Here is a 72,089-nt window from a genome sequence, read left to right as displayed (position 1 = left end):
GCTTGACTGCATATTTCTAAAAGGTTTTTCTGTCATCTATAGGCAAAGAACTATTTTGTATATTTTTTCCAAAATTGTAGACCCAATAGTTTTGGAGATAAAGGGGAGGGGGGAATGGTCATTTTTTGGCTATTTTCTTAAATACCTTCTAAACTATTTATTTTAAAATTACAAAAATATATATTTGAGATTCTTAAAATGAACTCTTTCATTTGATATGTAACACGATATAGTTCAAAAAACATTATTTTTTAATTTTCTCATTAACCCCCCAAAAGTGGCCTCCATGTTTATTATTCATTTGTTTACGTAAGATGTCCGTCTTTGGGTCGCGAATTTACATATGCGTACCAAATTTCAACTTAATTGGTCCAGTACTTTTGGAGAAAATGGGCTGTGACAGACGGACAGACAGACAGACAGACGCACGAGTGATCCTATAAGGGTTCCGTTTTTTCCTTTTGAGGTACGGAACCCTAAAAACCAGCAACCATAACATACTGATGTTCCCTTACATTAGACCCATGTTGTCAAAGCTCCCTGTATAGTGAAGTATTCGTCTAAGTTCGATGATTGGAAAACTTGGAAGCATGAAGCGGTATAAAAGCTGTATAAACAGCTATAAAGCAAATTGTCGTTTAAATAACGATCTGTCTTCGTTAAATGACATGTAGTCACTGACAGTGTCAAAACTGACATATACGCTAACCTCTACTTGCCTCTACCAAAGATATATGTAACTACGTATAAGATGAATAAAGTCTAAGAAAAAAACGTGCCTCGGAAATTAAGAAAAAGTCATTCTCGGATAGATGGCGTACACACCTTTGGCCTATGGTCGGCTAGATGGTGTTGACGACACCGTTTTATATTTAATAATTTTAACACATAGGTATCAGTGAATGAACATGGGTCAAAATGATATAAAAATAATAAAATCATTTATCCATATAATTTTTTTCGATAGTTTTATACGTTTTCATTTTGAGTTTTAGTCGTGTGTCGATAGATGGCAGTAAATTTACTGTGACTTTGTGATTTACTATGACAGGACCCCTCTATACTATCTATTCTCTTTACCTCTACGTAATTTACTTTCTATACATCTCGCTCGCACTAATATGCGAGTACGAGCGAGAGCGAGATGCATAGAAAGTAAATGAGTTACGTTCTCGATAGCGTTTATGTGAGTGCCAGACTGGTGGTAGCCACAAAGTGATAACATCATTCTGTATGGTGGTGTATTAAAAATATTAAAATAATACCTATTGAATACGGAAGCGGTATTCAGACTTTATACAATCGGCTATTGATATGTTATTATTAGAGTAGAACCTCGAATACCTCGATTAAGGATGACTCACGCTAGACCGGGCCGTGCCCGGGCCGCGGCGTCTGACATGTCATTTACTATGACGGCTGATCGGTGATCCATAGAAAACGACGCGCCGGAAGCTCGTTTAGAGTTTTCGTTCGTCGCGACATCTATTGTCAACTAGCAGTAGGTACTGATAAATTCCGCTACTTTTTTTTTAATACCACATCGGTGTCAAACAAGCATACGGCCCGCCTGATGGTAAGCAGTCACCGCAGCCTATGGACGCCTGCAACTCCAGAGATGTTTCATGCGCGTTGCCGACCTTTCAAAAACCTGTACACTACTTTTTTGAAGAACCCCATACTGTAGACCCTCGGGAAAACCTCGGAAGGGAGCTCATTCCACAGCCGGAGCGTCCGCGGGAGGAAATTCCTCTTAAATCGCACAGTACGCGACCATTTAGGTTCTAGGGTGTGAGGATGAACACCCTGCCGACGGCGAGCGGTGCGGTGATAGAAAGTGGCCGTTGGCATCATGTCAAATAGTTCCTCAGAGCACAGCCCATTGTACAAGCGGTAGAACACACACAAGGACGCAAAATCTCTCCTTAGACTTAAAGGTTCAATACCGCTTGTGAGTTTGGGATCATCAACGATTTGTACAGCGCGCCTTTGGACTGAGTCGAAGGGTCCAAGCTGGCATCCAGGAGCTCCTGCCCAAAGGTGACAGCAGTACTCCATATGGGGTCTGACTTGCGATTTATAAAGCCGCAGTCTTTGCCCCGGAGTAAAGTATCGCCTCGCTTTATTGAGCACACCGAGTTTTTTGGACGCCAGCGCAGCCTTACCTTCCAGGTGGCTGCGGAATTGAACGTCACTGGAGATGTCAACACCTAGGATCCCAATACTCCCTGACATGGTAAGGGCTGTGCCTTGGAACTGTGGGACCACAGTAAATGGGGTTTTCTTAGCGGTGAACGCGCAAACTTGAGTCTTGGTGGGGTTAATTGAATCGCAGTAAATTGTCCCGACCCCACGCCGAAACTCTGGATAGAGTGCTCTCAATATCCGACACAAGCTTTTCACGCCTCTCCAGCACCACAGAACGAGGGACATTGGCACGGCCTGTGTAATAGGTATCCCCAGTACTGTCGTCTGCATAGCAATTAATGTCATCGATAGACAACATGTCATTGATGTGCAGCAAAAACAGCGTTGGGGATAGCACAGAACCTTGCGGAACGCCAGCGTTAATGTCCATGCTATCGGAGCAGCTTCCGTCTACTACTGCTCGTATGCGTCTGCCGGACAAAAAGCTAGCGATCCATTTGCATAGTCCCTCCGGCAATCCATAAGATGGTAACTTCGACAGGAGACCCCGATGCCAGACCCGATCGAACGACGCTAGATGCCGACTACGGAATAACTCGCGTTTTGGTAAGAAAACGGATGTATGGACCACTCTTTCTTTACTTATATTTCTCTATGGTCTGTGCAGAGAGAGTCGTAGAATGTATTGGTTCCCATACATTCTACGACTCTTCTCCAACTCTTCTCTTTCCGCACAGACTAAGGATGATAACTTAATATGGAATTAATATCATATTTTTGAAACCTGATGAACATGCCTCGGTCGTAAAAGTTTGTTAAAATGCAGTTGCATTGCGAATGTCATAATTTTCCGGGTAAGTATTTCTATTTTTGTCTGCTGGCAACACTAGCTGGCGAAACATAGTTACTTGCTCCGTACACGATTTTAAATCAAAAATAAAGTAAAAACAGTGTTGTTCAACGTAAAAAGTGCACCAATCTCCGAACGAAATCAAGATTTAAGAAGAAAGTTAACATTTAACAGTGGAACCAAGTGGATTGCGCAAAAATCACATCGCGAAAGTTATGAACATCTCAGACAACAGAGGTTATCATTTGTAAACGTCATAACGGTAACCGCTAAGTTCATGACATTGAAAACCAGCTGACAGATAAGTTACGTTCGGAAATTGTGAGATACGCTCCGTTTCACGCATAAGTACTGAGGATAAGTTTGAGTAGCACGGAATCATGGATGAAATTAAAAAAATGTTACAACAAATACAAGATGACATTCAAAAACAGAAGCAAGACATGAAAGAAATGGAAGAAAACATTAAGGAGTCAATAAACAAAAACATAGACCAAAAATTTTCCTTAATTGAAACCAGAACAAGCCAGCTGGAAGAAAAAATTGAAAAGCAACAAATAATTATAGACCAGCTAGACAACAAATTGAGGAAGAAAAATTTAGTATTTTTCGGGGTGCAGGAAGTAGAACGGAACTACGATGCCTTGGTCAAATTAATATTAGACATTATAAACAATAAAATGGAAATAAAGTGTCAATGGTGGGAAATAGAAAACGTAAGTAGAATTGGCAAAAAAAGTGATAAGGTTAGGCCGGTGATAGTCACTATTACAACAATAGGTAGAAAATTGGAACTGATTAGATATAAAAAAAAGTTGGAAGATACAGGGATATATATTAAAGAAGATTACTCCCCGGCTGTCTTACAAAAACGGAGAGAACTCCAGGAAGAGCTTAAAAGGGAACGGCAAGCTGGAAAAAACGTAGCACTGCGATATAACAAGATTATTACTTTAAAATCATATCCAGCAGGAAATCGCACGCCTAATGACAACCAGTCAAAAAAACGGATGCTGTCTGAATCTCCCGACGCTGTTGAGGTAGTCAAATCCAATGAAGAGAAAACAAAACAACAAGCCAAGAAAACGAGGCCCCAAAGCATCACAAACTACTTACGCCCACCCCAACTAAACCTATCCACCAACGACAATAACAACGACGACCAAAAAAACTAACGAGCGCCTCCCCACAAACAACACCTTCTCCAAGCCGGCTGGTCCCCGTGGAGGAGTATGACCAACACCCCCCAACCAGAAACCACAACAACAAACAAGTCAATGAAGGCAGTGATCTCTATATAGCTACTTTAAATGTCAGAACATTACTTAACGATAATAGAATAACAGAACTGAATTATGCGATAAAAAATATAAACTGGGATGTCATTGGACTTTCAGAAACCAGAAGAGAAAATGAAATGATAACAGAATACCCAGACTTCATTCTGTATCATAGTCAAGGAAAAAATGGCAACTATGGTGTCGGATTTTTAGTTAAAAAACACTTGAAAAATAATATAATTGGTTTCAGTAGCTACTCTTTTAGAATAGCTATTGTAGAAATTAATTTTGCCCCGACCAATACATGGATAGTGATTCAAGCATATGCACCTACCGAATCATGTAAAGAAGAAGAGCTAGACAACTTCTATGAAACCCTAGACACTGTGATAAAGAATAACAAACGGAAGAAGATAATATTAATGGGCGACTTCAATGCGCAAGTAGGTAGCGCAAGGCAAGGCGAGCAAACAATATTCGGCCATTACTCATGTGGGAATAGATCTAATCATGGACAGCGACTGGTTGAGTTTGCACTGGAAAATAAATTAAAAATTATAAACAGTGTATTCAAAATAAAAGAGAAAAATAAATGGACCTGGGAATCACCAAATGGTTTGTACCACAACGAGATTGATTATATTCTCACAAACAGACACCAAGATATACACTCTTTTGACATCATACATAACCTAAACTTTTATACTGACCATCGGATGATAAGAAGTAAAATAAATATAAAGAACAGAAAAACAAGGAGATTGATTACAAACAAAAACAGAATTACTAGAGACTTACCCATTATAACCGGAGATAGTGGACAGTACTGGGAAGAACAATTTGCCAAAGCTATTCAGAATTCATCAGATATACAAAAACAATATAACAACATAGAGAAGGTTATTAACAATCTACTAAAACAAATACCATTAGAAAGGAAGGCGGAGAAAGATATGATAAACCATAAGATATACAGTTTATTAGAAAAAAGAAAGGAACTATATAAAGAAAAAAGGTCGAAAAAAGCAAAAAGAGAGATCACAGAAATCAGTAAACAAATCAACAGACTAATGGATAAAAATAAGAAACAGAAAAGACAAATTATATTTGAACATCATATAAATAAATCCGGTGCAATTAAGCAAGCATACAGAGAGCTGCAAAGAACTTCACAATGGGCAACAAGCATGAAAGACAAACATGGGAAACCTATCTCCAGCAGAGCTGAAATATTACATAAAGCTACTCTTTTTTACCAAGACCTATATGCATCACAAGAAGATTATGTACAATATCCCTCTATAAAAATACAAGAAGGAGACGTTCCAGCGATACTTGTTACAGAAATTGAGCATGCCATTAAAACTCAAAAAAAGGACAAGACACCGGGAGAAGACAACATTACCAACGAACTACTAAAATCAATGGTTGAACCCCTAAGACGTCCGCTTCAGGTACTGTTTAACAACATCTTATTTAGCAAAGAAATTCCTGTACAATGGTCACAGTCTACAATAACCTTGTTACATAAAAAAGGTGACAGAGGCGATCTAGGGAACTATAGGCCGATAAGTCTAATGTCCAATATATATAAAATATTCTCAAAAATCATATTGAACCGCCTTACGAAGAAATTGGATGAAAATCAACCCCGAGAACAAGCCGGGTTTCGTAAACGGTTCTCAACCACAGACCACATACAGGTTGTCACACAGATTGTGGAAAAATCAAATGAATATAGAAGAATTATATATCTATGCTTTATTGACTTTACGAAAGCATTTGATTCATTAGAACATGTCGCAATCTAGGAAGCACTAGCACAGCAAGGAATAGAAGAGCATTACTATTGGCATAGTATCAAAAATTGTAATGTATGTTCCTTACTACTAGCGCCATCTATCCACAATGTGTGTGAAACTTATAAGTACCGTTACTCGTGGAATAAAGTCAGTCTGTTGCGAATATCTAACGTGTTTTAATAGGTTATGGGCGTTTCCAGTTTTTATCAGTTATTTTAGTGTAAAATAGATAAAAGTGAACGTTTATTCGTGGAAACATGACTACGAACTATATTGCCAGTGTGCCTAAGTTGAAAGGCAGGGAGAATTACGACGAGTGGAGTTTTGCGGCCCAAAGCTTGTTGGTGCTCGATGGAACTGACAAGTACATCAACCCCCCGGAGGGATTTGAAAATAAGCCAACAGAAGATGCAAAAACGAAGGCAAAGTTAATATTAACTATTGATCCAGCATTGTACGTGCATATCAAGAACACACAGAGCTCAGCGGAATTATGGACTAAGTTGAAGACCATGTTTGACGACTCTGGTTTCTCAAGAAAGATAACCTTGCTTCGACATTTGATTAATATAAGACTTGAAAACTGTGACTCGATGTCTAACTATGTCACACAAATGGTCGAAACAGCTCAAAGGTTAAACGGCACAGGATTTACAATAACCGATGAATGGGTAGGATCATTATTGTTAGCAGGTTTGTCTGACCGTTATTCACCCATGATTATGGCAATTGAACATTCGGGTATTTCGATAACTGCAGATGTCATAAAGTCAAAGTTACTTGACATGGAAGTAACGAAAGATTCTGAAGTTGGCAGCAGTGCGGCATTTGTAGCAAGAAATAAATATCACTCTAGCAACACTAAGCCGAAAAATAATGGCGGGCAGTCAATGTCAAACAAGAAGACAGTGACAGATACAACAACAAAAGAGGTTAAAGAGGTTATTTGCTTTAGATGCAAATCCGGCGGACATTATCGAAATCAATGCCCGATGTCGAAGAAAAACGCTAGTAAATGCGTATTTAGTGTTGTTTTCCTCACTAGGAAGTTCAGTAAGGAAGATTTTTACGTGGACTCAGGTGCGAGCGGGCATTTTGTGGTGAACAAAGATTGGGTGAAAAATGCAAACTTTACGCCGTGTTTACCAGAAATCATTGTGGCAAATGATGAAAGAGTGCCAGTAGTTTGTTCCGGAGACGTGGAAATTGTTTCGGATTTGGAATGTCAAATAACCGTGAAGGATGCGTTATGCGTGCCTAGTTTGACAACAAACTTGTTATCGGTAAGCGAGCTCACCAAGAATGGCAACAGTGTCACTTTTGATAAAAAACATTGTTATATTTGTGACAAAAACAATGCTTTGGTTGCCATAGCCGATCTAATTAATGGTGTATACAAGCTGCGGCTACAGAAACAAAGTTGTTTGTTGGCAGCTCCAGTAGTTACAGGACAGCTTTGGCATAAACGTCTGGCTCACATTAATAGCCAAGATTTAAACAAAATGAGAAATGGCATTGTTGATGGTGTGTCATATGAAGGATCTTTGGACATAACTAAGGCGCAATGTGAAACCTGTTGTGAAGGGAAACAAACGAGGTTACCTTTTACTCATGTTGGTACCAGGAGCACAGAGACATGTCACAGAATACACAGTGACCTGTGTGGACCCATGGAGGTTAATTCTTTAAATGGTAACAGATACTTCATGCTGTTCATTGATGATTACAGCAGAATGACCTTCATTTACTTTCTTAAACAAAAGAACGAGGCTTTTAGTAAATTTAAAGAATTTAAAGCACTAGTAGAGAATCAGCAAGGGAAGAAGATCAAGATATTTCATACTGATCAAGGTCTGGAATATTGCAACCGTGAGTTTAAAACCTACCTTGCTGCTGCTGGCATTATACATCAAACTACAAATGCTTACACTCCAGAACAAAACTCAATCCCAGAACGAGCCAACCGCTCCGTGGTCGAGAAAGCTAGGTGTCTTCTTTATGATGCAAAGTTGGACAAGAGATTTTGGGCAGAGGCGGCCAGCACCGCAGTTTATCTGAAAAACAGGTCCATTGTATCAGGTTTAGAGAAAACTCCGTTTGAACTATGGTATGGTTCAAAACCTGATTTAAGTCACATTAGATTGTTTGGTAGTAAAGCAATGGTACATATCCCGAAGGAGAAACGCTTGAAGTGGGATACGAAAGCTGCACAGCATATCTTGGTTGGGTATGGAGAGAATGTGAAAGGATACAGATTGTATAATCCTTCAAAGAAGACCATTGTTACCAGCAGAGATGTCATTGTGATGGAAGGTGAAATGGATAGTAGCGACACCTGTGAAGATTTGGCTATTTGGATACCTAATGAAGAGGCACTGACAAACAGTGTGGAGGAGAAGAGCAGTGTTTCAGTGGGGGATTCGCATCCTGATGATCCAGATGCGGATCATTCTGTACTCTCTTCAGATTCTTCAGTATACGCTGATGGTAATGAGACATTAACCGAACCTCTGTCAAATGAGGAGCCAGAACAACCAGTCCAGAATACATCAACACCTGAGCTGAGAAGTAAGCGTCTGAGAAAACAGCCTGACAGGTATGGCTTTAGCAACATGTGCGTTCCCAGTACTGTTCCATCATCAGAGGAAATCTCATACTCAGAGGCTCTCGAAGGGCCTGAGAAGGAGCAGTGGAGACGTGCCATAGCTGAAGAGTTACAGTCGTTCGAGGACAATGATGCGTGGGAGCTCGTCGAGAACCCTGGTAACGTGTCTGTAGTGAAGTGTCGGTGGGTGTTCAATAAAAAAAGTGATGTGGACAATAATGTGCGTTATCGTGCGCGGCTCGTGGCCAAAGGCTTTACGCAGAAGCCTGGTGTTGACTATACGGACACTTTTTCTCCTGTAGTGCGTCATTCAACTCTGAGACTATTATTTGCTCTTAGTGTAAAGTTAGGAATGAGTATAACGCATTTAGATGTTACAACCGCTTTCTTAAATGGTTTTCTGAAGGAAAACATATATATGTCAATTCCTGAAGGTTTTGCAAACAAAAGTGGGGGAAATGTGTTGAAACTAAAGCGGGCTATTTACGGGCTGAAGCAGTCTTCTCTAGCATGGTATGAGAGAGTCAAAGAATGTCTTTGTAAATTAGGCTTTAAAAACAGTCAATATGAACCATGTTTGTTTGCAAAAACTAATGGGAAAGTAAAGATAATTGTCGGGCTCTATGTAGATGATTTTCTAATTTTCTCAAACAATGACACTGAAACAGAAAAATTGAAAAATGTATTAAGTTCAGAGTTCAAGTTAAAGGACCTAGGCCCTGTAAGACAGTATCTTGGCATGAGAATAAATTTAGATAAAAATAAAAGTGTGATAACTGTAGATCAACAGCAATATATTGAACAGTTAGTGTCTAAATTTCAGATGTCAGAGTGTAAAACGCAAACTACTCCCATTGAACCCAAGTTAAATTTAGAAAAAACTGAAGGAAGTTTACCTAATGTTCCTTACCAAAAGTTAATAGGAAGTTTGATGTACTTGGCAGTTTTGACAAGGCCGGACATAGCATATTCGGTAAGCTACCTAAGTCAGTTCAATAATTGTTATAATAGTGAACATTACAATTATGCAAAACGCATTTTAAGGTACTTGCAGTTAACAAAAACCTATTGTTTGAGATATAGTAATAATAATAGTGATTTGCAAGGTTTTGTTGACAGTGATTGGGCAAGTGATTCCATAGATAGAAAGTCTTATACTGGTTTCTGTTTTGTTATGTCGGGGTCAGCTGTTTCGTGGCAAAGCAGGAAACAGAAGACTGTTAGCCTTTCTAGTACAGAATCAGAATACACTGCTCTCTCTGAAGCTTCCAGAGAGGCCGTTTACTTAAGAAATTTATTACATGAAATTACAGGAAAGTTTCATACAATTAATTTGCATTGTGACAACCAGAGTGCTTTGAAGTTAGCATCTAGTCATCAAAGTCACAATAGATCTAAACATATAGATGTACGCTATCACTATATCAGAGATGTTGTTAAAAGTAATTATGTTAATATTAAGTACATTCCTACTGAGGAAATGCCAGCTGATTTATTGACCAAGGGTTTGTGTTCTCTTAAACACTACAAGTTTATGAAAATGCTTGGTATTGTTTCTTTGTAGGTTTACCTATGTACCTATGTATGGGGTTGTTTATTTTGTAGTGGTGGTGGTTTTTTTGGTTTCTTAATTTCTTAAGAATGTTTATCCTTGTGAGTTATTGAGGATGTTTAGCTTATTTTGATAAGTGGGGGTATTGGCATAGTATCAAAAATTGTAATGTATGTTCCTTACTACTAGCGCCATCTATCCACAATGTGTGTGAAACTTATAAGTACCGTTACTCGTGGAATAAAGTCAGTCTGTTGCGAATATCTAACGTGTTTTAATAATTACATAGAACTACTGTATAACATGTACGTAAACCTTACAGCAAAGATCAAACTAGAAAGGGAAGGAAGAGCTTTCCCTATTAAAAAAGGTGTTCGTCAAGGTGATCCAATATCCCCAAAAATATTTTGTTCAGTGCTGGAGATGATCTTTAGAAATCTTAACTGGGACAACAAAGGACTAAAAATTGATGGAGAATACCTAAACAACTTACGGTTCGCGGATGATATTGTAATTTTTGCGGAAGATCCTAACCAACTAGAAGAAATGTTACAAGACGTAGTGAAGGAAAGTAAAAAAGTGGGCTTATCAATAAATACTTCGAAAACAAAAATTATGTCTAATGGTCCAAAGAGAAGAATCTACGTAGATGACAAGGAAATAGAATATGTCAAAGAATATATATATTTAGGCCAGCTGATATCTTTTGAAGAACAGACTGATAAAGACATAAAACGTAGAATTGCCCTGTCTTGGGGAAAGTACTGGAGCTTACGAGAAATTATGAAAAATAAGGACATATCTATTAATACAAAAAGAAAATTATACGAAATTGCAATTCTGCCTTGTCTAACATATGGCTGCCAGACATGGGCTCTACGACAAGAACATGAATCAAAACTAGCTATGGAACAGAGAAAGATGGAACGTAGTATGCTAGGAATTAGAATATCAGACCGAGTAAGAAACGATTATATAAGAAAGAAAACTAAAGTAACTGACATCATAGAGAGAATACGAAGATTGAAATGGAAGTGGGCTGGACATATTAGTAGAATAAACGATAATAGATGGACAAGGAAAATCATAGAATGGACCCCACCAAAAGAAAAAGGAACACGAAAGCAAGGTCACCCAAAGACACGATGGGCAGACATATTCAAAAAACGTTGTGGAACAGTATGGAGAAGACTAGCTCAAGATAGAGACACATGGAGAACACTGGGGGAGGCCTACGCCAAAGAGGCGACTTCCATAATTAATGAAGGATAGTTAAATTAAGTATTTCAAATTAATGTTAAGTAGGTACTGTTAATTAATAAATTTATACTAATATTAATATGATATATTTGATAGATATAATAGTAAAAATGGCTTTAAATGTAAATGACTGTGATAAAAATAGATAATGTAAATGGAATCGAAATTGAATGTCAAATTGAATCTTTTATATTTTATGAATAATACCTATACTAGTATCTTATACAATTCTATATTTTAAATACAACAAAATAAAATAATATATGCAACTAAAAAATGTAATCATGCATGCAAAGGAAATGTAAAAAATGTAATTATGGTGGAATAAAGGCTATTTTTATTTTTATTTTATTTTTATTTTATTTATTTCTATTTTAACCGCCAAGTCACGAACGCTGTTTAAAAATCGTTTATTGCTTGAGGTTATTTTTTCGTTTGTAACCCCAGACGGAAAAAGAGAGATGTTATATGTATAACACGTGATGTATGTAGTCCGTGGTGTACACTTAAGAGCCCATCAACGTGCACACTAGCGCCACTGCTAAATAATCGTAGTTATTTAAATTTAAAGAAAGATATTTAAAAAAGGGGGCCGCTACATACTGTATTTTGTATTTAAGTACCTTTTGAATACATCTAACTAGTTTTTATGTTGATGGATTCGTCGATCTGTGAACTCAAAAAAAAAACGGCCGTTTTAACTTTGGACGCATTTTTTAAATATTTTTCGTTAAATTTAAATAACCACGATAATTTAGCAATGGCGCTGGTGTGTACGTTGATGGGCTCTTAATTATACGGCAAATGATGATCATGTGGAATTTCCTTTTGCAGAGTTACTCCTTTTGACTCACAGATTGATTTAAGAAGGGGAGCCAATCGAATTTTTGATGCAATTTTAGACTTTATGCAAGCACCTGTTCTGTCAGTGTCAAATGCGACGTTTCATCAAACAAAAACGTCACTTTTCACACTGACACATCTAATCCATATCGTTTCTAGATCTATTCTAGTTCGAATCGGGCAGATATTAGAAAAATCTGCTACGCGTAAGATTTGTTACACACCGTAGCACTAGAACCTCACCCAATTTGAACGTATACAGACGTAAGTAGTGCATAATTATTTTCCATCGTATTTTCACGGAAACGTACGAACGTGTCTTGCTTTTTCAGTCAGTCTCGGTACAAAAAGTACTGACGTTGACTGAAGCAGCATGACAAATACGAACGCTTCCGAGAAAATACGATGGAACTACATCTGTACACTATGGAACTATATTTTTGTAAATGTCACCTGTATTTATTTGTACCAACATGAACGCAATAAAGATATTATGATTATTATGATTGTGATTACACAATATAGTAGCGTGTTCTCAAAACAGACTACTCAAAAAAACCGGGCAAGTGCGAATCGGACTCGCGCACGAAGGGTTCCGTACCATAATGCAAGAAACGGCAAAAAAAAACGGTCACCCATCCAAGTACTGACCCCGCCCGACGTTGCTTAACTCCGGCCAAAAATCACGTTTGTTGTATGGGAGCCCCACTTAATTATTTTATTCTGTTTTTAGTATTTGTTGTTATAGCGGCAACAGAAATACATCATCTGTGAAAATATCAACTGTTCATGAGATACAGCCTGGTGACAGATAGACGGACAGACGGACAGTGGAGTCTTAGTAATAGGGTCCCGTTTTTACCATTTGGGTACGGAACCCTAAAAAGCCACATAATATCATTGTCTGTTCTTCAAGTGTTTATATCATTCTTACGAGTATTAATGCTAAACCGGTTCCGAGACAAAATACACTCACTTAACATATTTATTTCACTTGTACTGTTTTATCTGAAATGTACTTAAGTATCTACCTATACAGGATTTTATCACCTAGGTATTATACACTTATCTAAACTAATCACGTATACAAACTCCATGTAATCACAAACTAGAATACATCTTTAAAAAAAAACTTTAAATTAAAAAAAATACTCACATAACTAGCAGCTTACAAATCCAAAAACCGGTATCACAACACAGAACGTCACTTCAGATTTTGAATTCAGAATGCACGTCGGCGAGTGCGCGACCGTTTCGCTCCGCGACTATGGGAACACTGATGGGGCGCGTTATGAGTTTTGCCAGATAGTCCAGACACAACAGTTTTCCGCTTTTTTCACCGTTTTTTGCGATTGGAAGTTGGTATATTTTACCGTGTAGTTGTGACTTAAATTATCACAATTATTGTTATAGCTGGTCAAGCAAATCTTGTCAGTAAAAAAAGGCGCGAAATTCAAATTTTCTATGGGACGATATCCCTTCGCGCCTACATTTTTCAAATTTGCCGCCTTTTTCTACTGACAAGATCTGCTTGACCAGCTATATTTAACACTTCGTGCTAATAACGACAGCTGAGCCAAAAGATTCCAAATTTGAACCACGAGCGTAACGAGTGGGTCTTAAATTAGATTCTTGAGCATTGCGAGGATTCAAGGGTTAAACAAACTTTGCTACCGAGTGAAACACAAATATTTTCACGATACCAACACGATTTACCTAAAAGTAAATTCTACCAGCCAACATGAGAAAACAAGACGAAACATGAATCCGATTACTATACCACTCTTGTAGATAAAATGCAACTTTGTCGTCAGGTTTCAAAGTCTCCTATGAGATCTATGTCAACTAAATTGGGATTATTTTAATGCAAATTTAGTCCGTTTAAAATTTTGTGACTTTTGCTGTTACATAAGTCTTTCGTAGAGAAAATAGTCAAAATAAAAAAAAAACATGGTTTTTTAAATATTTGACAATGACCCCGTGAGCTTTCATGGTCAGAAACTTGAGTATTTTTTGTTATAGCGGCAACAGAAATACATCATCAGTGAGAATTTCAACTGCCTAGCTATCACGGTTCATGAGATACAGCCTGGCGACAGTCACACGGACAGGCAGACAGTGATACAGTCTGTCTGCCCGTCCGACAGTCCGTCAGTCCGTACGGGCGGACAGCGGAGTCTTAAGTAATAGGGTCCCGTTATAGTTATAGGGTCCCGTTTTTACCCTTCGGGTACGGAACCCTAAAAACCTGCCAACCATTAAGTATTTAATGCAATTCCGGCGCGATTCGGGAAATGAATTAGAGATTCACTAGATATGAAATAGTAAAGTGTGTATGTGACGTTCCACGGCAAAAGGTACCTTATGGTGGCTGGCACTTACGCTATTATTAACGCCGCTCCAGTATTCAGCCGGGGCAATGGTACCTTTTGCCGTGGAACGTCACATATCTTTACTATTTCATATCTAGTGAATCTCTAAATCATTTCCCGACTCGGGCCGGGAATGTACGTTAATCTGGCAACACTGGTATACCTATGTAGTTTGCTGTGATTACTCGTGTAGAGACTATTTTGTTTGTTTATAAATAGATTTGTTTTAGTGCGAGTTGGATTCGGGTATCCTTGGCTTGTGGCCTCTTTAAGATTGCTTTCGTACCTACTCACTAATGTTATACAATGTGTAATAATTCCGATAGTCAAATGATTTGTATGAGCACTGGAGGTCTAGTGGTAAGAGCGTGCGACTTTCAATCCGTAAGTCGCGGGTTCAAACCCCGGCTCGCACTCAATGAGTTTTTCGGAAGTTTTCTACGAAATATCATTTGATATTTACCAGTCGCTTTTCGGTGAAGGAAAACATCGTGAGGAAACCGGACTAATCCTAATAAGGCCTAGTTTCCTAAGTAAGTAATCAACAAATGATTTTATAAGTAGGGCAAACCTTGGCTATTCGGTGATACGTAGTTATTCGGTGATAGTCAGTTTTATTGTCTTTTAGCCGAGTTGCCCGGTAATTTTATTGCTTAAAACAATGTTTAAGAGATACCATGAATGTGACTAATGAGGTGTAATATGGTTTCAAGTAATATAATTACCAGGTAACGCGGCTAAAAGACATTAAAACTGACTATCACCGGATAACTACGTATCACCGAATAGCCAAGGTTTGCCCTACAGTAAAGTTTTAAGTAGTTTTATTTTTATGTTATTTTAGTTTTAATATTTATGTATGACTGTATGTTTAATTTATAGTTATGTAATATTAATGATATTTTTATATTAGTTATTAGCGTTGTTTAATATTAATATTATGTATTAAATTAAATTATTTATGTTGACATCGACTTTAATGTTAACTTGGTTTATATTCAATTGTTTGACATGTTTTTCTTTGTACATGACGATCCTTATTGGGAGACATAATTTAATTTTATCAATCTTAATATTTTTTATTTTTAAATATATAATGTAATTTTTGACGATCATGATGAGAAGATAAACATAATTTTGACGAATGTAGCAAATTTATAGTGTAATTTTCATCTTGAAATAAAGAAATCTAATCTAATCTAATCTATGTAATATTGTTATTGAAACTCTGGAATAAATTGAAAGTGCAGTAAAACATAAATTTCCCCAGCATCCCCCAAAATACTTTTCACCACACCATCTCGAAAAGGCTTACTTTGCACTTCAAAAACTGATAGCAAAGTTGCATTTTATTCACATGTGAGGCAAAGTAATCAAATGCAAATTTTGAGTTGTTTTCTTATGTTTGCTGGTAGAATTGACTTGATGAAATGATGATTTTGGATGATAAATATTTAATAACATTCATTTGGATTTGATTTTGTTTGATATTTTACATTTAATAATTGCTTCAGGTTGGTGTGATGGTGAAAAATTTTGTGTCTCACTCGGGGGCAAATTTTGTTTAACCCTCGTGGCTTGAAACCCTCGCAACGCTCAAGATTCAATTTGTCGAACCACTCGCTACGCTTGTGGTTCAATTTTGGAATATTTCGCTTGCTCCGGTATCAATATTAATACGAGACGAGAGGTTAAACAACAACTTTGCGCCCTTGTAAAAGTTATAAAACAAATAACTATTAAATCCCTTTCTACCTAAATCTGTCTAAAAATACAACATATACAGTCGCCATCAGATATATCGGAGCGGCCAAGGTGTTCACAATATCTGAACACGCGCTCTAACGCCCTGACAATAGAGGCGTGTTCCGATATTTGTGAGCACCTTGGCCGCTCCGATATATCTGATGGCGACTGTACACACTTATAGGTATAGGCCACGTCCTCCATATCTCTAATGTAATGACATTCCCTACCCTCTATTTGCAAACACCTTTAAGGTACAAACATTAGCCAATATGCCTTATACCCTACTACTTAAAGCTTAAAATCGTACTTCGTAGCAAAGAAATTCAGTCAGGGCAAACATAAGTGTAGGTAGATAAACCACCTTATCCCTAAGGATATAAGATCTACAGTTGTAGTGAGACGTCTTGAGAAGTTCAGCAGAAAGGTCGTACGAGCCTTGTTAAGACTATGCACTTAAGTCGTTTCACAAGCGTTGGTATAAGAAAACTAGAAGCTTTATTATAAGGGCTTAAGGTTTAAAATCGGCTCATGGTTGTGGGGTTAAAAGGGTGATGCTTTTGAGATAATAAGATGAATAATCGAGAAAATAATGGCGTAATTCCATTAAGGTGAGTGTTTAGACAACAAATAATGCTCTGAGACAGTTAGCATTCAAGTATCAGGGTTATATATACGCCAGCCATACTCAACCTTCTTTTTTATGAGGGCCACAAAAACGGTTTTGCCTTGTAGCCCCGGGCTGCAAGATGAATTTGATTCAGAGGGAAGTATATTAGCTATAGCTACTGACAAAAGGTACTTTTTTTATACAATTTCCATTTCGGGAGAAAACGGTTTGCACTAACTAAATCTTAATATATAACTTTGATTTTAATGTCGATCGCTTGAGCATAATATATTCTAGGTTTACCTATAGATTTCGCTAGTAATTTTTTTTTCTGCAAATTTTGAAAAACGGAAAACCTAGTTTTATGTTGTGTCAATAAAATAGGTACTTAAAATCATGAAGAATGGAAAATATATAGAATAGGAAAAACGTTTTCTCTTTTTCTGTGGACGAGTACAGTACTATATTTGTCTCTTAAAAGTGACGGTCGAACAGCAAGGTAAATGTATTTATACCAGGATCACCCGGCGGGCTGAGTATGGCTGAAATGGCTGCCGTAAAATTGCTTGACATATTTCTCTCCAAAAATTCATAAATATCGTATTTATTTTGAAGGGATGTTCGCTCAAAATAATGAGGGAACATAAACATAATTATGGCACAAAACGATGGGTATTTGAAAAGAAACTATCTTAAAAACACGGACTTATTATTAAATACATATTTCTGGAATACCCAAAAATTGCGTTCCGTTTTTTCATTAACGTAGGTACATTTTTCATATCGTCGACATAAAACTCTCTATCTTGCGATTCCACGTGGACTTAGCTGTTTTTTTTGGCAAAACAATAAATTTCCAAACTTAAGACTAACCATAAAATATGCAAGGAGTAAACAAACCTGACACTTAAAGATTGAACAATAAGGGGTGAGCAAAGGGGCCACTTTGGGCCCGGGCGACAGGCCATTCCTATTTTTAATCCATCAAACGTCAGTTTTAACAGGAAATCATTTACTTCCCGGAGAGGGGAAAAGCTGTTTTTTCCAACGCGATTTTCCTTAAGATTATTTAATACAAACGGCTTGAAAATCAACGCTACATTGTAGCTTTTGTGTTTTTTTATCCTACTGGTGAAGAAAGAGTTGTTTTGAATGATTGTAGTTTATTTTTGTACCCCTAGTGTGACTTTCATTCGATAGCGTGACGCACAGACAAAACATCCTCCATACTGAGCATATTAGTAGCTCTACCCCCTCTGCCACGCATACGGCAGTTTTACTCCATTTTCGAGTCGAAAGTGTCTTGGGCTCGATTCGGATTTTGAAATAGACATCTATTAGATATCTTTTAGACATCACCAAGATACGATAACGATATGTTTAAGATCTAACCTGTCAAATTTGACATTTGCGCGATTCTGGAGATACTTTCGAACGATTTCCACAGGATATGACTTAGGCCCACTTGCACCATCCCACTATATAACCCGGGATTAAGCGGTTAAACCGTTAACCTAGTGTCAAATTGTACTGGTAACCATGGTAACTCCAGGTTTAACTGGTTAACTCCGGGTTAGTAGAATGGTGCAAGTGGGCCTTAGAGATCCAATTCACATCTAATAGATATCTTACTCTATCTAACGTAAAAGTGACATTGGTTGCCCGAATTGCGCTGCAAAAGAGAACTAGTTGATATCTAAACTATAACGTATCTAGAATGGATCTATTAGTACGTGTCGTCTCTTGTGAATATCTTGAAGTTCGAATACGGCAGTTTGTGTGACGTCCGTGTCTTTGAACGGACCAATCACGGCACGGGACCTCACTCAACACGTCACTCAGCATCGGTTTCATGAAATAATTGCTCTAAACTCCGTCTAGAGGATTCCTAGTCTATGGCGTGACGTGACGTACGCGTTTGCGAGTGTCATTTTAAATGTATGGAATTTTGAGTTTCCAAAACGTCCCGCTTGGCGCGCTAGGAGTCCGTTAAAGTTACTTTTTTAACATCTAAACCTTTTGTGGGCTGGAGCTTTTGAATAAAAACCTCTAATTTCCCCTGAGGCCGAAATAAGTTCTACGGTATCAGTAACGCTTATTATAAGCTTTCAGGGGCCCACTGATTAACAGGCCGCCGGACGGTGCCGGCCTGTCAGTTAGAACAAAATTTTGACAGTTCCGAACAACTGACAGGCCGATACCGTCCGGCGCGGCGGACTGTTAATCAGTGGGCCCCTTTATACTTTGTTTTAATTTTTATGTCTCTTCAACGATATTGTACTTTAACAAGTTTTGGCAAATGTTTAATTTTTGGTACAGTCAGCAGCAGAAGTTGCTAAGCAGGAGAGGTGTTCAAAATGATCTTGACGCGACTTTATTGTTAAGAGAATAAGAGCGTGTCACGGTAATTTTGAACACCTCGCCCGCTTAGCAACTTCTGCTGCTGACTGTACAAGTTTTTATCGCTGACTGTACTTTTCTTTCCACAGGCAACTAATACTCATCGAGACATTTCTAACAAACTCAATCACAATTAGTTTACGTTGTTTTATCACAGAGTTCCCATGGCCAACTCCTGTCTCCATCATCAGATCAGCTCCATGTCATCATAATATTGCATTGTCATCCGATTTATATATGTATGCAAATTTTCAACTCAATCGGAAATCGGAAAGTGGGTCAAATTTAGCTTCCAAGATTTGACCCACACTGACAGATAAAAGCTTGTAAAAATGGTGAAAGTTAATTTTATCTCAATTAAAACTAAACTTACATTAAGCGCCTCTTGCACCATTGGTTAACCGGTTAAACCTGGAGTTACCATGGTTACCAGTACAATTTGACAATTAAAGGTTAAACCGGTTAACCCCGGGTGGGTGGTGAAAGTGGACCTAAATTAACCTCACTTTAAAGTCTGGTACCAAAAATTAGCAAAATTCAGCTCAAAGCTCAAAGGTGAGCTAAAAAGTTTCTTAGACCGTTAAACAAACCTCCCTAACGCAAACGTGGCTGCTAAACCGCTAAAATCCGGCAGTTTACGAGTAAGGGCGGCTGCAGGCGGGTTAAAATTCAATGTTTTTACAAGCTTATTATGTATTAAGGTATATATGTATGTGTACATCTTTATATGTATGTTCGGATCAAATCATGCGAGCTAAATTAAACCCATTTCCCATTACCGATTCAATTGAGCTAAAACTTCACAGCTTCACACACGTTATCATAAATACATATATTATGTAAGTTGGGTGACAATGCAATAATAAAGATAAAGATAGTTTTTATTCATGTACGCATATTACAATGCGCTTATGAACGTCAAATAAAGCTACACATGCTCCAACCCTACACCTCTGCTTCGAGAAGATTTAAGTGAAAAGTGAATGAATAGAGGTAGCCATAGGAACTCTCTGATAAAACAACAGAACCTAATGGTAAGTAGTATTTGTTTCGATGAGTATTAGTTGCCTGTTGTAAGAAAAGTACAAGCAGTAGTACAAGATACAAGCTTGTACAAAAAACTTTTTCAATTCAGATCACAAGGGCAATGATGACACCCTGCAAGGCTCGGAACCTTTTCTTCATACAAAAAATACCGGTATTATTACGTTCTTTATCGTTCTTTGGTTTATTATTTAATTTTTACTGGGACAATCTAATAATACGAAGTTGTTAACTAAATACGTGATTCAGTCCTACGTAAAGAGCATAAAATAAATAAAAATATGTAGCTATTTCGGGTTTTACAAAAAAACCGGTTACGAGCCCTGACACCCTGTGCACTATATTCAGGCACGTGCACGTAAACGTGTAATATTATCATCCTCGTCTACTGCCGCCCTAACGACCTGGCTCACCCTCGTTCAACTTTCAGAGGAATACCCCACAAATTTGGAAGGGTAGTTTGACAACGGACTGATTTCTTCAAAACCACCCCTTCAATCATTGCCGGCCCACTGCTGGGCAGAACCTTCTCGCCGTACAAGAGGGTTTGGGTTAACGTGGATTTAACCCCTTAACGCATACCAAAGAGAATAGATAGTATAGAGGGGTCCTGTCATAGTAAATTTTGTAGTCACAGTTTTACTGCCATCTATCGACACACGACTAAAACTGAAAATGAAAACGCATAAAATTATCAATAAAATGTATATACATGGATAAATGATTTTATTATTTTTATATCATTTTGACCCGTTCTTTCACTGATATCTATGTGTTAAAATTGTTAAATATTAAACGGTGTCGTCGCGCCATCTAGCCGAGCATAGGCTAAAGGTGTGTGCGCCATCTATCCGAGAATGACTTTTTCTTGATTTCCGAGGCACGTTTTTTCCTTAGACTTTATTCATCTTATACGAAGTTACATATGTCTTTGCGCATACAATCCCATATATGGCGGATATGATATTCAACTCTATTGACACCTATTAAAGTTCAAATTTAAACAAATATTTTTTTATTCTTAGAGCATTTAGTAACTGGAGACGTCATGGCTGTCATTATCTACACAAAACAGTCTGCCGATTTTTGCGGGGGAGGGGACGTCAAATGTATTGCTATTTCTACATGATTTCTACGTAACGTACAAATATATAGCCATGTCAGTCCATACAAAAAATTGCACAAATTGTGCAAGGTTTTCGGCAGAGGGGTAAGCTCTTAAAGGCGACTCCAGTTAAATGCTCTAAGTTTTTATTACTGCAGTAAAGGGTTAAGACTTTAGACATGGGCAGGTAGGAGCAGGGGGGGCAGCTGCACCTCCCCCCCTTTAGGATATACCTTAGAATTTTCATTCAATTGTTATTTTTAGGGTTCTTGTTGTCCGAGGCTTTGCTCCGTGATCGTTAGTGTTCAAAGTTACCCTGTTGTCAAAGTTAACCCAATGCATCTTACATGTCTAAATATCTAAACGATATTTACCTATCTAAATGATAAAATTCGTGACATGCCGGCTGTGCCATATCACGAATTGTCTAAACACAATGTACAATTGCGTCATTTGCGTCTATAGACCCTCATCGGTGAACTTTCCTCAGACACTGACCTCACAAATTATCGGAGGATAGTTTGACAAGGGACCGATCCAACCCTTTAGGGCCCGCAGATTGGTAAAATCGTCCTATTTCAATACAAACAGATTATTTGATTTATGTGTAAAACGAAAGGGTTAATTATTCAATATTGCTTTAGGACTGAAAATATCGAATATATTAAAACGGTTCAGTAATAAACTACACTGATTTAAACGTTCACGATTATTAAACATTATTAAACTGCACAACGGGACTTAAATCACGTATTTAAGTTTAAAGATTTAAAATTTAGTACAGTCGCCATCAGATATATCGGAGCGGCCAAGGTGCTCACAAATATCGGAACACGCCTCTATTGTCAGGGCGTTAGAGCGCGTGTTCAGATATTGTGAACACCTTGGCCGCTCCGATATATCTGATGGCGACTGTACGTGATTAAGTCCCGTTGTGCAATTTAATAATAGCAAAGAGAATAGATAGTATAGAGGGCTATTGCCATAGTAAATTTTGTAGTCACGGTACATTTACTGCCATCTATCGACACACGATTAAAACTTAAAATAAAATTGAAAATGTATAAATTAATCAAAATATGTATACGGATAAATGATTTTTAATTTTTATTGTTCCGTACTGACCCATGTTCTTTCACTGATATGTGTTCAAATTGTTAAATATCAAACGGTGACGTTAACGCCATCTAGCCGAGAATAGGCCAAAGGTTTGGCGCCATCTATTCGAGAATGACTTTTTCTTGATTTCCGAGGCACGTTTCTTTCTTAGACTTTATTTATCTTATACGGAGTTACATATATCTTTGATAATAGTAATAAACTAATTTTAGTTTGTAGTTAGTATTCGCGTCCGTACTCCCGTAGAGTTTCAGACAAGCATGTTTACCAAATATCACGCGAGATGGCGCTGCAGCGGGAGCGGCGATTTCTACATCGCGCTATTGAAATGTTTACAGGGATTGTATATTATATCCGCCGCTCCGATATATCTGATGGCGACTGTACATCAAGCAGTGGCGGATTGCAGTCTTTGCCGCCCTAGAGCCACAGGCCGCCCCTTTCTCAGCACCCATCATATTGACTTCATTTTGAGTTATTTTTTGTTATCACCAGCGAATTTTTGTCACAATTTGCCGCCCCTAATATCTTGCCGACGAGGCCCGGGCCTACTTGACCTTAGGACGAAACAGGAGCTGAGTTTTAAATATTTTAGGTAAATATACCCGTCTCGCTAACGGAAGCGGCACCTAAAAGTAGTGCGATAAGGACAAGGCGAAAAATCCTGCGTAAAAATCTCAAAAATCGAGGTTTCGTACTCCTCTGTTTCCTCCTCCAAAACTTAACCAATCGTAACCAAATGTGGAAATCTAAATGATTATGAAATTATCTGTGTCGGACCGTTTTGCTTTTTTGGCTAATTGATATCAGTTTTGAATGCCACGCCTCTCATTGCGGCATAGTCAATTAGGCCATTTTGGCCATTTTTGAAGGGCTCTAGCGCCTTAAAAAACAAAAATATCAAAAAAAGCAAAACGGTCCGACACAGATATTGACAATATTAATCTGTGTTGAATAAATCATTGCTCTAGCTTCAAAAACCACGGAGGAAAACGAGGAGTACGTTTGTATGGAGAAATGACCATCCCGTTGGCTCTTAGGGTAAATCTGCCACTGTATACTAAGTATGTATTCAGACAACTGAATTAGTAAACAGTAAACAGTAGATATCACTTCATTTCTATTCACTAACCTTGTAGTATTCGCCGGTCTAGAAATAATTGATAAACTATACGCATCCCTTCCAAAATAAACGTCGTAAGTCACACTAACATTCCATGACATTCTGCCTTTTTGCACAAACTATACGCGTATACGTCTCGGAATAAAGGTCTTAAGTCACAATTATTATCTATGACACTTCGACGTTTTGCACAAGCTAAACGCATAGACAACTCAGAAGTAAAAGATCGTAAGTCGCGGTACTATAGTATGAAATCCGGACGTTTTGCATAACTGTACGCATATAATTCTCGAAAGGTCGTAAGTGCCGTTAATTCTGTATTAAGATACGAAGTCTAGTAGAAGTGGTAACGCATCTGACCCGTGGCATTTAGCGTATCGATTCTATAGGAATGCTAGTTATATTGAAGGTGTATTGAAGGTTGAATATTGGTTTGATGTTTTCGAAGAAACTTCGAAGATTCGATTCCAAGCCTAATTGTAAAATAACTCAACCTGTTAACCTTGTAAGCGTTAATTTAATTGTTACACAAAAGATCTTAATAGTATTTTTCAAACTCCATGGGTAGGGTGACAGGTATCATCTCCATATAATTTATAACCCATGGTATAATAATATACTCCGCCTGGTACTCCATTCCCGTCTTTTCTAGGTCACCTAACTGACACAAGCCTACGTCATCATGCGACAGCGCTATATGATAATATGCGATAGCGCTATATATAGCGGCCATGTTATTGTGACGTAGGCCTGTGTCACTCTGGGAATAGAAGACCATGTTTTATTAGACTATGTTATAACCTACAAACGCTAAATCTCGCAAAATTGTATTAAAATGACACCTGTCAGAGTACATACCCATCGAGTTTGAAACAGTTATTTGTTTTACAAGGGGGCAAAGTTGTTGTTTAACCGCTCGTGCTAACATGGATACCCGAGCAAGCGAAAGATACCAAAATTGACCGAGCGTAGCGAGTGGTTCGAAAAATGGATTCTTGAGCGTTGCGAGGGTTTCAAAGCACGAGGGTTAAACAAAATTTGCCCCCGAGTGGAACACAAAATTTTTCACCACACCAACCCGAAGAAAATATTAATTGTAAGATATCAAACAAAAACAAACCAAATCAAATCCAAATGAATGTTATTAAATATTTATCGTTCAAATTCACCATTGAAAAGTAAATTCAACCAGCAAACATAAGAAAACAACTCAAACAAAATTTGCATTTGATTACTTTGCCTCACATGTGAATAAAATGCAACTTTGCTATCGGTTTTTGAACAATCAAGAGAGCCTTTACCAGTTGGTGTGGTGAAAAATACTATAAAATGCTAAACTTAGTCAAGCAGATCTTGTCAGTAGAAAAAGGCGGCAAATTTGAAAAATGTAGGCGTGAAGGGATATCGTCTCATAGAAAATTTGAATTTCGCGCCTTTTTCTACTGACAAGATTTGCTTGACCATCTTATAGATAAAACATTATGACGCAAGAGAAAACGCCACTTAAAAAGTACCGAACCTTGTCAAAAACACGTAATTTAATAAAAGAAAAACGCCCTTCAAAAATAACCAACAATAAAAAAGAAAGCGTAATTCGAATTTCGAACCTCGTTAAAAATTCAAACGCATTTGAAGCACTCGTCACTTTTACGAGTAACGGCCGTGCGTTCGTTTTAAAATTTGAAATGGAACGCTACGTGGAAGTGGAATCAGGACACGCGGGTAACATGTCTGCCTATAGCACAGACCACTGTGACAGGATTGCTAGGTTAAACTATAGAGTATGAGAAGCAGGTATAATGGCTATGACATAAGTGCTCAATTTTGTTAACATATTTTACTTATAGCTTAATAACGACCCATTCCTGGTGAATTTATTTTTTAAATAATTGGATTTAATTGATTTATTGTGAAACTGCTGACATACGATTGTAATTTAATAATTTTGAATGAAATTTTGATTGTCAGTGTTATTTTTCGTACTCCATTATTCATAATGTAAAAAAACTGACAATCACAATATAAATTCCTAAAAATTTACCATGTGTAATTTTAAGTGACATTGTATATTGTGAGATAAATAAATCAAATCAAATCAAATAATTGTTGACAAACCTATAATAATCGTTTGTCCCTTTCCCACGTATTGGTATGATGGAAAGGGACAAACGATTATTATCGGCTTGTAAATTTAGTAAACTTTTATGAATAAGGGGGTAAAACATTACAATACAAGTGCGAAAAGTAGCAAATTCGAAACGAGTGGCGATAAATTAAAACACGATCAAAGGGAGTGCTTTAAATCGACACGAGTTGCGAATTACCTATTCGCACATGTATCGTACAACGTTTTACAGTACATATGGCACTTTAAACTTTTGACATATACACGAAAAGTGCTGTTTCTCGCACTAGTGCGGAAAAGTAGGACCATATGTACTGTAAAATATTTGAATAAACATAATAGGTACATAATTATTTTAACGAAAACTGATCTGGCTTACTGGCCTTACTGCAAAGAATATTACTGCATAGTGAACTTCCGTGAGTTCGAATTCTAGGCGGCTTAGCACGGTCGCGTTTTTATCCCTTGTCACCATGCCTGTCACGTTCTAACAAGTACGTAAGTGCGAAAGGGACGCGCATAGTGATAGACGATAAAAATGGAACCGTGCTGCGCCCACAGGTTTCTTGTTTATCGTGTATTTAAAGAGTTAAAAGTCCACGGCAAAAGTAAACTATAAACTACAGAGTATAGAACCTGTAAGGGAGGCGCTATCTAACGGCTCAGCCACGACATTGAGCGACTTGCGACGGCGGCAGCGATAACCATGGGTTGGAGCGAGGCACAGCGATCGGACCTTTCGTTCCCACCTATGGTTGTCGCTGCCGCCGTCGCCAGTCGCGTAATATCTTGGCCGAGCCGTAAGCGCCTTTTGTATTGGTCGTATTAACCATAAATGTAAAATCTGAATAAGCCCCTGGCCCCAATTTCACCACGGTGACAGGTGCGACAATTGTAAAATCACTGTTGCTGACGTCACAGGCATCCATGGGCTACGGTTACCACTTACCATCGGGCGGGCCGTATTCCTGTTTGCCACCATCATTGTATTATTTATAAAAACTTTATTATATCGGAAAAAAACAGATATTTCTTTTGCGAAGTTTCTGACAATTGTCAAGATTTAGAAGAATTGTAGGTAATTCTTGACAGGTAATGAGTTATATGTCGGAATTTCGTGACAATTGTAGTGTTTCTTGTGACAATTGTCATAAACTTAGCAAGAGAAATATCTGTTTTTTTCCGATATAATAAAGTTTTTTTTAATAAAACAATGATGGTGGCAAACAGGAATACGGCCCGCCCGATGGTAAGCGGTAACCGTAGCCCATGGATGCATGTGACGTCAGCAACAGTGATGTTTTACAATTGTCGCACCTGTCACAGTGGTGAAATTGGAGCCTGATGTTTGTGACTAGCCCCCTTATTTATAAACGCGCTACAAACCTCAATTAGCTAATAATCGTTTGTCTTTATCTGTCATTTTGACTTATGTATTTGTAAGAAAGGGATAAAACATAATTTAACTAAACCAGGCCCGTAAAGTTTTATGAATGACATTACATTTTTGAACATGAACAAAGGAAGTCTAGTGAAGGCAGTTCAACATTTCACACAATCCAAGCTATCCTCCCAAATAAATCCACGTCTAGCCATCAGGGGAGCGATCGGTAACCTAGCAACGCCGCACAGAGCAACCATTGGTTCAGATTAATTTAATTGGCGCTGTAATCGATGCGGTCAATAGGTTGACGACTCCTGCTGATTTGAATTTGGAATTGGGAAAATCGTTGGCTAATCGAATGCTTTTGAATTTTGTAATTGAAAAATCACAATAGAAAATTCGTGTTTGATGGAAAATTAGATAAGTAGGTATAACGTGGAAACGTAGAAACGTTGAATACCATTTTAAATTACAAAAATCAGTTGTACAAAATAAGGGTCAAACGATTTCAGATGAAACATATATATATATATAAGTATAAAGAATTTAATGAAACATTAAACAAATAAATATAATTATTTATTTTTTTGTCTTTCTTATTTTGCTTATATTTATATTTAAGTTTAGTTTTTAATTAGTTTTATGTTTAGATTATGTAGTATATTTTTAACGTTTGCCTAATAAAACCGTGACATAGAGTTTAAAAAAATATTCCCTAATATTGTATAAAAACTTACAAACTAAAAGTATTTAACTATACTAAATTAATAAAAATAAAACATCCCTGAACCTAAACTACAATAAAAAATCATCCCTCAGCAAGGTCCCGTAGACGCTGGCAGCATTACCTCGCTGAATTGCAATGCTAATGCGCTGTGCGAGGAAGCTGCCAGCCCTACGGTCCCCAGTCACATCCACCAGCCTCTTTGATAACGCTCCGAAAAATTTCAGAGCACTGGGACCCCACGGGCCGAGTGTTTCCACACCAAAAGGGGTAAAACTATATTCTTGGCCGATGCGGCTGTACTTAGCCCTTTTTCTTCGCTCAGTAATAGTACTTACATATAATAGTACTTACATATAATAGTACTTACTAACATTTGAATCCTGAGAAAATACGTTTTTTTACTTACATTTATTAGTAATTTTAGTAGAAAAACGAAACTATGCATTGTACCAAAAGTGGTAACAATATCGATTCAAATCCCAATTTTAAACAGTCCTTTAAAAACCGAAAGTTCGAAAGCGATCTACTGGATTGAGATGGTAATACCTATCAGTATAGATTTCTCGCTCTAGCACACTGTTGTCTCTTTTTTCTCGTAAAACTGCAAGAAAAAAATGTTTATAAAACTATTTTGCCAAACCGCCGAAACGAAAGCTAGTTTTACATCGAAAATAATTTTTGTACTCTACATCCTTGCCAGACATTGCGTCGCCACGGCTCCCCCGCCCGTACCACGAGACGCACCCTGAACCCGGCACCCTTTGCAAAGCATTCGATTTATGAAATGAACTTATCTTTTAGTGAAAATGTGGATATCATAGTACCGGCCACACTCCGTACCACTACACGCGTCACTAAGTCTGAGCCTCTAAAACGCAAGAGAATGATGATAAAAGTTTATCTGTTACGTGAGAATGCGTATATCACAGTACCAGCCACACCCCGTACCACGAAACTGGCTGCACACCCCCGATAACCACAGCCAATAAAATTGGAGGAATAAAAAAAAATAGGGACATCATAGTAACGGTCAACCTGTACCACGCGCTCCAATCCCGCCATACTCTGGACTGGAAAGACTAGCTAGAATATACGAATTGCAGCACCCGTCTCACACCTAGCAGGCGAATATGGAGATATAGTAGTACAGAGTCACACCTCCCCAGTACCACGAAACGCAAACATTATAATTTTATCAACATTATCTCCATGAAAGAACATTGTGCGTAAAATCTATCGCTATCGGAGTTTAGTGGTACAGGGCAGACGGGATGAACATAATTTTGTTACTCGAAGTGAAAGATGATAAATTTTATTACATGTAATGTAACTTTTGTGTGGATTTTCTTTAAGTAATTAATTTGGTAGAGAGGAAAATCATAATCCTTAAAAGCTTTTGGCTCTTATAACCTAACAAAATATGGAGGGTGTTTTTTAGTGTTCCGTACCCATTACTGAGACTCCACTGCCCGTCTGTCTGTCTGTCACCGGGCTGTATCTCATAAACCGTGATAGCTAGTTGAAATTTTCACAGATTAAATATATATTTCTGTTGCCGCTATAACAATAAATACTAAAAAGTACGGAACCCTCGGTGGGCGAGTCCAACTATCACGGTTCTTGAGAATTGAGATACAGTGACAGACAGACGGACAGTGGAGTCTTAGTAATAGGGTCCTTTTATTACCCTTTGGGTACGGAACCCTAAAAATACCCTGTATATCCTTAGCCATTCCACTATCGCTACAAATCAAGTGTAAATGGCTGGTACAACAAAAGCATTGCGATACAGCGAGGAAATGCCGCCAGCATCCTCGGTACAATGCCTCAAGGGCCTATTTTAGATTTAAGCTAGTTATTAATTTCGTTTAGTAGTACCACTGTATTTTTATTGTATGTAAATAAATGATTTAAAAAAAAAATGGGCAGTTAAAAAAAGTGTAAATCAGATTTCCAATATTAATAAAATAAAACATGACCCAGCGACTATCTGCCCGATTCGAACTTTAAGATACGTCAATTAATAGATCTAGAAACGATTTAGATTAGATGTGTCAGTGGCTAAAGTGACGTTTTAGTTTGAAGAACTACTGACATATCTGATCCATATCGTTTCTAGACCTATTAACTGACGTATATTAAAGTCCGAATCGGGCCGTATCTCTTACGGTTCAAGAGATACAGCCTTTAATCTTTCGAGTGGACAATTCAGTGAAACATGAGTAATTTCGTCCTTTGTTTATTTATTAACCCGTGGAGCGCCCTAGTATCACACGTGTGATACTAACTCAATTTGGGTCGTAGCGACTCAGTATCAGACGTGTGTTACTACAGATCAATATGGGTCAAATTGCTTTGCATCAATTTGTTGTATGGCCTGTATTCGCATTTCGAGATAATCACAAGATCTTGAGACGATTTAGAGATCAACTAGATCTACATTAGATATCGACTAGATGTGACTTGGATATCTAAGTCATAACTTGTCGAAATCGTTCAAGAGGACCTCCAGAATCGCGGAAACGGCAAGTTTGACATATCTATCTTACAAATATCTTTAAATTATCCGTATCGTAACTTGTTGAAGTCTAGTAGAAATCTAATTCATTTTCCGAATTGAGCCGTATGATGGTCGTTCGACGGAGTTCGACGGGTTAACCGATTAGCAAAGAATGGATCATGTTTTTTACAAAAATACGAACACAAATAAGCGAGCGATTCCAATTTAGAATCTTGAGCTTACTGAGGTCATTACAAAATAAAGATGTAGGTATTTTTTGAGTATGATAATATCTGGGAAATCGAGCTTTACTCGGAAAACATATATACTCAAAAATGCGCGTTTTCCCAGAAATAAGACCTACTGCCGTATTCGAACTTCAAGATATTCACAAGAGACGACACGTACTAGATCCATTCTAAATACATTAAGATAACACATTTATTACGTTAAATAATACAATTTTAATACGTTATAGTTTAGATATCAACTAGTTCTCTTTTGCAGGACAATTCGGGCAACCAATGTCACTTTTACGTTAGATAGAGTAAGATATCTATTAGATGTGAATTGGATCTCTAAGTCATATCCTGTGGAAATCGTTCAACAGTATCTCCAGAATCGCGCAAATGTCAAATTTGACAGGTTAAATCTTAAACATATCGTTATCGTATCTTGGTGATGTCTAAAAGATGTCTAATAGATGTCTATTTCAAAATCCGAATCGGGCCCCTAGCTAGATCGATTCTTCGCCCACAAAAACCCCCATATAGCCAATTTCATCGATATCGTTAAAGCCGTTTCCGAGATCCCCGAAATATATAAATATACATGAATTGCTCGTTTAAAGTGTTTTTTTTTAATTTGTGTTTTGTACAATAAAGAGTTTATACATACATACATACATATACAATTAACACATTCAGTGCCACTAAGTGCTACGGGTTACGCTCGTAGCGCGTAGCCCCGGTTTCGCCGTATGTAGCGCGTAGTCGCCCCCCGTCCCGACAGTCGGGTTCTTGGCGCTGAATGTGTTAATAAATAATATGTACATATGTAAAAGATCGTTAACAATTCATTAAGCTGTTAAGAACAGTAGTTGACTTTATTATTATTATTTTTTTTTTTTATACATAATACATAAAGACTAGTTTCCAATATCAACATTAATCAATTGAAATATTAATTATCTTACCATGATATTGATTGGATATTTTCACGGTTGAATAGGCTGATATACGATTTCAAGAATTATACACATGACTGCAATAAAATTCGAAATATCTACATATCATAGAAGAAAATGTCGGTGCGTCCATTGAAGATATATAAAATTTTAGATAAATAAATAAAACTAGACAAGTGCGAGTCGGCCTCGCCCAATAAGGGGTTCCGTACTTTTTAATATTTGTTGTTATAGCGGGAACAGAAATACATCATCTGTGAAAATTTCAACCGTCTAGCTATCACGGCTCATGAGATACGGCCTGGTGACAGACAGACGGGCAGTGGAGTCTTAGTAATAGGGTACCGTTTTTATGGAACCCTAAAAAACTATCACTGGTGACTCTGTGAGCTGTAGACCTCGCGAATCATGGATCCGCCATTTCGGAAAAAAATCCAGAAGATGAATCGACTAAATATCTATATAATTATTAATTTAAACCGACTTCCGACCGGTCTGGTCTAGTGGATAGTGACCCTGTCTGCTAAGCCGATGGTCCTGGGTTCGAATCCCAGTAAGGGCATTTATTTGTGTGATGAACACTAATATTTGTTCCTGAGTCATGGTTGTTTTCTATGTATATAAGTATGTATTTATCTATACAAGTATGTATATCGTCGCCTAGTACCCATAGTACAAGCTTTGCTTAGTTTGGGGCTAGGTTTGATCTGTGTAAGATGTCCCCTAATATTTATTATTATTATTTATTATAATTTCACGTGAAACGGTTTAGAAATACCACATGTATAGAACATCCGGACATACAAATGTTTTTTACTTAACCTGAAACGAAAACCTTCGCTGACGCTTGGTCAATATATGTGTAAAGGGGTCATCCATTAATTACATCACACGTTTAGGGGGAGGGAGGGGGTCAAGAAAATGTGACATGTTGTGACAAGGGGGAGGGGAGAGTCATAAACTTTGTGACGTCACTTTAACTTCATCATTAACCGAAAATTTATTTAAATTATTTTATTCGCTATACAGTTAAATAACAAGTTTTTGAAACGATAATCGTTTTTATTCGTTTAATTTTATTTCTTAATCAGTTTTGGGTTTGGGTTATAAAATTACTAATATTTCTTTTGTCAAAAATATTTTGATAAAATATTAAATAAATATTTGCCGATTTCGTTGAAGAAATGTGACGTCACACCAGGGTGGAGGGGTTTGCCAAATGTGACCAAGTGTGACAAGGAGGGGGGAGGGGTAAAAAAACCTAGAAATTCGTGTGACATAATTAATGGATGACCCCAAAAATCATTTTCACTCATTTTTATTTCATGTTCCGTATGTGTATTTGTGTATTCACAATCCCATTTACTCTGTACATCCAATACACATTCACAAGTACACAAAGCTTTATAGATAAAAGCAATACTCGTAAAAGATAAGAGAAAGGGCAATGACCTCCGTCGTAGCGTAGCGGCGTAGCACAGTCTACGCACGTAGCGTAGCGAGGTCAAAAGTAACTTGAAGACGTGTTCAAATTTTTAAAATCTTAACTTGATTTTTTAATACGATACGAACTTGTGAAAATGGTGCCGCGAGTCGTGAACTTTATGTACGAAATATCATTTGATATTTACCAGTCGCTTTTCGGTGAACGAAAACATCGTGAGGAAACCGGACAAATCTAATAAGGCCTAGTTTCCCCTCTGGGTTGGAAGGTCAGATGGCAGTCGCTTTCGTAAAAACTGGTGCCTACGTCAACTCTTGGGATTAATTGTCAAGCGGACCCCAGGCTCATGAGCCGTGGCAAAATGCCAGGATAACGCGAAGAAGAAGATGATTAATTCCTGATTTTATGTAAGAATCTCAAAAATTTTGTTAAACAAAAAAAACCATGTGAAAAACTTGTTCGCCATAATGTGTTTAATTGAATTTACCAAAGCAATTATAAGGTTCATGTTCCGATAATTGATCTAGCATGGCCTTTCATATTATCGCCTTATTAATTGAAACTGAAATTTAAAAGAAATTACTCATTTGGAAATTATCGTTGACATTAAATTAATTAGGGTTCTTAAAATGTTTGTACAACCCTATAGAGCTGATAGAAAATCTTCTATGAGTCCAATATGGAGGGTATGGGTATATAGTCCAAAATTGGCTTTGTTAGACAGTGAGACTTCTGTACTACGAAGAATTATTATTTTACAAAGTATGTATTAACTATATAGTTCCTACACTTCTTTCAAGAGATGTTAGCTAGGGATGTATAGGTATAGTGTGACATAAAATAGTAGAAATTAAATAAAATGGAACTAAAAAAATCCACACTAAATTGTTGCCATGTTTAAGCATTTCACGTCAAAAATGTGACAGTTACGTAGTATTCAGCCCTCAATAATTTTCTACAATTTCTTGTCGGACTATACCGTCACTATTGTCACATAGCCAAACCAGAATATTTGTATATGCAATTATATCTAAATATAATATCCCATTATCGAACTATCACCAGATCAAATCACGGAACCCCTCTTCCAAACCACCGGCTTGACCAATCCACAATTCCACACACGCTATCAAATTATACCCAATTTCACACTTGAACCCGCTGGCTATATAAGCTGTGGCACGGAATACAGACACAGATTGTGCAATATGAAGTGCATCATCTTCTCCGCGTTGCTAGCTGTGGCACTGGCGCTGCCAGCGGTAAGTTTTTTTATCGGTTTTAGCTAGGGATGTGCGTTTCGTGCAAGTTAACCGGTTTTTAATTTTAATTAGTAACGGCTTTAAATTGTTTTATTAATTATTTTATACTTAATAATCAAAATAGAAATATGCATAAAATGAAAATGTTGAAATTTCATAAAGCCCATACTTAACAAATAAATAAATTTTTAACTTGAAATTCGATCATTAAAACCTCAAGCCAAAATTCCATACTATGAACCGAAAAACAAATCCATAAAATCCATAGGAATAATTTGTCATGAAAGTTTCTACACTATAAACTAAATAAATCCTTTTTTTTCTAGCCTAAACCAGATGATGACGCCATTGACGATAATATTGTAAGTAAATACTTATTATCTTATCGTGCTAACTATTTATTGTACTATATTCTTTTATTATCTTTAATAACAGAAGATTTTTTAGTCAAAATTTGTATTTAGCTTAATAATTATTATTCCATGATAATGTTGTGTACAATTATAATCGTAATGTAAGTAATGTATAAGTTGCTTATGTAAGAAATATGTTACAATGTTGTTTGCCTGCATTATGTTATTGTACCTATTAAAATAAAATAACCTGGTAATATTCCTTAACATTATTACGAACTAAAATCCATCTAAATCTGCACGCTAAGTGCTACATGTTTAACCCTTAAATACATAGTGTTGCCAAATGTCTACAAAGCATTAGATAGCTCACAGATTTAAAAAAAAGTCTTACGTTCTTGAACGCACCTTTATACCAAACGTCAAGTAGTAGATGGTGATGATTTAAGGGTTAAATTTATGCAATATTTTTAATTTATAAAAATTACATTCGTTTTAAGACGAAAAGTCGGAAAGCTTGGAATAATCCAGAAGTTGATATTTTTAGTATGTGATTTTGAACCGTGTTTTCGGGGTTTGTAATTATTTTATATTTTAAAACTTTATCATAGGTATATCACAAATAGTGTACCTTTCTAATGGTAGTAAAAAATGTCATATATCTATTACTGAATATTACATATTTACATAAATATGATTTAGCCAATTCAACTTCTAACACTGATTTCGCAGTGAAAATCGAAGTTATATTTTTTTTTTTACTATTTTTCCTAGAATCGGCATACAATTATGTGATACATATATTAATTTCGGGCAAACAGAAAACATCATGCATTTAAGGGTTAAAACGTATGCACAGGTTTTAACCAGTATGTCTTGACACTGTCTGGACTCTATATACCCAAAACCCAGTCGTCCCACGGCTTTTTTTTCTATGCAATAGGGCGTCAGTTTAGGTTCTTCAGGCAAAAACAAAAAAAAGGTGTTACACCAAATAAGGTGCAGCTATACCTACTTTGTAGTAACTCTTGGCAGCCAAGAGTGACAAGTCAGTGGAAACTAAGCGTAGAAGAACTAGTAAAGTTATTAGAACATGCACATTACCTACATCAAATAGCATATTGAGATGTAAACTTATTTTAGAAGAGAAAACTTCTTTAGCGGCGCTGTGCACTTTTTGTGATGGGGAAAAAATGTTAAACTCGCGACGGCCACGTGACCTGATCGAAAAACTGTTACAATGTCATTGAGTTTTTACTTCTGCCGGCACTCCCGGAGTGTTATTTTTCTTTTTTAATTTAATATTAATCACAATCACATTTACGATATGAGATTAACATCAAATAATTTTTCTATTTTTTAAATCATCATTGATGGCACGTGGGCGGAGGTCGGAGGATCTTGATGGGAGTTGGAGACCAAACCAGCGTGTGCTTCTTATGGTGTATATTCAGAAAGTGTCATTAGTACATTACAAATTAGCTAGCCTAAAATAATTAAAACTAATTACAGCGCCACCTATGCACTGTATAGGGAACTAAGTAGGTACCTTTATGTAGATCATTAATAACCCAGTAACTTTGTCGAATTTTGTAACCTGGCTCTTTTGCGTCAAATCCGGTAGTTCTGATTTTTTGCAGACTTGTTTATGATGTTGGCCCAATGAATAATCCAAGTTTGTGACTTCGAGCGCCGAACGCAACTTTGTCAAAAATCGAATAAACCGCAATTTTGTTTAGATTTGGGCGATTATAACCCTAAAGTACTAGTTTTTGATAGTAACTTCCTAGGTCAATCAAAGCTGATTTATAGCCACAAGATCGTACCGTGCCTACCCCCCAAAACAGGGGGGGAAAGGGTCGGCTTCCTAGGTCCAATCTATGCTATATTTCTTCCTGCTCTTAGCAACTAGGGCAAGTTATATATCATTTTCATATAAGTTAGGGACAAGGAATTCATTTTTGAAATAGTCACTATACCTTTCCATACAAAAAAACTAATTTATGGACAATAAATGAAAATTATATGTATATATTTTATGATAATTTTGGCCTTTACAATCACAGTGTGGCGATTTGCACTAAATTAAATATTGGGCTATTTAGCCCATTTATTCAAAAATTTTTTTTCAAAATAGGCACTCTTACATTTTTTATGGAAAATAAATATTTTGTAGAACGTGGCGGTAAATTACCTAAGTAACCCTTATATTATACCTTTTTTTTTTTTCTACGTGGAGTAATGCATTTAGGCATTCCGCCTAGCCGGGGAACTAGGACGGATATGTCGGACTCGTGGCCAAAGGGCCAAATACCGACTAAACCCTCCACGGTATGCCCGTCTCGCAGCAATGGTGACGGTGAACACGGAATCGCAGAGCATTCTACCGCGAACACCGCCTGCTGCCGACAGCCGAGGCTATCCCCTCCTTGGACCCGAAGGCCCTAGAGCCGAAGCTCCCCCTCTCGAAAGTAGTATGCAGGGCGACACCACACACTGATCCCTCATGACAACCTCCACGCCGGGAGGAGATGGAAAAACCCCGGGTTCCACCCCCTCAGGTTGTCTTAGCGATTTTTTATAGAGGTGGTCATCCTCGTGGCCACCAGGCCGGCGCCGGCCAGCAGTGGCAACCCCCCCGGCCGTCATCATGGGCCCTCTGCCTAGACAGTTACGGGGACCGCAGTTTTATACAGGTCAGCGGCATTCCTGTGCCCTCACGCGCCCGAAGGTGCCCGGCCCGAAGGCCCCATCCGCGACCGCAGCCGCCCGGCCCGAAGGTGTGTGCTGGAGGGGGGCCTCCAGCACACACTCGGGTGAACTCTCCCTCATTGAGAGGACACCCTGTGCGGAACCCCCTCAACCCCCCCACGACAGGACATTGGCAGCACCGGTAAGGAATTACTTGAAAATCAAGAGATTACTTACCGTTGCCCCCAGGGCGCACCGTCCAAGAACCCTTACCTTTCCCCCGGATCAACTGATCAAGAGGAATGACAAGAGACTCGGCACTCTAGAAGGTTTCCTGTCCGTAGCACCCCACCCTTATATTATACCTAAGAACTGATGTAAAATTATAAAATGTTGAAAGGCTTTATCTCGGAAAATATTAGATGTACAGAGACAATTCTAGTGTCTTATTGTAGCAAATTTAGTCTACTTTAAAAACGCCCTAGGAAGTTACTATCAAAAACTAGTACTTTAGGGTTAGAATCGCCCAAATCTAAAAAAAAATGCGGTTTATCGATTTTTGACAAAGTTGCGTTCGGTGCTTTGACAAGGTCACAAACTTGGATTATTCATTGGGCCAACATCATAAACAAGCCTGCAAAAAATCAGAACTGCCGGATTTGACGCAAACGCAAAATGTATAATTTTACTGTATTATAAGCCATCTAGGGTTTCTAGGCTCGATAAAGTACGTAAGAGGTGAAATAGATGGCGCTGTTAACTACACAAGTTAACAATCATCATCAGTAAGCTTTTTAATAAAAAAAAATCCATTCTATTTCGTTTTAGCATGACCGGTACCACAAACCTGATAGTGTGAGTTATGTTTCGTAACTATTGCAGACACGTAAAGGTTCCTCTACACGATGGCCCAACATATTGGTCCAATATGTTGGGCCAACGTGTAGAGAGGGTAGTGGTGTCGGTTGGCTTATGGCCGCGGGATGGCGATGGGTTGGCCGCGGTGTCGGTTTTTTGTCCGCGCATCAAATGGAGTGGGCCAGCGATGGCGGTACGCATCTACACGTGGCCCAATCCATAGTGCGTGCTCGAACGCGGTCGAGTGCGGACGTTTGTACTCAGTATCAATTTACGTTTTTTTTTAATTAAAATGACGAGTACGTGGCCTCATTATAGATGTAATGAAGGAATAGGAAATTTACGCAGACAGTACATTTACAATTTAAATAAATAAATACAACTATACATACTTATAGTTAAATTCAATACATATCTTACTATATATAGTAAGTACATACATTGCACAATTTCCATAGCTAGTAACAAAATTAATTAAAATTAAAATATGCTCTAAAATAATTTAAGCAAATTATATGGTAACATAAAATTAAAAAAGATATTTAATTAATTTAATTCTTTAAAAAAATCTAACATTCATTTATTTTCGGGAAGTAGGATTCATCAAAAAACTCTTGCAGCTTCTACGACATTTTTTTTTTAATTACTTGATGAAAATAATGGTACGTGGCGTATAGATAAATTGCTGCAACGGCAAATGCTTCCACGTCCATCTTGGAAACCGGTTAGATCACAACTGAATGTCGCCATCGTGTAGTTGCGTTCCAACCACCACAACGTCAACTCGCTGGCGCAGCGCTGGGCCATCGTGTAGAGGAGCCATAAAGTAACGTTGCCGTAAATTTGACGGATAAAGTAAATGGCGTCGTGTATGTCCCTGTTCATTGTGCTACAACTGTCATATTTCTTCCACTATTGTAAGGATCTAAGTATCCCTTTGTTGATTTAATCTAAATATTTTAGCTGTTGTTCAAGCCCTATTTTATTTATCTTTTTATCTATTCTAGCAGCTTTATCGTCTGTTTTTTTTTATAACCAGTTTTGTTATTATGATTTTATAAACTTTTTTACTAAACAATTGTAAAATATAATTTTCAGCGCCGTAGTATGGTAAATACTTTCACTGATTTATTATTTTGTTTATTGCGTATCTGTTATTAGCCTTACAAGATTCTTAAGATGATGGTAGAAGATAACTTCTCCATACAAACGAAGTCCCCATTCTTCTCTCTAAAAATTGTTTTTTTTTTAATGTTTTAACACGATTTCATGTATTTTAAATGCTCCTAACTCTAATAATAAATAAAAATCGGAAAAAAAATCGAAGAGGCATAACTGTGGTTAAGTACAAATTAGCATAGTTGTGGCCGGTGGAAAAATAGCATTTGAAAATTGTATTATACCAATCTAATATTATTTTGGTAGGTACCATTATTTAGTTCGCGGAGTCTTTCGAGTGTATCAAGCGACAGAGAAGATGATGATGATAACTCGACTTACGAAGTAAGTATATGTTTTATGTTATGAATGGATGACATTATTGTTTTTTTTTTTTTTTTTCATTTCATTCATTTAATTTCATAAGAAAATAACTAACCTAAAAACTTAAAAACTAATTCTAAAAATAAATAAAACTAATCTAAAAATAAATAATTACAAACTATCCTGCGGAATGGTGCCGTAGATGCTGGCAGCATTTCCCCGCTGTTATGAATTGCCGCTTATCATGTGATAGGCTTTACCTTACCCCACCTTACCTTACGTCATTTATTGATTTTAAATACGTCAACCTTACGAGTTGCTAAATAATATCTGGAATGAAAAAGATATGTTACCTACTTTATTGTGTTGTGCGTGCTAAATATTTATATAGGTAATCTTAAAGGGGCCCACTGATTAACAGGCCGCCGGACGGTATCGGGCTGTCAGTTGTTCGGAACTGTCAAAATTTTGTTCTAACTCTGCCGATACCGTCTGGCGGACTGTTAATCAGTGGGCCCCTTTACAAATTTCGTTGGTCTTTAATAATATGATATATTTGTATAGGTAAATATGATTTCTCTTTTTTTACATAGCATTTTTTTTCAGAAATACTCCAGGTCAGACAGCGACCGAGAAGATGATGATGAAAACTCGACGTACGAAGTAAGTATATGTTTAATATCATTTAAAATAATGTCAAATCAGAAATACCGGTTATTTTAATACAATTTTTTTGGTTTCCATTCCCTAGAGAGTGTTATATACGTATTACGTTTCCTACAATTAATTTGGGCCATGCACCGATTTAAATTATGACTTATAATTTCCGTTCCCGAAAATATAAATTATCTTATAATTGATAGAATTTAATAGTTTTAGTGCAGCCCAAAATTACAACGAAGCTCTTGAATCCTTATTTTTATGGAACAGAAGATATTTATTTATGTGTGTGTTTATGTATTTATATTCCGTATATCATTTATTTATTTTAAATACGTCAACCTTAACGAGTTCCTAAATATACATATTAACTGGAATGAAAAAAAAGATATGATACCTACTTTATTGTGTTGTGCGTGCTAAATATTTATATACTTAGGTAATCTTTACAAACTTCGTTCGTCTTCATAAAATATGATTTCTCATTTCTCACATAGCATCAAATTTTATTTTTAGAAATCCGCGAGGTCTGACAGCGACCGAGAAGATGATGATGAAAATTCAACATATGAAGTAAGTTTTTAGTATTATTATTATATTTAGATATTTAGTTAAAAAGTTATTTCGTAGCCTGTATTCCCAATGACTAAGTAGTCAACCAGTAATAGCCTAAGAAATCTGCCGCGTCGTCGTATGGCGCCAAATTTCTGAACTCAAAAACGTAATTCAAGACCAAAAAAAGTAAGACAATGTTGCCATTTTTTACTAGCGCGTCTTGTATTTATGTAAAATAAATAAAAAAAACCGGGCAAGTGCGAGTCGGACTCGCGCACGAAGGGTTCCGTACCAAAATGCAAAAAAAAAAAACAAAAAAAAGAGCAAAAAAAAACGGTCACCCATCCAAGTACTGACCACTCCCGACGTTGCTTAACTTTGGTCAAAAATCACGTTTGTTGTATGGGAGCCCCATTTAAATCTTTATTTTATTCTGTTTTTAGTATTTGTTGTTATAGCGGCAACAGAAATACATCATCTGTGAAAATTTCAACTGTCTAGCTATCACGGTTCGTGAGATACAGCCTGGTGACAGACGGACGGACGGACGGACGGACAGCGAAGTCTTAGTAATAGGGTCTCGTTTTACCCTTTGGGTACGGAACCCTAAAAAGTACTTTCGTACTTCGTATGAGTAAAATTACCAATAAATAAATTATCTTAACGTGATTATTTATAAAAATTAATTTACTATTTTACAAACAAATTATTGCAGTGGCAACATTGTCTTACTTTTTTTGGTCTTGAATTACGTTTTTGAGTATACAATTAGAAAAAGTACCTATGGCTCGTGATCATATACTCCTGGTCAGGCATTACATCTATGTATTTCAAGCAGGGGTCACCAAATGGCGGACCGCGGTTCGCATCCGGACCGCCAACCTATTTTATTTTTTTGCTTTTTTAATAAACTGAAGGAGAAACAGACCGGTCATTTTATTTTAAGAACCGGACCCATGAAGAAACTAATTGGTGACCCCTGATTTAAAGATACCAAGGCAAACAATAGGACTAGGCCAGCGGTCGGCAACAGGCGGCCCGCTAGCCCCCTGGCTATTTTGTATGTAATATTCACAAACGACAACGTCTCATAAAGTCACAAATATTAACAGTATGCGGCCCGCTTCAATTTCGTTAACTAGTATGTGGCCCTTGGCTGCTAAAAGGTTGCTGACCACTGGACTAGGCAATTTTTTATACAATCGACCGATTTGATCAGCAATGAAATTGGTGTCAATCTCCAATTTAATCACCATTTAAAAAAAAATGCCCCAGAACGATAATACTGGCGTCACAGATTGGTATTCTTGCGTCGGCACCTCATTTTATCTGTAATATCGGTCATTATCGGTGGTTGAATTCGGTGAACCAAATTGGCGTTTGCGTCCGCACGTCCTGATTCGATCGGGCAATTTAATCAGATTAACGAAAAATTGACTAGTCTGGATACGCCTTACTATTTTACAGAGTCGATCAAGCAGCAGCAGCAAACGATCTCGATCTGATAGCGATAGAGAAGACGATGAAAATTCAACCTATGAAGTAAGTTTTCAGTATTATTGCTACATTTTCCCGCGACATTAATTTACTATTTTATCATTTACAAGACAAATCCTATATTGAAATGCTCGCCATGATAGGTGCGCGCGAAATGCACTAGTTGTCTGCCCTTTAAGATACGTTAAATATTACGTCTAGATACGATGTGGATTAGATATATCAATTTCAAAAGTGACGTTTTTGTTTGAAGAAACGTCACTTTTGACACTGACATATCTAATCCAATTCTGATCGGCCCGTGTGAGTCGTGTCATCAGGCATCTCGCTTGCACTTATTGGTGTATGCAAGACGCACTGCGAGTCGTGTCATGTCAAAACAACTTAAAATATCTTCACAGCCATTGTTCGTTTGATTAAACCCCTTCTGCAACAGTTCTTTAACACATTAACCGGCTTCTTCACTACATCAGCAACACTTCCACTATCCGACAAAGGCTTTCCAGGATCTCCATCTCGATTCCCTGCAATATTGACCAAAATTCGATCCATTTAGTTGAAGATTTTCGGGTCTTTGCGTTTTTCTACTAGGTAATCTGCTACATCAGCTTGTGTCAAAAAAGACATTCTAAAAAAAATTAATAGCATGGTATAATAATATACTCCGCCTGGTATGGCTGGTACTCTCTTCCCGTCTTTTCGTGGTCACGTGACTGACACAAGCCTACGTCATCATGCGACAGCGCTATATGATAATATACGATAGCGCTATATAAGGCCAAGCGCGCACCACGACTTTTTGTCGCGCGATAATTTAGTCGCAGAAATGTAACGTATGTGTTTATATACGTGCGCGCATATGCGACAAAAAAATCGCAGCGATTTTAAAATTGTGATTTGTCACATTTTTCCGCGACTACTCGCGACGCGATTGTCGCAAAGTGAATTGCAGCATACGGAGTTGTATGGCCCCGCGCGCACTGCGATAATAAAATCGCCTCCGGACCTCAGTCGGCATTTCGCTCTTCGAGCGTCAACATGTCGGAATGAGAAAATGAGACGCTAGATGTTGACCATTTAATTATGGAAATAGACGGGGATCACCTTTGTGTTATAAATGCTCAAAGTCATACAGCGATCGCATATTAAAGACACGTTTCATGACAAACGACTGGTACGAAATCCATGTAGAGAATGAACGAATCGTTGACTTTTTCATCGCAGTGCGCGCAGTGAATTTTCTGCGATATATTACAGCGCGATTCTAAAATCGAGTCGCAAAAATTAAAATCGTGGTGCGCGCTTGGCCTAAAGTGGCAATGTTATTGTGACGTAGGCTTGTGTCACTCTGGGAAGAGAAGACCATGTTTTATTAGACTATGTTTAAATAGGCTTGCTTTCAGCCATCATTTTAAGGCAAAGAAGGATTTTCAATTTAACAATAAAACGGCTCTCATTATTATTATTTTTTTCTTTTTTTTTCTAGTCTCGATCAAGTAGCAGCTCTAATGTCCAAGTAAGTCAGTGTTAAAATAAATACCATTGAAAATTAAGACTAGTATTGACATTATTTTATTGTACAGTTGAAATTTTAAACCGGTTTATCATAAACTTATGTACTTAACCGGTTTTTCTACCAATATGTTTACAGTTACTTGTACACTCAAGTGTGATGAAATCTGGTCAATTCTAGTCACATATTGTACGATAAAACATGCCTGAAGTGTCACTATAATTGTAAAATTACCAAGTAGTAAATTTGTTGCCAAACTTGCAGCGTTTACCAAAACCGAATTTGTTTTACAAAAACCGGTAATTTTACAATATTTTTCTATCGTTTCAGAGAAGTCACAGGGTAATTAATTTTATTTACTTTGGCTTTAATAAAAGTTTAAATGAAAAATAGGCATTCGATGCTATTTCTGCGGCTCTGCCCGCGAGAGATTCGTTCAGTTTCTGTCACTTCTTCCTACCCCCACCAGGGCGATGAAAGTATTTGAGCCTAGTACAAAATGTCCTAATTTTACTTCACTCGATTCTTCAGTTAAGTCGTGAACATGTAACAGACAGATTAAGTTATAATAGTATGGATTTGAATAAGGAATAATAATAATAAAGCATTTATATTTATTTATAGTCGAGCCAGCGCGTAGCTGAACTATCGTCTTATTTGGACTACCTCAATGATGTAAGTACCTAGAGCTAGACACAGATATAACAACTTATTATTTTAATACGACCTTGAAGATCGCTCACGCTGATTGGTGCATGCGAAATGAAGTCTAAAGGGGCCCACTGATTAACAGTCCGCCGGACGGTATCGGCCTGTCAGTTAGAACAAAATTTTGACAATTCCGAACAACTGACAGGCCGATACCGTCCGGCGGAATGTTAATCAGTGGGCCCCTAAGTCGTACATGAAACGAACGCCAATCACAAAAACGGTCGTCAAGGTCGTATACAGTTCAAATACAACAAAGTGTTAAATTAAAATCAACGATACATCTTGTTAATAGAACTTAAATTATTTTTAGTCTTATTTTTATGTATATGATAACAAATAATTACATGAAGTCAATAATATCTTTGAATTAAACTTTATTTCGTGATGATAAATGTTTTATTTAATCATTTAATTTTGTTTTCAGAAATACGACGGCCAGGGTGTAAGTAATTTATTCGATTGGAAATGTTGATTTTTTAATATCATTTAGATGAAAGTGTTTCCAATATTTTTATTTTTCAATAAGAGTATTTTTTTGTTTTAGTCGTAAACATTAACTGATTTTTTTTTTCATATCTTGCAGGTTTTGAAAGTAGAATACGTAAGTACCTAAAGCCTATTTTTGAAGCATCAACCATATGTTTGTAGTTATATGTATCTCAAAAACATAAACATAAGTATAAATACTAAGATTTTTTATGTTTTTTTTTTCTAACAGACCCCGTCATCAAAGAAGTTTAACGTAAGTACTATGAAAACAGCATTTCTTATTTAAGAATTTTTTCACGTTTATGGAATGATTTTTCTTGGATTATATAGACGCGTCAAGCAGTTTTTAATATAAGTTTCTAGTTTTTATAAAATTCAAAGACAAAATAATTATGTAACCCAAAGATTTTCACTTCTGTAAATTTCGTTCTAAGATTCTTTGATTCGATGATGATGACGTTCTAAGATTTTTTGTATTAAGTATTAAGTATAAACAATAATTTAAAAACCAGTAATTTTTACTTTCAGAGATACACGAGAACCCACAACCTAGGGGTAAATATTAAAAATTACTTACTAGCTTAATTTAAAATACCGAGAAAATACCACTCAAGTTGCTAAGTAATTTAAAAGATATATTAAAAAGTATTTTTGTAGATATAACACACATTATAGTATCTTTTAATAGAAACATTTGATTTGTACATACTTGAGTGAACTCTGATATAAGTAAAAAACGTAACCTCCTGCCACCCAATGCACATTAGGATGTACACTCAAAAACAAAGTAGGTAGCATAATAGCATTTCATTTATCTCGTAAATTTTTCGAACCAATGAAATTCAACCCAATTTATAATACAACAAGATTCTAACTTCCTTGGCTATAATTTTGTATGGTGGGCGGCACGAAGTTAATATATCACTCTTAAAAATGTATCATCGATTTATAAAACAAAATAGATATTTATCATGTGTACTTTGTTTGAATGAGTAACTTCATGAAAATATAGTAGTATAGTAGCAACAGTGCTGAAATGTCTAGATCTTATTAAAACAAGAATACAAGATAAGTTTTAGCAAGATAATAGTAATTTTAATGTTAAAAACCAATAAAACCATGGTAGTTTAAAAATGTTTGTAATTTTTAGATTTAATGATAATATTTAATACTCATTCATTTATTTCCGTTACAGTCTCTCACCTTCTCATACGTGAGTTATCAATTATGAAAATTAATTATTTTGTATCTAAACATATTGGGATCATTGCGCACTGACTACGCCGGGAGAGCTGTACACAGCTTTGCTGCAGCGTATGATCTCTCGCAAATAGTCGATGGTCCCACTAGAATTCCGGACATCGAAGGTCATACCCCTCCTCTCTTAGACCTACTGCTGACCTCGCATCCAGAACGCCACCAGGTATCCCGTCTTGCACCCTTGGGTTCGTCAGACCATTGCCTGGTGCGTTCTGTTGTTACCACGGAGCGGACAGGGCAATCTCGACCTTCTGGGTTGCGCCGTGTCTGGCACTATGGATCAGCAGATTGGGATGGACTGCGGGAGTTTTATGCGTCCTACCCTTAGGGGCAGCTCTGCTTCTCCTCGGATGATTTTGACAACTGTGCGAAATTCGTAGCTGACACGATCCTGCTAGGTATGGAATGCTTCGTTCCTAGCACATTAGTTCGTGTTGGCAATCGTTCTCAGCCCTGGTTTGGTCGAGCGTGCGCTGAAGCCCGTAAATCAAAGGAAGAAGCTTACCAAGCCTGGGCTGCTGCGCGTCAGGTCAATGATCGTAACTGTTCCGAATTGAAGAAGCGACTTAATTCTGCTACTAGGTCTTGTAAGAAGCGAATTGTTGCAGCCAAGTTTGAACATACCCGCAGAATTGGTGAGAGACTAGTCAGTCAGCCCTCTGGGTCCCAAACTTTCTGGTCTCTCGCCAAAGCTGTTCAGGGGAACTTTTGCAGGGTCTCCTTACCATCCTTGCACAAACCCGATGACTCACTGGCTCATTCCGCAAAAGAGAAAGCAGACCTACTTTGCTCTCTATTTGCGTCGAATTCTACACTGGACGACGGGGGCAATACACCTCCCACTATTCCGCAATGCGAGTACTCTACGCGTATGCCCGAGGTCCGCTTTACTCAAAGCGCAGTAAGGCGTGCTCTCTTTGCCCTCGACGTCAAGAAGTCCAGTGGGCCAGACGGTATTCCTGCTGTTGTATTAAAAACGTGCGCTCCAGAGTTAGCTCCGGTTCTGACGCGACTATTCTCGCTCTCATACCGCTCAGGGAAATTCCCGTCTTCCTGGAAAATTGCCTGGGTTCACCCTATACCCAAAAAGGGTGACCGTACCGACCCTTCCAACTACCGGCCTATTGCGATCACCTCCCTGCTCTCTAAGGTGATGGAGCGTGTGGTAAACAACCAGCTCCTTAAGTACCTCGAAGACCACCAGCTAATTAGCGACCGGCAATACGGGTTTCGCCGTGGTTCGGGGCGCTGGAGACCTTCTTGTTTACCTCACTCACCGATGGGCCACCGCCATAGAGAGTAAGGAAGAGGCACTGGCTGTTAGCCTGGATATCGCAAAGGCCTTCGATAGGGTTTGGCATAAGGCACTTCTCTCAAAACTTCCCTCATACGGGCTTCCTAAGGGGTTGTGCACATGGGTTTCCAGCTTCCTGTGTGGGCGTAGCATTTCAGTCGTCACTGACGGAATATGCTCGGACTATAAGCCCATAAAAGCTGGCGTACCCCAAGGATCTGTACTATCGCCTACCCTGTTCCTTCTGCATATCAATGATATGTTATTGACTAACAATATTCATTGCTATGCAGATGACAGCACTGGCGATAGCTGTTATACAGGTCGTGTAAACGCCCCCCCTGAGCAGGTGTCGGAGTGTAGGATGCGACTTGTGTCTGAGATCGAGACGTCCCTTGAACAGGTCTCCGAGTGGGGTAGACGTAACCTCGTCCAGTTCAACCCCAGTAAGACACAAGTCTGTGCGTTTTCCGCTAAAAAAGCCCCATTTGTCACGGCGCCAAATTTTCAGGGCATTCCCCTTACCATGGCTAAAAGTATCGGGATACTTGGTGTCGATATTACGAACGAAGTCCAGTTTCGGAGTCATTTGGAACATAAAGCCAAACTGGCCTCCAAAAAGCTTGGGGTGCTTAACAAAGCCAAACAGTACTTCACACCTAGTCACCGGCTTTTGTTATATAAAGCGCAGGTTCGACCTCATATGGAGTACTGTTCTCATCTCTGGTCTGGCGCTCCACAATACCAGCTCCTTCCTCTTGACTCCATCCAACGGCGGGCAGTTCGTATTGTCGGCGATCCCGAACTTACTGACGGCTTAGAACCTCTTAGCCTTCGGAGAGACGTTGGCTCTCTTTGCATGTTCTACCGTCTGTACAATGGGGAATGCTCGGAAGAACTTTTTGATTTGGTGCCATCGTCTCGTTTCTATCACCGCACCTCCCGCCAAAGGAGCAAAGTTCATCCCCACTTCTTAGATACATGGCACACCAAGAATAAGCGGGCATCTCGCTCGTTTCTTCCCAGAACGTGCAGAATGTGGAATGACTTGCCTCCTGAGGTATTTCCTTTGCGCTACGACATGGGATTCTTCAAGAAGAGGGTATTTAGGGTTCTCAAGGGTCGGCAACGCTTAAGTGGCTCCTGTGGTGTTGCTTATGTCCATGGGCGACGATGACCGCTTCCCATCGGGCGGCTCGTCTGCTCGTTTGCTGACTATAACATAAAAAAAAAAAAAACATATATTATTTCTCTTTACACTAATCTGTGCTTTATTTTTTTGTTTTTTTAATTGGTTTTCTCGCACGTAAATTTAAATTGAATTATTTACGTGCGAAATTGCGTAGTTTATATCAGTATGAAAAATAGAATAATAAAGTTTAATTCAATAATTTCAACAGGATCCTCCGGATAAGGTATTGAAATAGTCTTGTTTTAGTAATAAATTATTTTAAGTAATAAATAAATAAACACACAAAACGTGACATTAGAAAATGGTTTGTTCAAAAAAGAATTAAAAGTTTGTGTTAACTTAATTAACAAAATGTTACTTTAAAAATCAACTGGTTACTACGTTTTCTGAAAATAGTATTTCTTTCAGTCATACCGGGCGAAGAACTACAAGGTGTGTAGAGCTTAAGTACAGATTTGAAACAGAATATTGTACATTTTGTATAAAAAAATTGCCCTTCAATATACAAAAACCTCAAAAAACCATCGAGGTTTAGCAAAATGTAGTATTAAAGCCTAACGATAGTGACCCTGGCTACGAAGCAGGAGGTCCCGGGTTCAAATTCTGGTAAAGTATTTTTTTTACGTCACTTTTGACACCGACAGGGCAAATCCTTAACATATCCAGAGGGCCTACCGCGAACCACGTTCGACGTGTTACCTCCCTGTCACACTTGCGTACGAATTTACAAGTGCAATAGAGAGACAACACGTCGAACGTGGTTCGCGGTAGGCCCTCTGATGAAATTCATTACCTGTCATTATAATAAGAATAAGAATAAGAATAAGAATAAGAATAAGAATTATTTATTGCCACACACATACAAGAAAACAAAGACGATAAAAAAGTAAAACAAACAAAAATACATGTTGAACTAGCAACAATTAAATTAACATAGTTTGACATTAATTTCTTAAGTCTAATATACTCGTTCTTACTTATGTTATAACTTATAAACAACCAATAGTGTGACAATAGGGATGGACTCAGCATTTGCTGTGTTACAGACTAGCTGTCACAGCGCTGGTTTTCAGTTCACCCCTAATTATATATAAGATATTAAAATATAATAAAAAAATATAAAACAAGTGTTTTTATGAAATCTACTAATAACTAAATCTAAGTTAACTTAGCAAATGGCGATGGCATGAGAAAAAGGCGAGGGAAAAAAATAAAATAAAACTATTAGCTCAAAACTATAATCAGTAATGGGCGGACGACGGATGCAAAATACGTCTCATTACGAAGCATTACGTATATCGTTTGACATAATTTTGACGTATATTGCATCCGTCGTCCGCCCATTAATAATCAGAATAATGCATCCTAATAGACATGATTTTAGGTATAGTTAAGTGTAAAATATGGGTGCACTCATCATACTCAAAAATACGTACCATAGCTCTTATATCTTTATCAGCCAATTAAGAACTAGGACAAATTTTTGAGTAAGTTGTATGCACCCATATTTTTACACTTGACTGTACACAATCGGTAAGATGCTACCGATTATGTAAGCTGTAAAAGGATTAGCCGTTCGCGGCCAGCTACAAATCGAAAGACTATAATCTTAATTTAACATGTCGTTTATAATTTGCAGAATTATTTCGTCTATACGCCAAGCGGAAATGTAAGTCCTAACTGAATTCAGATAATCAATGACAATGTATCGTTCGTCCATTTGATCCGTTAACCCATTAGCGTCTACACCCACATTTGGGAACCCATCATTTTCCTAATGCTGTTAAGTGGCCCACAGATTACCAGTTCGCCGGACGATAACAGCCTGTCAGTTGTTCGGCGCTGTCAAATTTTGCGTTTAACTGACAGGCCATGGATGTAAGTAAAAAGAGGTAGATATGGTACCAGGCGCACGATCGTGAGCCATCAAATATAGGTTCCGGAACCTATATTTAGTTAGTCGTATGGGTCATGGTATAATAATATACTCCGCCTGGTACTCCATTCCCGTCTTTTCTAGGTCACCTAACTGACACGGGCTTACGTCATCATGCGACAGCGCTATATGATAATATGCGATAGCGCTATATATAGCGGCCATGTTGTTGTGACGTAGCCCCGTGTCACTCTGGGAATGGAAGACCATGTTTTATTAGACTATGGTATGGGTGACGCCAACCTGTCAAGTTGTCAAAATCGTTGGATCAAATTTTAGTTTTGTCAACTATGAACGTCACACGTCTACATAAATAAAAGGTCATTGTGACAGGCTGATATCGTCCGGCGAACTGGTAATTAGTGGGCCCCGTTTAAGTAGAAAATCGAATCATACGCCGTAACCCAGGCCGCGTAGCCAAGATGCCAATCGCTCCGTAGCGATCGAAACGCAACTGTCACTGTCGCGCTAATATGGAAGAGTGATAGAGAGACATAATGCTTTTAACATTATCAGGATACGTTTTTTTACATTATCATTCTATTTTAGGTCCCCAGCAGCTACAGCTCAGGCTCGTTTAAATCAAAGTTCCAGGTGAATATTTATTTATTTAAAGTTTATTGCACAAACTAAGAACTAAGAAACTAAGAATAAACTAGTAAAATATAAAATAATGCATTAGTAACAACCTAACTACTAATTCTTTCTAGGTACATATAAATATAAGAAAAAATCTATACTTAAAAGGTCAAATAATATATCTACATTATATGTATTAAATGTCCTAATTTATTATCGCATTATTAAATAGATTTGAAAAAAAAATGAATCATTATGAGAAAAATACTTCTAGAGTTAGACCATACATCATGATAGGTACTCACACAGACTGCACAAGGGTTAGTTAAACATCATAATTTCAGAGAATTTTAATATTTAAGTTAACACTTGCACAGTCTGGGTTATCAAAATCGCTGTCATCTTAACTTGGTCCAACAACACTAGTAGATTCATAATTCATTTATTTATTGCTTTTGTGGGTTTACAATATCGATCAAGGCCTTATCTAGCGTAGTTAGGTCTTGTAGGCCGCACTTATAGAGTATAAACAATACACTTTCATTTCAGCCTTTCGACTCATATAAATCTGACGAGAGCTCATCATCAGAATATCAAGTATGTAAAAATTTTCTTTTTTCATTCTGTCTTAAATAGTGATCTCTGCAGACTATTTTAGCAGGTAACGTGACATAGGATATTATAAATAAATAAATAATAAAAATAAATATTATAGTACATTTTTTCACGAACTATACAAGTTGGAACATTTCTAGAGACTGAGCTGAAAGGATAGTGTTATCTAAGTGATCTACAATCGAATTATTTTAATCGTAACGCTGGATTAAAAATAAAACAAAATCATTAAAATGAAATATTTTGATATTTTTGACAACCCTACAAAGTTAATTATATTTTAAATTGACACATGTCATGTCATTCATCGGATCTACTTGCTAGGGTTGAAACATACAGATTTTTGTGCTAATGTTTAAAAAACTGTATCTCAAAAACTGTTATAAATATTAACGTGATTAATAAGTGAATATTAAAGTACGTAGCCTAAACAATTCCCCGTTTACATAAAAGTTCCTCATTCTGTTCCACCCTATATTTATAGATGGTCAAGCAAATCTTGTCAGTAGAAAAAGGCACGAAATTCAAATTTTCTATGGGACGATATCCTTGCGCGCCTACATTTTTCAAATTTGCCGCCTTTTTCTACTGACAAGATCTGCTTGACCCAGTATATGTGATAAGTTTTTTCTTTTGCTTGCTATTCCAGCGGATAGCTAGAGCTATAAGTAGTTTTTTGTTCAATCTACCTAAATTAGGTATTAGGAACTAAATAAATCTAAAATTAAACACACAATATAGAAAGAGGCCTCCCCGCTTCATGTTACCAGACGTCATCTATTGTAACATTTTATTTACTTACATTTATCCAAAATAAAGTTAAACAATAAAAAAAACAAATGAAATCAACTTAACTTAATCCATAACTTGGTTAATATTAATTAACATATCTTAATTCTTAACTCAAACCAAACACGTCGCCTATCGGCTAAACTAGTTTTTCAGTATGACCTGCATATTTACCACTCAACCTGAAATCAACCTGTAAAGTCTATTTCAATAGAACTTGCTAACTATGTAAACAAACCGCCATATTGAAATTGTCTCTGAATGATGAATTTATTAGTGATGCGCAAGACTACTTACTACTTTACTAATGTCAAACCATATCGAATAATAAAATCCCAAAAGTAAAAAACAAGTAGTTACTTATTTTTAATTTGTTTAATCACGATCAGAAAACAAATTAGTACTTAAGAATGATGTATTGATGTATTTTATAACCGCGGCGGTAGGTACAGAGCGTGGGTTGGGTAGTGTGTAGCGGGTTTATAACACAAACTTTAGTCACAACACTACCCATCATAGACAATTGTAGAATTTAAAAGAAACAAAACCGTCATTTCAACAGGTTCTAATAACCTAACTTATGAACCCATTTTAAACTTTTAATTAAATATCCAAGATACAGTTATATATTTATGTATTTTACGGAACGGACCGTTTCAATAGTGTATATGTGTATGGTTTCAATGGTATTTGATGAGGTGGTGTGAAAGTTCAAAGTGAAACAGTGATAAAACAAAGTTACGTTGTTTGTTTACATAGTTAGCAAGTTCTATTGAAATAGACTTTAGATAACAGCATGAAGATAACACCAATGCAGATGAATGAATGCAAAAGATGTAGATAACACCAATAATCAAATTATGCAAACTAAACCGGTTTTAGAAACATTTAATAACCGGTTTTTAATTACATCCCTATGCAATGCGTAGTTATTCAAATTAGACCAAGGTAAGTTAGTAGCGATTTTGATAGCGCAGACTGTGCAAGGGTTATTTTAAACGTCATACTTCTATGAAATTATGATGTTTAAATAACACTTGCACAGTCTGGGGCACCCAAATCGCTGCCAACTTAGCTTGGTGTAACTCTACTCTCTAACCAAAGTTAACCCATTATTTCTTACATTTTTCAGCCTTACTTTAGCTCCTACAAATCAGATTACTCGGTATGTTTAACATTTTAATGAAAATAATTATTAATATCATAGGTACAATCGGACCAAGCTAACTCTGCAAAGCAGCAATTATAATGACACTCATTAACTATGTCCTATTCAAATGAGTGCTAAGCTAGTTTAGATGGTCACTAAACAATATTCGTCATTAAGACGGAGCAAGATCAAAGAGACTCAAAATAATATACTAAAAAAACGATTTACATTTTTTTTTATGTACAGTCTTTTTACAATTCCTTTAGTCGACAAGAAAATAATAACTACCGCAATTGCCACAAAACCTAATATAGTTAGACCGTCAAAAGTCTGCAGCGATTTTGATAGCCCACGCAGCAGTGTTGGCCGAAAGTTAATGCGAATTGAAAATGTTGGCCATTAACCATTATAAATTGAACCTTAAACCGTAACGGACGATTACAGTTTACGATTCAATTTATAATGGTTAATGGCCAGCATTTTCAATTTGCATTAACTTTCGGCCAACACTGCCACGCAGACTCACGCAGTGCAAGTGTCATTTAAACGTCAATCAATCTTTGGGTGTTATGGCATTTTAAACGTCAAACTTCTATGAAATTATGACGTATAAATAACACTTACACTGCGTGGGCTAGCAAATCCGCTGCAGACTTTTCTTGGTGCGACTATAAAACACCTTTGCGTTTCAGCCCTACAAATCTTGGAAGCCTAGAAGCTATCAGGTACGTTAAATTTTATGGTTTATACACATAGGTACAGTTTTGTTGTCGATAATAACTAGTGGGTCTGTGACCTTGCGATAAGCTTCATAAGTAAAAAAATGAAAAATACTTAGGTACTTCGTTGAGTCATTACCTCAGCGAACTTACTAATGGTCAAGTGTCATAGACCCTACTGGCACTTAAATCCTTTATGCCAATTTCTGGCATTTTGAACATTTTCCAAAAAACGAAACGACAGAAAAATTTGCTAGCAATCTAACTACCGAACCTTCTCACAAAATTTCACGAAAATCGGTTGAGAAATACGACCTACAGAGAGGAACATCCGGATATACGAGAATTTGTTGCCCAAGCGAAAATACGGTTTACTAACGAATGGGCCAAAAACGTTTCCCAAAGTATCACATCCCAAACTATGTTTCCCAAATTATCATTTCCCAAAAAAATGTTTGGCAAAACAACTTATCGCAATTTTTCAGTTAGCAATAGTCTTTTTTGGCAAGTTATTGTTTAGCAAATAATTACTTGGACAAGTTTCATTTTACCAAGTATTATTTAGTCAAATGTATCATTATATCATTAAGTATAACTTACTTGCATAAAGGGAGCTGGGACTTTATTATAAAAAAGTCGGTTCTGGCGCTTCGCCGGCCGCTGCCGCGGCACGCTCGCTTCGCTCGCTCGGCTCGCGCACTGTAAGGTCGCAGTTCTACCTAACACTCCTCCTCGCTTCGCTCGTCGTCGTACCTACACCGACCTGCCTTTAAAGAGTGTTATGTTAAACGCTCTATCTCCGCCATTTTCAATTTTAGAAAAAAGTTTTCCAGTAAAAGTGTCCTCCTATCTTGACGTGTTCGTTACAATCATTTAAAATATATGTCATAATGACACCACTCTCGATGAAAATTTTCCAAGTCCCAGCTCCCTTTAAAACATCAATCTTTGGAGGCGTCTAACTCGGCCATTTTTTATTTTTGAGAAAATATTTTTCAATAAAAGATGCTTATTTTGACGTGATCTACACATTACAATCATTTAAAAATAGTGTCATAGTGACACCACTTTGTCATAAAAAATCTAAGTCTCAGGCCCCTTTGCTCCAGTCCAACCAAAACGTTTGCTAAATAAGTTTTTGTCCTAATAACATTTGACAAAGTAAAATCTTGCCAAATGATAATTTGACCAAATAAATTATATGCGAAGTGTAACTTTGCTAAAGGTTCCTTTGGGAAATGAAACTATTGCGATAAGTTTCTTGGGAAGTGAAATTTGGTGAAAGGTATTTGGCCCAAACGAAAGTACACCCGAAAATACAAATACAAATTCCTTTATTGTCTGGTAACAAGTGATCCCTTTTTATTGCTACATTTGATTTATAAAAATCTCAAAATAAATTTTAGTACCCAAAAAATTCGCTAATGCTTGCTCTATAGTGTATAAAACTCGTGAAAGTTAAAATAAGTATTTTCTTTACTTTCAGAAATCCCGATACAGCAAAAGCAACAGTCAGGACGACCTCGACGGTGACAGCAATTAAACAAGTATTAATTAGTTAACGGACGGCGCTCAAGTACTCACGGATGCAGAAATTTTATTTAAATAAGAAAATAAAATGCCAATAAAGGCGATGTTGCGGCAATTACCTATCTGGTTTTTTTTTAACCTACTTTCTCTTTAAAAGCAGATTTTAAAGTAAAGTATCATATCAAATTGGGTAATCGAACTGTCATCTGAGGGCCTAAAGGGGCCCACTGATTACCAGTCCGCCGGACGATATCGGCCTGTCAGTTGTTCGGAGCTGTAATTTTTTTGATCTGACAGGCCGATATCGTCCGGCGTCCTGTTAGTCAGTGGTCGGCTTTACACGAAGCTCTTGCACATTCGAGCGATAGAGGCAGATAAAGAAATTTAGATTGTTGTTTTTTGCGGTCTGCCTCAGGTGTGTTCGGTGTCCACTTATTATTCAGGCGGGCTAGGGGCTGTAGTAATTTATTAAAGGGATTAGGGGCTATAGTAGCGAAAATTACGCCTTAATTGGAGTAAAAGAGAAAGATGCCCGAAATTTAGAGCACCGGTGGTCGCGATAGGCCCTCAGTTATTCACATAACTGAGTCCAGTGGGTCTACCGCGAAAACCGGGGCTCGTAAATAGCGGGGATTTTTCTCTTTTACTCCAACGAAGGCGTAATTAGAGTGACAGAGAAAGATGCCCGCAATTTGCGAAATTCGATTTTCGCGGCTATAGCCCTGGAGTCCGTATCAGATTTAACAACTTGTTTGTTTTGATTTTATTTTATTTTTATAGAGTTAGACCAAGAAAAGTCTGTAACGACTTTGATAGCATACGCAGTGCAAGTATTTATACGAAATAATTTCATAGAAGTTTGACGTTTAAAATAACACTTGCACTGCGTGTGCTATAAAAATCGTTGCAGATTTATCTTGGTCTAACTCTACAACTTTGAAGATCGGTCACACTGATTGATGCATTCAAAATAATGCAAATAAAGTATATTGGTTCCGATAGTGCGATATACATAATGCGTTAATATACGTATTTTGAGCAGTTATCGTATAAAAACCGTAATATATAATATAAAAAAATTATAGTTTGTCAAACTAGGTAATTAGGTCAGTGCTCTACAATATTTACAAACATTGTTATTATCCAACTTCAATAGGTTGCGAGATAATTAGCGGAATATGCGTAATTGATAGGGAATTCGCGGTGCGTTGCAATCTCGCGTATCAAATTGATTGATCAATGGGAGCGCACTATCTGTATCGAGTTAATTAAGGAATGTAGGGAATAACTCTTAGTATTTTTACCTAAAAATCTCAAATGAATTAAAACCTATTATGAATCTAGGCGGAGCTGGAAGAGGCCGCGCTGGACCGCGAAGAATGGAAATCCCTTCTGAGAGCCCTAGTTCCCTGATGAGGGATAACAGGATATTATCATCATCATCTTGAATCTAGGACCTAAATAACGAACATTACGAATATTTACATAGCACTTATGTCTATTAACAAATCTAAAGCGTAGTTTTCCCTACCTAACGGTGAAATCTTTATTTTGAATACAGCCTTAAATATTTGATTATAACAAATAACTTAAGATCATCTAGGTGGTGTCGTAGCGTCGCTAACAACACGAGTTTAAAAGTTAACCGTTCTATATTTTTAAAGTGCCTCATTTTCTTACCAACTTTGTAAAAAGTTAACATTTCTCTATCTACTTTGATAATTTAAGAAGTAAAATCGTAATGCCAGGCTTACTATAAAAAAAAGAATTGCAGACAGCGCATAACTTTTTATCATTGCTGTAAAATGAATTCTTTACGGCGATTTTATCTATTTTGGTACCTACGCAATGTATATTTTGCCTATTTTTAACTCCCACGCAAGGTCAGTAAATATTAACCTCAAATAATATTGACTTAACTGTAGGTCAAGCCGCTTATACGAATCCAAAAGACGTATAATAACAAATATTTGATTTCATAATAATTCGTCTCATTCCAATCATAGACAGAGAGAATCATACTATCTTTGTCTTACACTAGTACTAGCACCCAAAAGAAAAGGATGAGTATAGTTTTCCTGGTTCTTACTGACTGAGAAATTGGTTTAACCAACTATAATTCCTATTTTCGCGTAATCGACAATAAAGAAATTTACCGGTTTTGTACATCTACGTGCACATCACTAAACCTTTCTCAAAACGTCAACCGCAAACGTCAAATGTTCGTTGTTGATCGCTTGTTGTGAAACTGCGATTAATTTTATTTTACAAACTATTTTTTGACTTGAATAAGTGCTAAAAATGGCTGCTAAGATCGACCAGAAGGCTTATTTACAGAAATATTTAACTGGATCGTCGGGTGACAAAAAGAAAAAGAAGAAAAAAGTCGTGAAAGGCAAAGGGTAATTGAACATAATTCTTCCAAGATTATTTCTTATTTTCTCGAGTATCTGTATTATACAATTATTCCTTATAATGTACTTTCTACTATTTTAAAGTCACTGATAAGCATTTATCTGTAGAAAAGTGAATATTTGTTAGTAATTACTAAGATTTTAAAGGCATAACCTCAAAAACAAGTTTCTTCCCTTTCAAGGAAAAAATCGGACGTAATCAACGTTTTCACTTAAATAACTAGTTTATTAAGTTCGACGAATAAACTTAACAGCTTTAAATAGCCCTTAAAACCTTTATTTTATCAGAAAAATGGCAAAGTTTACCCATAATTCATTACTTACAGATGTAGTGCGTAATTATTTTCCATCGTATTTTCTCGGAAACGTTCGTATTTGTCATGCTACTTCAGTCAACCTCAGTACTTTTTCTACCGAGACTGGCTGAAATAGCAAGCAAAGTTCGTACGTTTCCGTGAAAATACGATGGAAAATAATTATGCACTACATCTTTACTCGTAATACCGTCAGAATTACGAAGTTAGCCTGCCAGTTGTTGGCACACGCTATTGATTGCAGCACTATTTTTACAATCAAACTTTTAGATAAAACTCATATATGTATTAGTAGTAGTAAACTCTTTATTGTACAAAAAGGCAATAAAAATAACATAAAATTAGTAAGACATACAAAGGCGAATTTATCCCTTATTCCTTACTTTGTAGTTAGTTCTTTTAGGATTAGAAAGAGTATATTATGAAGAAAATTTTGAATGAAAATGATGAATAATCATGCTACTTGAGGTTATTCCATTATTATACACTTACTTGTACAGTTCTTTAAAAAATTTAAACTATAATTCTGCCCTGCTAAGCCAAATAGTGCTATCTCAAAAGAAAATTGATTGCTAACTTATACCAAAGACATATATAACTTCGTATAAGACGTATAAAGTCTAAGGAAAAAACGTGCCTCGGAATTCAAGTAAAAGTCATTCTCGAATAGATGCCGCACACACCTTTAACCTATCCTCAGCTAGAGCTGGCGTGACGACACGTTTCATATTTAACAATTTTAACACATAGATATCAGTGAATGAACATGGATCAAAATGATATAAAAATAATAAAATCGTTTATCCATATATATACATTATTTGATAACTTTATGCGTTTTCATTTTGAGTTTTAGTCGTGTGTCGATAGATGGCAGTAAATTTACAGTGACTACAAAATTTACAATGACAGGACCCTATACCTTACTACCCTATACTTTACTTTCTATAACTGTGAATTCCATTTTCAAAATCATTTGTTTTTGAGATAGATAGATATATTAGCTACATATTACCACCCGGCTTTCAACTACATGCTTCCAGAGAATGTTGACCTTCTTTGGCCATGTGGCCCGCCAAGACCCGTCCAGCTTTGAAAAGCTCGTTCTGGTTGGGTGCATTGAAGGGAGAAGGAGTAGAGGCAGGGCTCCAACTCGGTGGTCTGATGCCATACGCGACGCTACGGGCGTCAACATCCAGGGGTCAATACAGCTGGCCCAAGACAGGGGGGTTTGGAGAGCGGTGGTGAAGAACTGCACTCCTGATGGTCACGACCCTCAGCCTTGAGGAACCGACTGAGAAGAGAGATAGCTATTCGGCTTAGGAGGGCAGAATTGTGTCGCTTAACTTCAAACTCATGTAAATCCATTTGACCCTCTCAGCAAATATCTATCCTATTACCTTTTCTTAATACCGAAATCGCATAATCTGACAGATGGATTTACCCATGTTTGAAGTAAAGCGACTCAATTCTTGAGATCTTAAAAGAATAAGGGCTGATTTAGACGATACGAGAACTCGCATGCGAGTTTCATACCATTGCGGGTTTTGATCGGTAGGTTGAATTGGAGTAATCGACAGTCCGCAATGTAACTAAAATCGCATGTGAGTTCGCTTGCCTACTAATTCAGCCCTAATATAATATTGACTTACCTTAAAACATTATCTACAGCATCAAATTGATTGATGATGACATAGACTTGTCCAAGCTCCGTCCACTAGACGGTGATGAGTTTATATTGGATGGGGGCGAGGATGCCCCACAGATTGCTGGCATCATTGATGAGAGGCCCGAGGAGGTGCGGAAGATGGAGCAGTTCAAGACTAGCTCCAAGTGGAAAGTTGTTAATCAGGTATGTTGATTCTTTGTAGGGTTCCGTACATAAAGGGTAAAACGGGACCCTATTACTAACACTCCACTGTCCGTCTGCCTCTCACCAAGCTGTATCTCATGAACTATATGTGATAGCTACAGTTGAAATTTTCACAGATGATGTATTTCTGTTGCTGCACAACAAATGCTAAAAACAGAATAAAAGAAATATTTAAGTAGGGCTCTCATACAACAATTTATTTGTGATTTTTTTGCCGTTTTTTGCTCGATATTACGGAATGGTACGGCACCCTTCGTGCGCGAGTCCACCTCGCACTTGGCCGGTTTTTTGTTTTATCCTTGTAACTAGTTGTAACTGAGAGACAACATTATACTTGTTGTATTTTGCTACAGTATTTTGAAAGACTTCAACCCAATAACTTTTACGTCAAAACACCTGCTTCAAAGGTGGTTAAAAATGTAGCCTCTCGAACCTGTCATTAAAACGACTCCTATTCACAATAATGATAATAGAACACAGAAATATACTATACCATAACTTGTTACTAAATAAATCTTAAACTTACACATTATAACATTATCAATCAATCAATCATTTATTTCAGGCATAAAAGCCCATATAATTTGTTAGTAATACAATATAAATTAATCTTAATATGCTAATGTTAGTAAGTACAAAATTAAAATAGAATAAATTAAAGTAGAAACAATAATACTAAAATATCTTATTTAATAAAGCAAAGACTAACACATTCCAAACCACTTCCAAACACTACCGCTGTACGTGCATCAGCATCCAGTGGTGTTGGAACGGGCAGTCTAGCCTCTCGGCCAGCACACGTAACAAGCTGTTGGAGCTACCGCACAACCGCCGCATCAGTGAGGCAGTACGCTTCCGCATTATGGCGTGAAAGCCATCGGTTCGAGCCTCCGCGAACATACCTGATGCACTGCAGAAGCGAGGCAGACCCAACAGTATCCGAAAAGCATTATTATACTGTACCCTCAAGGTATTGAGAGTACTCTGCGTGTATCTTACCCACAGGCTGCACGTGTAGAAGCTCTGGCAGTAGGCCTTAAACAATGTAATTTTGGCTTCTTGTACACCGTGCAAACCTGCGGGCAAGCATATTACAACGCACAGCCATGGAACGTCTCTCCCTTTCCATGTCCATGCCATCTGTGAGGTCCGCAGTCACCCAGTGGCCCAAGTATTTGAACTCTGACACGTGTTTGAGTTCACTGCCGTACAAGTAGACGGGCGGTACTGTCCCAACAGTACCACCACGCGGCTTATAAACAAGGAGCTCGCTCTTGTTTATGTTGTCATTGAGGCCATGTGCAACTGCATACCTCTCACATATCCCAAGCAGCTTTCTAAGTGCACTAATCGATGGACCCAGCAACACCATGTCATCAGCATAACTGATGTTATTGACGCTTATAGATTATAGATGTTATTTTAAACAGAATTTTAACTATTTCAGGATGATGGTTTCAACAGTAGACTACAAGTACAAGAAATAAAAAGAGACATTAAAGAGAAAGAGAAAGAAAATGAAGTAATTTTCGGCAAAATGTACAGTGATTCCGAAGACGAAAACGAATCAGAAAAAAATAACTCAAAGACTAAAGAAAAAGGTTCTAAAAAGGCTCAAAATAGTGATAGTGATATTAGTCCGCCAAGGCAAAGATCACCTCAAAAAGACAAGAAATATGATTCAGATCAATCGCCTCCTAGAAAGAATAGTCAAAAAAGAGAGAAGAGAAGAGGCCATTACTCTGACGAGTCACCACCAAGAAGGAAAGATCAAAGAAGTAAAAAGAATTATGATTCTGACCAGTCACCCCCAAGAAAAGGGCAAGAAAGAAAGCATTATGATTCTGACCAGTCACCTCCGAGAAAATCTCAGAAAGAACAGAAAAGATCAGACTTATCACTTTCTAGAAAAGGTCAAAAAGAAAAGAGTAACAATTATGACTCTGATGTATCGCCTCCAAGAAAGAATCAAAGAAAGGACTCCGAACAATCACCACCAAGAAAAAGGGAAAACAGACCGAAAGAAAGAAGAAAACCGAGCCGTTGGGGAGAATGGGAGAAAGAAGACTCGGATATGTCACCGCAAAGAAAATCAAGTAAAAGCTCAAAATCTCCTAAAAGATATTCAAGGTCACCACAAAGAAAGGCCAAGCACTCGCGCAGTTCTACCTCACCAAGGGCTGATAAGAATGAAAGAAAAAGAAAATCGCCAAGGAGGGGTTCTGATTCTGATTTGTCACCACCGAGAAAACAGAAGAATAAAGATAAACGGAGAAAATCGTCAGACTCTGACTTGTCGCCGCCTAGAAAGAATGGTGCTAAGAATAGAAGGTACAGTTAATTTATATATTTTGTTTTCATTTTAAATTTAACATAATATCATTTTCACAGCATGTTTATTTCGTTGGCACCCTTTCTAACACTAACAACAAGAATCTTAACATGTTAAGGGGCCCACTGATTAACATTCCGCCGGACAGTATCGGCCTGTCAGAACAAAATTTTGACAGTTCCGAACAACTGACAGGCCGATACCGTCCGGCGGACTCTAATCAGTGGGCCCCTTTAGAATAAACTAAGTGTATTAAAAATCAAACCACAAGTTATTTTTGGTGGGCCCCTTTATGTTTGTCTCGCTAGAGGAAAATAACGAATTTTGACTTTGATCTTAAACCGTGACTTAAACGCTCGATAACCAAATGTGTAATCATTTGATAATTAATTGATATTTACCACTACGTTCTAAATTAAGGAAAAGACCGTAAAGAAATTAGACTGATTTTCATTAAAAGGTTAGAGAAAATTTCATCAAGTGTCAGCTTCAATAACCTTGGCCAATTTGGAAGTCCTTAACCGTTTCGGTGCGGATGGCACGACAGGCGTGTCACCAATGTTTTTAACGTGTGGCGTATGACACGACAGGCGTGCCATCATATTATATGGCGTAAGGCACGCCTGTCGTGTCATGTGAAATAATAGTTCCCCGCCACAGCCAAAAGTTTTCGAAAATGGAAGACGCAACGAACCGTTTAAATAGGCTCAGGTCCCAAATTGGTCGATGTAAGCAAAACATAGCCAAATGGGGACTGCTGCGTAGCCCCTCGACTCAATGTACCTGTGACACAGCAACGCATACCATGGCACGTCTACTGGCGTACTCCGCAATCCGCATGCCCGCATCACTGCTCGAAGCTGGATCTGAGAGACGCGACAGCCAGGGCTGTCAACACCGCTGCCTACTGAGTATCCATCGTATGAGAAAAGAACCTCGATACGAAAAGAAGAAGCTTTTAATTCTAAAATTAGGTTGCTAAAAAGTTGACCCGGATTTCCTTTGGCATACATTACATTACAATTATTGTATTAGTACATATAGTCTGTCAAGCAACTTGGCAGTAGAAAAAGGCGCGATATTCAAATTTTCTATGGGATGATAACTCTTCACCCCACATTTTTTTCAATTTGCCGCTTTTTTCTACTGATGGAAATGGCTTGACAGACTCTCCTCAGTCGTTCACTCTTGGCAGAGTGGTCGTGGTTGTATGATGAGACGTATCTATCGTGGATAACACTATAATTGTATTTGTGACAGACTATAATTGTATTTTTTTTATTTATAGAAACAGTGACTCTGACCAATCACCACCCCGAAGAAAAAATGACAGTCCACCGCCAACCCACAAGAAAATGGCTCGGACACTAGATGGGAAGCTAGCCGGACTACAAGATGCTGGACAACTGAGGCAGGAAAATGAATCGTTCAGGAGGAGAGAGGAGGAAGCCTTTAGTAGGATGAACGATGAAGTGTCGGGGAGAAATGCTAAAGTAGTTTCTAGAAAGAGTAAGTAATTTAGTTTATTCTACTAGTACCTGTAGAGCTTTTTCCTTTCGGCTGATATGAATGAACTAAGGAGTGATTGATTGAGTGAATAGATGTAATGATGGAGAAAGCTAGCCGGGCTACAAGATGCCGGTCAACTGAGGCAGGAAAACGAAGCGTTCACGAGGAGAGAGGAAGCCTTTCCCGCTCGGCCACGACATTACGCGACTAGCGACGGCGGCAGTGACAACCACAGGTGGAAACGAAAGGTCCGTTCGCTGTGTCTCGCTCCAACCTATGGTTATCGCTGCCGCCGTCGCAAGTCGCTCGATGTCGTGGCAGAGCCGTTAGTAGGATGAATGGTGAAGTTTCGTCTCATTTGTGGGAGTGAGATCTATACATATAATAAAGCTGAAGAGGGTCGAAAGTCTGTACATGGAAGATATTCGAAAAAAATTTGGCTGGTGATACTTAGAATCGATAACAGAACACGTTCCAACAGTTTTAGAATTTTTGTCTGTTTGTCTGTTTATCTGTTTGTCTGTTTATTTGAACGCGCATCACGTGAAAACGGCTGAACGGATTTTGATGAAAACTTTACTAATCTGTCGAAAAAATCCCCGGCCAGGTTATAGGCTATAAAAATTCAACCCCTAAAAGGGGGGTAGCCACAACACTCGATTGACTTAAGTTTGCCCCTGAATCTTATGGCGCTACTTAGGAAAGAGGGGCAAACTTTTTCGCGCCTGCTTGGGACTAAAAGTAAAAATGTACAACTGTGTCAAATTGCGTTTTTTATATCGAAAAATTTTCGCGCTCGCTTCGCTCGCGTTTTCAATTACATTCTGAGATATGATTCGGGCGGCAACTGCAGCAGCATTACGAGTACTCTGTTGCAACGTTACTGCTGCAGCACTGTCAATTTTCGTGATAAAATGATGTGACTGATTTCCATACTAAAAGTAAAAAAGTACAACTGTCTATCAAATTGCGTTTTTATATCGAAAAATTTTCGCGCTCGTTTCGCTCGCGTTTTCAATAACTTTGAAGACATGATAAAGGTGATATTCGGGTGGCAACTGCAGCAGCATTACTGTGTTGCAACGTTACTGCTGCAGCACTGTCAATTTTCGTGATAACATGACGTGACTGATTTCCATACTAAAAATAAGAGACTTGCTTTCGGGCTTGCGGCCAGCCGATTTTATCGACATATGTTACCGATTTTATAGCGAATTTTGCTCTCTTGCACGGCAGATTTGTCGGCCAAGGCGAGTTGCTCCTTAGCCGCGATCCTGAGACCTAACTGTCTCACTGTGTCTGTGTGTGTAACTGTCTGTTAGGTCTCAGAAGCCCCGTGAAAGCCGAAAACTAAAAGCATCCTATCAAGTAGCGCTTTCGAGTGAAGACAAAGAGCGAGCAGTAGAAGAGTCGTGATTTCATGCATAGATTCAATTTCAAGCCACTCTTTTGCAGTTCGGCGTGAGGTCTTATGCGAGGCCTTCTGCCTTACGGCAAAGTTGATCTTCCGCCTTAATTACACTTGGGCGTGGATCCAAATCCAAGCTTTCCTCTTTCGCAGCTGGGCCTTCTGCCTTGCTCACATTTCGCCAATTCAATTCACTTGGTCAATTCCAAGCTCTGCTTTCTTGCATCTTTTCTGTATGAAAACAACCTCGCTGAGACCCTTAAATATCGAGCCCTATGCGAAGCTAGGCTGATAGAAAACTGTCCCATCCCTTCTCTGTTTGAAATCTTGGATTCGCGCCTGGTTGGGACTAAAAGTAAAAATGTACAACTGTCTATCAAATTGCGTTTTTTATATAGAAAAATTTTCGCGCTCGCTTCGCTCGCGTTTTGAATTACATTCTAAGATATGATAAAGGTGATATTCGGGTGGCAACTGCAGCAGCATTACGAGTACTCAGTTGAAACGTTACTGCTGCAGCACTGTCAATTTTCGTGATAACATGACGTGACTGTTTTCCATACTAAAAGTAAAAATGTACAACTGTCTATCAAATTGCGTTTTTATATCGAAAAATTTTCGCGCTCGCTTCGCTCGCGTTTTCAATAACATTCAAAATTATGATAAAGGTGATATTCGGGTGGCGACTGCAGCAGCATTACTCTGTTGCAACGTGACAACGTGACTGCTGCAGGACTGTCAATTTTCGTGATAAAATGAGGTGACTGATTTCCATACTCAGCTGTAATGCGGCAATGAACGTCACTCAATTTACCAAAAAAAATCAATATAATCTTGATGACCCTAGGGAGAGGGGGCACCATGGTCTAGAAATGCTTAGGGCATCAAAATATCTTAATCCGGCACTGGTCGTTTGCGGAGTCAAACGATTTGGGACTCGCATTTTATACGTATTACCATGCCTTCCCGAAAAAAATCGAATGATTCGCGAAAGTCTCGCAACGCAATGAGGTTACAAGGGGCACGTGGTCTTCCTCAGGAGTCTAGGAAGAAGACCACGGTGAGTGGCGCTCTAGCCAGGCAGGCCGCTTCGCTTTCGCTCGCGCGTCTATACCTTACTGTATCGTCCGATATACACCTACTACTCTGTCGTTTAAATCACGTGTAAAATTTGAATAAGGGCGAAAAAAACTATTGATTTTGGAGTGTAGTTTTATTTAATGGTACCTAATTGTAAAATATTTTATCTGGACTACAGTCCTCTAGCATATCCATCTGTCAACTTTACTTCAAGTTCCGCCTCCAGGGGAGAGGGAGAGAAACAGAACAGACCGAATTCCACGCGGGCGGAGCCGCGGGCACAGCTAGTATACTATACTTAAGTCGTGTTTTTGATTTGTAATTGAAAGGAAATGCGGAAAAAATCTGCCTAAACTTACATAATCCAAACTCACGTCCTTTGGACACCTTGGTAGAGCGACCAATAGGCTGTATTACTGCAATGTTCTGCCGCCAGAGTGCAGTGAGCACTAGCTCCTCTACCATAGAGTAACTTATTTATACTATGCCGTAAACAGATTGTTGTTTTATAGATTATTTGTTACGAATTCATATAACATTGAATTGATGCATCAAAACTGTTTGTGCTATTGGCGCCACCTACGCAGAGTTTTGCGTAGTATAGTTTTAAAAACATGTTTTCTACATATTGACTGTGTCTATGACATTGTTTGGATAATTTGCAATATTTTTATAATCTGCTTAGTTGTATTAAATGACATGTTTTCTTCTGAATTCAGGTAAAAGAGAAACATCAGAAGAGAGGCAGAAACAGAAAGAAAAAGCGGAGAGGCAAAAGGAACTTGACGAGAAATACAAAAAATGGAGCAGAGGGTAAGTTTATTTTTAGGGTTCCGTACCTAAAGGGTAAAAACGGGACCCTATTACTAGGACTCCACTGTCCGTCTCTCTGTCTGTCTGTCACCAGGCTGTATCTCATGAACCGTGATAGCTAGACATTTGAAATTTTCACAGATTTCTGTTGCCGCTATAACAACAAATACTAAAAACAATAAAATTAATATTTAAGTGGGGCTCCCATACAACAAACGTGATTTTTTTGCCGATTCTTGCGTAATGGTACGGAACCTTTCGTGCGCGAGTCCTACTCGCACTTGTCCGGTTTCTAATTACAAGCTTTTATTTAGTTTCACCTGACCGTTGTCTGCCTGTCTGTCTGTAATCAAATCTTGCAAGTTAAATTTGATCCACTTCCCGGTTTCCGATTGAGCTGAAATTTTGCATGCATGTATAAATCGGATGACAATGCAATATTATGGTACCATCGAGCTGATCTGATGATGGAGACAGGAAGTGGCCATAGGAAGTCTGTGATGAAACAACGCAACCTAATTGTGTTAGGGGTTTTTAGAATTGCCTCGATGAATATTAGTTGTCTGTCGTAAGAAAAGTACAGTCAGCGACAAAAGCTTGTACCTAAAATGAATTTTTTGCCAAAAACTTATTTAAAATTCTCTTTCAGCCTAAAACAGATTGAAGACCAAGAGTCCCGCGTCCAAGAGTTCATGCATGAGGCATCCAAGCCTTTAGCCAGACATAAAGACGACGCCGATCTAGAGAGCAGTCTTAAAAACATCGAGAGAGAGGGAGACCCTATGCTGGCTTACATGAGAGAGAAGAAGAGGGAACGAGGGGACCTGCCACCAGGTATGATTAGTTTTGTGTTAAAAATTACCGGGATTTTTCCGGGGAATCCCGGACAGGGATTTATTATTAGGATTTATGAAATAGTCCATATATTACCGAGATCGAATTCTTCGATGATTTTTTTGAAAGGATTTTTTGATGACGTGTGAAAGTGAAATTATTCAATTTTTCTACTTGTCTACTTACTTTGAATTAGTAAAGAATCATAGATAAAATTATAAGTATTATTGCGGGCCTAATGTGTCCCACTGCTGGGCAAAAGCCTCCCCCCCCCCCCCCTCTTATTCCATTCGTCCCGGTTTTGAGCTACATCTTATTATTATGGCAAATCCAATACCAATAAAAAAAAACTTTATAATCTAGGATGCTCTGACACTTCTAACTGAACTTAAATACTCATTATACAACGATCTAGACAACTATAATAACCATTATAGAACGATCCAGGCAACTATAATAACCATTATACAACGATGTACTGACCTATAATATTCATTACAGAACGGCCCACTTACAAAGGCAGTTTCCCGCCAAACCGCTTCAACATTCGTCCCGGTTACCGCTGGGACGGCGTCGATCGTTCCAACGGCTATGAAAAAAGCTTCTTCGACCACCAGAGTAAAAGGCGAGCGCAGGAAGAGGAGGCGTATAAATGGAGTACTGAAGACCTATAAGCGACCTTATGGTTAGGGATATTGAGTGCATTTTGCATTGACTCGGTTTAGACATGACTGTTTTAAAATTCGACCGTTACCTGTGAGAGCACTGACGTTCTCTAATCACTGAAGACTTATAAGCGACCTTATGGTTAGAGATATTGAGTGCATTTTGCATTGACTCGATTTAGACATTTATGGCAGTTTGAAGTTCGATTTGTTTGAAGATGAGGTTTGTAAATGGATCACTGAAGATCTATTAGCGACCTTATGGTTACAGACATTGAGTGCATAGTAGATTGACTTGGTTTAGACACTTGTAACTGTTTTAAAATTCGATCGTTAACTGTGAGATCACAGACGTTCTCTAATCGATCTTATGTGTGAAGATATAGAGTTAATTTTCGCGTACAAGGGTTATTTGTCGGAGACCTAACACAAGAAGAGGAGGTATATAAATGGAGTACGGAAGACCTACAAGCGACCTTATGGTTAGAGACATTGAGTGCATTTTAGATTGACTTATGACTGTTTTAAATTTTGATCATTACCTAAGAAAACACTGACGTTCTAAAATCTACCTTATGTCTAGACAAATAGCCTCATTCTAGATTGACTTTGGTTTTACTGGATATTTTTAACCTTATGGTTAGAGACATAGAATTCAATTTGTAAATGTCAAGATTATGAAAAGGGGTCGTTCATTTACTACATCACACAAAATTTAGATTTATTGGACCCATTGTCACACTTTTTGTACGTAGATCAGGAGGGACCTATGACGCTGGACGCTGGATATATTGCTGTGACGTAATATGTGGATGACCCCAAATGGGAATAATATACTTCGAATGGCCTATGAATGAACTGAAAGTTTCTAAATACGACAACAAGTGATATGGAAAGATTTTTTCTATAAAAAAATTTACATGCACTAGTTGCACTATAATTGGCACTCTTTATGCACGCTATTTTTAAAATTCTGTAGCTCTTTAACTTAAGAAATGTAGCAAAATTATATTTAAGTTTAATTCGTAATAGGGTAATTCGCCAACTAACTGGCCACCCTAAACTAAAAATGAATCCTATTTACCTATAAACAGAATTCATTTTTGTATAAGGTGGCTAGTTATTGACGGCTGGCCAGTTATTGACAACTTGTTTAGGGTGGCCAGTTATTGGCGAATTACCCTAATACCATTTTCTAATTTAAATTTCTAAGACATTCATACAAAAAATGTTTGCCTTGAGTAAAAACAAAACATCTATACTCGTATAGTATTTGAGAATTGAAAAATCGGCAGTCTACAGTCAGCATCAAAAATCACTAAGCGGGCGATATGTTCAAAATTATATATACAGTGAAACCTGGTTAATTGGCACCTGGATAAATGGAAAACCTCAATAATTGCAACCAAAAGTCCGGTCCCGGTCCCTTGAGACCAAAAGGCCTCTATAATTGAAATTATGGAACCTCTATAATTGCAATTTAGATTTTTAGGGCTTTTCGTAATTTTGCCTCTGTAATTGACCACATCGCAACTAAAACCTCTATAATTGACACTGTGATAAAAAAATCCGTTATTACTGCTCTTCTTTTTACCTCTATTATTGAAACTAGTCTTACTTATTACCTCTGTAATTGAAATAAATTAAATAATAGACAGCAGAAACAATATTTTAATAGCAATGATCATTTTATTTATATCTTCATCCAGAATTCAATTTATTTATTGGGTATTTATCGCAGCCTGTAGTAGGTGAAATAGTTTTGATTAAATCAAAAACAAAGTATGCTTTTTACATTCTAGTAAAACTTTCTTCTACAATTCAAGGGAATGTTTTAAACCCAAATGATTAATAAGAAAATAAAGTAGTAATTAATGTAGTGTATATAATAGACCAGAAACCCAGAACGTAAGCGTGTAAATCTACTTTCAATGGTTATTTGCACCTCCATAAAAGAAATTTATCAGAACGCAACCTCTATTAATGAAAACCTCTATAATTGACACAACGATTTTTTGAACCTCGTTAATTGACACGACCTGCTTAAATGAAAAACCTGGTTAATTGACAAAAAATGGCCGGTCCCGTGAGATTGCAATTATCGAGGTTCCACTGTACATACATGATTTACCTAAAAATCATTTTAGCCACTTCTGATGTTGACTGTACTACAGACAAGCTGAAAATAATTTTAACCTACAGCCGCCCAGAGGCCTATAAAAAGGCTTTCCAATCCATATTATTTTGACAAGTCAAAATTGCATTTTCCTTAAGAAATTTTGATCTGTTAGCGGCAGCACCGGTCGGGAACAAGCGGCCCGCGAACCTCTCGCTTGCGGCCCGCAAGCCTCCCTGGCTATTTTGCATGTAATATTGACAAACGACAATGTCTGCTAAAGTCACAAATATTACCAAAGTGCGGCCCGCGTTAACTTCGTAACTATGTGGCCCTTTGCCGACCGCTGGGCTAGAGGATAAACCCAAAAA

The 72,089-nt window shown here is 37.6% G+C and overlaps 3 protein-coding genes across 6 annotated transcripts in view; 2 read left to right on the top strand and 1 right to left on the bottom strand.

The window, feature by feature from the left end:
• LOC134801868 (sperm surface protein Sp17) overlaps positions 1-13,619 on the bottom strand; it is a 292,688-nt gene extending 279,069 nt beyond the window's left edge. Inside the window, exon 1 of one of the 2 annotated variants that reach the window (XM_063774512.1) lies at positions 13,497-13,619. The gene's annotated coding sequence lies outside the window, so the exon portion shown is untranslated. Of the gene's footprint in view, positions 1-13,492 lie in introns of both variants that reach the window. The other variant, XM_063774513.1, reaches the window with a different exon arrangement.
• A 20,768-nt stretch (positions 13,620-34,387) lies between these two features.
• On the top strand, positions 34,388-56,478 carry LOC134802018 (uncharacterized). 3 transcript variants are annotated; one of them, XM_063774634.1, is made up of 24 exons: positions 34,401-34,487; positions 34,814-34,849; positions 38,360-38,386; positions 39,488-39,499; positions 39,815-39,892; positions 40,478-40,534; positions 41,048-41,104; positions 42,554-42,628; positions 44,070-44,099; positions 44,427-44,438; positions 44,721-44,771; positions 45,232-45,249; positions 45,391-45,408; positions 45,526-45,549; positions 45,825-45,851; positions 46,492-46,509; positions 49,251-49,265; positions 49,451-49,474; positions 50,682-50,711; positions 51,528-51,572; positions 52,107-52,154; positions 54,094-54,126; positions 54,804-54,836; positions 56,317-56,478. In XM_063774634.1, exons 1-24 carry the CDS (start codon positions 34,434-34,436, stop codon positions 56,371-56,373), a joined length of 879 nt encoding a protein of 292 aa, XP_063630704.1. In that variant the 5' UTR covers positions 34,401-34,433; the 3' UTR covers positions 56,374-56,478. The 3 variants fall into 3 exon arrangements, with proteins under 3 accessions (XP_063630706.1, XP_063630704.1, XP_063630705.1); XM_063774636.1 differs by lacking the exon at positions 38,360-38,386 and having other exon boundaries at positions 34,388-34,487; XM_063774635.1 differs by lacking the exon at positions 44,427-44,438.
• Positions 56,479-58,579: 2,101 nt separating this feature from the next.
• LOC134801820 (BUD13 homolog) lies at positions 58,580-69,626 on the top strand. The gene is made up of 7 exons (XM_063774449.1): positions 58,580-58,762; positions 60,760-60,940; positions 62,409-63,292; positions 64,582-64,802; positions 68,010-68,103; positions 68,753-68,937; positions 69,439-69,626. Exons 1-7 carry the CDS (start codon positions 58,662-58,664, stop codon positions 69,609-69,611), a joined length of 1,839 nt encoding a protein of 612 aa, XP_063630519.1. The 5' UTR covers positions 58,580-58,661; the 3' UTR covers positions 69,612-69,626.
• The last annotated feature ends 2,463 nt before the right edge of the window (positions 69,627-72,089 follow it).

The sequence above is a fragment of the Cydia splendana genome, chromosome 23 (assembly GCF_910591565.1).
Source record: "Cydia splendana chromosome 23, ilCydSple1.2, whole genome shotgun sequence".
Taxonomy (NCBI): Eukaryota; Metazoa; Arthropoda; class Insecta; order Lepidoptera; family Tortricidae; genus Cydia; species Cydia splendana.
Note: the sequence above shows the minus strand (reverse complement) of the source record. Positions and strands in the feature narration are given on the sequence as shown.

Bases quoted from the DNA above. Each gene is read 5' to 3' on its own strand.
- LOC134802018 (XM_063774634.1), top strand. From the start codon at position 34,434: ATGAAGTGCATCATCTTCTCCGCGTTGCTAGCTGTGGCACTGGCGCTG. The intron at 49,475-50,681 runs GTGTGTAGAGCT...TATAATTTGCAG, and splicing joins ACCGGGCGAAGAACTACAAG to AATTATTTCGTCTATACGCC. The intron at 51,573-52,106 runs GTGAATATTTAT...CTTTCATTTCAG, and splicing joins CGTTTAAATCAAAGTTCCAG to CCTTTCGACTCATATAAATC.
- LOC134801820 (XM_063774449.1), top strand. From the start codon at position 58,662: ATGGCTGCTAAGATCGACCAGAAGGCTTATTTACAGAAATATTTAACT. The intron at 68,104-68,752 runs GTAAGTTTATTT...ATTCTCTTTCAG, and splicing joins TACAAAAAATGGAGCAGAGG to CCTAAAACAGATTGAAGACC. The intron at 68,938-69,438 runs GTATGATTAGTT...TATTCATTACAG, and splicing joins ACGAGGGGACCTGCCACCAG to AACGGCCCACTTACAAAGGC.